The sequence below is a fragment of the Ictalurus punctatus genome, chromosome 11 (assembly GCF_001660625.3).
Source record: "Ictalurus punctatus breed USDA103 chromosome 11, Coco_2.0, whole genome shotgun sequence".
Classification (NCBI taxonomy): Eukaryota; Metazoa; Chordata; class Actinopteri; order Siluriformes; family Ictaluridae; genus Ictalurus; species Ictalurus punctatus.
In genome coordinates this window covers 21,071,192-21,143,280 of record NC_030426.2, presented here as the reverse complement: position 1 = coordinate 21,143,280, position 72,089 = coordinate 21,071,192, and the positions used below count along the sequence as shown (strand labels likewise).

Genomic DNA, 72,089 nt, shown 5'->3' with positions numbered 1-72,089 from the left:
AGAATGGGAGGCCCTTACCTTTTTCTGTCGAGGCTTTGCTGATGAGATGATAAGAAGTATTCTCTGTAGAATCTACATGCTTTTATAGAGTTAGTGGTTTATTTTTTTTTTTTTCTAGAATATCTTTTTTGATAGAGGAAACCATGCTGCAGGCGTTACTCTGAAACTGAATAATTAGGTTTTATATGTCTTTAAAAATATGCCTAATATGGGTTGTATATTGTGTGCTAGTTATGTATATTTTTTATTTTTATTTAATTTATCAATGATCATGTAATCGTACAACAGCCTCTATGTTTACACCTAACCTTTTATTTTTCCTTGATTACATAACAGCCATATATTTGTACTGGCTTATTAAGATACATCAAAGTACTATTTTATATGGGTTTTATTTCAAGTTAATGCACAGAGGAAGGTATACCATTACAGCACATGTGCATCATAGAGTGAAATACATAATCTTCATCTTTTGTGTGTGTTCTTAAAATGTTTTGTCAAAATAAATAAGTAAATAAATAAATAAATCCTTGGAATTTTACAGAAATGACATGAAGAAGAAAAAAAAGCACTGTGCTATCACTACCAGGAGAATATTTAATATGGAAAATTTAATATTAATAAAACATATGTGAATACGTGTGTGTGGGTGTGTGTATATATTGTAATGTATATAATATTACATACATGTTTTCTATTTCTTTAACAATATAAACCTGCAGATTAAACTACTGAAGCTGAAATTAATCAACACCTCGTGGCTGATCAGAATCAACTTCTAGAGAGAAACTGTAAATAGCTGCCATTTAACTATCACATGCAACCATAAACAGATAAAAAGCATTGCTCTTTAATAAATAAAACTGTATTTTTTACACTGCAAATTGCTTTGGGATGTCCTGTTTTTGAAAAAGAATCAGCTTCAGGGTCGTAACAGTAACTCCACCCTGTTGTGTATTTTCTTAAAACAACGTGCCCCAAAGCAATTTGCCAACATTTTTAAATTAATTTTAAGAATGGTCCTTTTTTCTTTTTTTTGCGGTTTATAGTTGCACGTAATGTTGTTGAATATCTATTGTGGAACATATCAGTTGTTGAAAGTAATTAAAACAAATGCAACTTGCAAAAAAAAGAAAAAAAAAAGAGAAAACTTGTGTTGTTATAGGAAATGAATCAGTGCCTTCTGACCAATCAGAATCGGGCATTAGAAACAATGAAGCATAATATATATTACTAAACTGAAAATTGATGAACTGGCTCTAACAATCCCTTCAAACACTTAATATAAAACATATTAAAAATACAGTATATATTCTTCTTACACAGGTTTTGTATACAATAATAGTAACTTTTTAGACTTTTGTATATGAGGGTAACTTCAGCTCAGTATACCTGCACATCTGATAAAGTTGCCTTAGCAACATTTTTCTTTATTCTCACACGGTCGTGATTTTATTCTGGAGCCTCAGCAGGTTTGTTTAGCCTGCAGCTGATCTGTATCCCTCCTCTTTTTTTTTCTCTTCCTTTCTTTTTTGTCCCATCATTACAATTTCTCTCATAGGGGAGTAAGATAGTTTTGACATCTCTGGACCGTGTGGCGTCAACACCAGTGATAGCGCCATGCCCTCTTCTTTGTCTGTCTCTATCTCAGCACATCTCAGAGTGTAGATAGGGGCACTACATCAGGAGGCTTTCAGAGGAACCTTAATCATTCTCCTGCGAAGAAAAGAAGAAGAAAAAAAAAGACTCTGGGCTGCAATGAGGCTTGTTCAGAATTAATATTACACTTTATATTAGAAATGGGAGCATTTTATGTTGTACTTGTACTGCATAGCTCTATAGATTTATCGTCTAAATAAATGATGACATCTGTTTTTTGGTTTTGGCTGACTGTTTATTGTTCTAGACAAATCATTGTGTAAAGGAATAAACTGGAAGCACAATGACTCACGGGTGCTATGATAGAAATGCTCAGTGTAGGGGACGTTATTTTGCAATTTTTTTCTTGTCAAGCTATAATCTACTTATGAATTAAAATAGCTAAATTGCTATACATTTATATATATATATAAAGCTACACCTAGTGGTATCACTCCTGGCCAAACTCCTAACTTAACCAGCTAGGTCATCAAGAACAAAAACAAAAGCATATAACAAGCTATCCACCTTTAACGCGTGTCCTTAAATTAGTGCTTAAAGTCAACTGTATTTTCATTTCTGATTTGCATAGGTTACAAACAAATGCGTGTCCTTTGCCAATGTGAATCTTTCACGCTCATTAATATGGCCTTGAATGTTTGATCGTTTTTTTTTTTTTTTTTTTTTTTTAAAGACTGTCAGAATCTCTCCTCTGTTGCTTTGTAGCTGTATGGCACAGCTCCTGATATTCTCCAGACAAGTCCATGCTAGATGAGGTGCATCTACACACTTTTTACACTAATTCAAAATTTGTACTTCTGATCAATACAATTGTTTGCAATTTGTTTGATTTAAAAAAAAAAAATCATGTTGAACTGGTAATGTGAAAAGGAAAAACACTAACAAAAATTGTTTTTAAGCTAGGAGTGTTGCAACTTGTAGCTTGAGACCCCACAACACTGCAAATGATCGATTTCACCCTTCAGACCGGTGACATTTCTATCCATCTTCCTTTTCACACTGTATTTATTCTGCTTGATAAGTTGCTTTTTAGTAGTTGTCTGGATCTCCTTCATATTGCCAAACAATTATCTTGATTAAAGGGAACACAGATTACTCCCAAATATGTGCACAGTTTTCTACTTTTCTGAGTTTCTATGCAACTTCATTAGCATTCTTTCTCCCAAAAGTTTCAGAGGTATGCGGTTTTGAATTGGGTCAGGATCGGCATGCTGACGGAGCAGATAACAGGCTTAACCACAGCATTAGCTTTTCCCCACTTGAAGAAGTAGCTTCTAGGCCAGTGCTCTTGTCAAAGTGAAACTTTTTTCCTTTTTTATTTGCATTTCAGTAACATTCTTTTAACACAACACCACAGTTGAGACTTGACTTTGCTAACCCAGCCACTCTCACGCCCTATATGTGGAATAATATGGCATTTGGCAGACGCCCTTATCCAGGGCGACTTAATATATTGCCACCATGGATTTATTTATGCTTACATGCTGCTCTTGGTCACCTCCAAATTGTTTATGTAAGCTAGACTTCAGTATCTCGTCTCTGTTGACAGGATATCAGCAACGTTTAGTATCGGGATTCACAAGCTCCACTTTGATCCCACTGCCAGCTCCCTACACAGGCAGAATTTGTCACATTGACCCCCTGTGCCAGGAACATGATCTCAATCCCCCCAAAAGCAGATCTAGGTTTACACACACTGCCCAATCCCTGAACGCAGGTGTCTCTTTCAGTGTGTATAGTTGGCCTTTTGCCCCTCACCTGCTGCACCCAATCAAAAGGCAGTAGAGCTGATGAGTTGGAAATATTTCATTTTGCTAAAGTGTGTCAATGTGATGGTAACTGTTGTTATTATTACCAGATGTTATTTCTGCTGGGGGGAAAAAACTGTCTAAAAAGTCTTGACCAGGGGCATTCAACTAAAATAAATGAAGGTCCAACTGCATAAAATGACTTGTTTGCAAAGATAAGTATTAACATAACTAAAAGGTGATAACAGTAACCTTTTAATGCTTAACCATTGAGCGATTCATTTACGGCTATAAATAAAACAAGTTGAAGTGGTTAGATTTTATTTCAGTATAATGTTTACCATTTCTGAAGAGCACCACGGACTCTTACCAGATTTGTTTTGAACTTGAAGAGGGGAGAATAAATGCAGATCACCCATAACATTAAAACCACTGCCAGGTGAAGTGAATAACATTGATGATCTCGTTACCATAGCACCTGTCAAGGGGTGGGACATATTAGGCAGCGAGTGAACAGTCAGTTCTTGAAGTTAATGTGTTGGGAGCAGGAAAAATGGGCAAGCGTAAGGATCTGAGCGACTTTGACAAGGGCCAAATTATGATGGTTAGACGACTGGGTCAGAGCGTCTCCAAAACGGCAGGTCTTGTGGGGTATTCCCAGTATGCAGTGGTTAGTACCAACCAAAAGTGGTCCAAGGAAGGACAACCAATGAACCAGCAGCAGGGTCATGGGCACCAAAAGCTCTTTGATGTGTGTGGTCAGCGAAGGCTAGCCCATCTGGTCCGATCCCACAGAAGACATACTGTAACACAAATTGCTTGAAAAGATAATGCTGGCTATGATAGAAAGGTGCCAGAACACACAATGCATTGCGGCTTGCTGTGCAGACTGGTCAGAGTGCCCATGCTGACCCCTATCCACCACCAAAGGCACCTACAATGGGTATCAGAACTGAACCATGGAGCAATGGAAGAAAATGGCCCGGCCTGATGAATTACTTTTTCATGTGGACGGACAGGTGCCTTTGCATCACTTATCTGGTGAAGATATGGCACCAGGATGCACTATGGGAAGAAGGCAAGCGAGCAGAGGAAGTGTGATCCTCTAGGCAATGTTCAGCTGGGAAATCTTGGGTCCTGGCATTCATGTGGATGTTACTTTAACACGTACCTCCAACCTAAACATTGTTGAAGACCAAGTACGCCCCTCATGGCAACAGTATTCATTAATGGCAGTGACCTCTTTAAGCAGGATAATACACACTGCCACACTGCAAAAAATGTTCAGGAATGGTTTGAGGAACATGACAAAGAGTTCAAAGAGTTGACTCAGCCTTCAAATTCCCCAGGTCTCAATCTGATCGAGCATCTGTGGGATGTGCTGGACAAACAAGTCCGATCCATGGAGACCCCACCTTGCAACGTACAGGACATAAAGGATCTGCTGCTAAGACTTGGTGCCAGATACCACAGCACACCTTCAGAGGTCTTGCCTCAAAGGGTCAGAGCTGTTTTGGTGGAGGACCTACACAATAATAGGCTGGTGGTTTTAATGTTCCTTCATTGTTAGAGCATATCGCTTATGGTTTTCAATTTGCATTATATAGTAATGCATTTTAAACTTTTATTGAGTGCCCCCAACAACTGGCCTTAGATTTCCATTATAAGTGAGTCTTTGAGTAAACTCACTTTTTAGTACATGGAAACATGTCAAAATGACTCTTACGCAATCACGCATACACATGGTAGACAAATTAAAGAAGAAAAAAAAACAGTGGCTTAGTTATGCCGTGGGGGCGTGTATTTATTTTGCTAGCATGGGGTGGGTTCACTTGTGTCCTGCAAATCAATACAAAGTTCTTCTGACTGATCACCTTTATCCTATGATGACGTATTTCTATCCTGATGGGCGTGGTCTCTTCCAGGATGACTCCGCCTCCATTCACAAGGCACAAGGACTTACTGAATGGTTTGATGAGGATGGAAATGATGGAAATCATAGCCTATGGCTTTTACACTCACCAGATGTCCACCCAATTGAACACCTATGGGAGTCACCTATGAGAGCTTTTCTGGCAGCTCGTTAGTATCCAACACCTTACTAAAACTCTTTATGTTAGGGTTATTTTTATGTTTAGTTTAATTTTTCACTTGTCTGTATGTTACAGATGCAGACTAATGAGGATTTTTTTCACTTCTTGCTTGTAGGATTTGGTTTTTCTACTCGGGAATGCTAAAACTGTCTTTCCGTCTGTCTGTCTCTTTCCCTCTGTGGTGATTTCTTCGAGCCAGCACGGGGTCTGTGCCCACTGCTGCAGCTGTGTGGCTATACAGTTACCTGCAACTCCCGGTATCCATCTTTCCTCGTTCCAAAAGCATAAACCACAGATTTCCTGATTCAAACTACAGAAGCCGAGAGCACACAGGCTGTTCCACAGTGCTGCATCTCAATGACATATAAACACATCTTCCCAACTTATAATATCATAGTCATGTTTTGACAATTGCTTGTTACAACAAGAACCATTAAAATGTAGTAATCCAATGCTTTAACCTTCACTGTATGCATCTTAACTAACCTGGTTTAGCAACATGATGCCTGAATGCCTCTGGAGTTTCTTAGACTGGGCAGCAATATTTAGATGAACATAGCTGTGTTCCCCACCCGATGAAACCATTAGCAAGGTATTTACTGTGCCTGGGTTTGTTTCTCCTCTATGGGTAACCTTAACCACTGGATAGCCATAACAGCCAACAGTCCTGGAAAAAGAACCCACCCATGTGTGTTATGTGGTTGCTGCTCCATAAAAGTGGCATACAAGCATATTGACACCTTATTCTGAGTGATTGATTGCACCACTTCCAGACCCATGAATGAAAAAAGAGGGGTTACATACAAACCTCCACTGATTATGTCAAGTACAAGTTCCAGCAGTAAATGAATTTGGGATGTTGAAGTAATAAATGCTGCTTGGCCAAAAGTAAATGTGTGAGAGAAACAGGGAGAATGTGTGTATGTGTATGTGTGTGTGTGTGTGTGTGTGTGTGTGTGTGTGTGTGTGAGAGAGAGAGAGTTGAGTTGGCAGATTGTCGGAGAAGTGAGATGGCGTGATATAGTAGTGAAGTATCCATCCCAGCTGTACAGCCTGCACACGAGCCAAGAACAGCACCATGTTTAAGGGCTATTTATTCTAACAGGATTATCATTACAGACATGACAATTCATGCTGTGATTTCTCAGGGAACACAGGATGAGAAGTTGGATTAGGGATCGCAGCTCATTCTGGTATCGGTGGCAGCATAGAGTTTCGATTAAAATCAGAATCAGCTTTTTTTTCCTTCGTACGTGGGCGATACAGGTGGTGAAATTTTAAATGATAAAACAGACCTCAGTCTACAGGAATTTTCATCATACGTAGGCTATACATTACGCCAGTTCTCATAGGTACACATTTGTGCAGTTTTCAATGTTATTCGGTGCCCTAAAGCAAAACAAGCATGTGACATATAAGACCTAAAATACGTGCATGTGCTTTTATAGGAACATAATAAAGTGCCAGGGTGGTTTGATGCGGCCTAATGCAAAATGGAGTTACTACTAGCACCATGAAGTTTATTATTTTCCAATAACAGCACGTCCTGAAGTGTTTTATTCTACATTGTTTATTGTTATAGTGCCTTCGACTAATATTGGCACCCTTGGTAAATATGAGCAAAGAAGGCTGTGAAAAATTGCCTTTATTGTTTAACCTTTTGATCTTTTGTTTAAAAAATTTACAAAAATACTCTGCTCTCATGGATATCAAACAATTGCAAACAAAGCACAGTTGTATCCAAAAATATATTTTGTTAAATATAGGTGTGCAACAATTAATGACACCCTTTTAGTCAATACTTTGTGCTACGTCCCTTTGCCAAGATAACAGCTCCGGGTCTTCTCCTATAATGCCTGATGAGGTTGGAGAATACATGGTAAGGGATCTGAGACCGTTCCTCCATACAGAATCTCTCCAGATCCTTCACATTTTGAGGTGGTCTCTCCTCTTCAGTTCACCCCACACGTTTTCTATGGGTTTCAAGTCAAGGGACCAGTTTTGGAGACTTTCTGACCCCAAGACGCAACTAACTTCTGCAATTCTCCATTTGATCCTTTGATTTTTTGGCCACTCGAACCGTCCTCTTTACAGTGCGTTGAGACGATATAGACACACGTCCAATTCCAGGTTGATTCATAACATTTCCTGTTCCTAGTAACCCAGGTGTAAAAAAAATATATTTTTTAAAATAACAATGGGAGTATACTTCAAATATGAATTCATATGAGAAAAACATAGAAGTTCCAATAATTGTTGCACACCTATATTTAAGAAAGAAACTTTTTTTGATAAACCTCTGTTGTGTTTGCAATTGTTTGATATCCATGAGAGCAGAGTATTTTTTGTGAATATTATGTTTAAAAGGTTAAAAAAAAAAAAGAGAGACAATTTTTCACAGCCTTCGTTGCTCATATTTACCAAGGGTGCCAGTATTAGTGGAAAACACCACATGTTTTATATTGTGTAGTTCCTGTTATCAATTACATTATAGCAGCTATAAACAGTCACTTACTCAACCACCTCTCTTTTTTTCCCTCTTTGCTAATGTTAATAAGACAAAATAGTGTCTCTGGTCATGTGTCACGATGGAGAGGCAGAGAGACGAATGCAAGCACATTTGAAACAGTCCATTCAAACAAAGTCCAACAAACACCAACAAACTAACTTCACAAAGTGTAAAGTGACTGAAGTTCCTTTTTAAAGGGTGGTGTGTGAGTGTGTGTGATTGGCAACAGCTGATTGTCATCAGAATTCCGCAGACTGAGAGCGCTTACTGAGTTGGGAGTTGTAGTCTATGTCTGCCATGTCTGTAGGAGGTGGTGTATTCTGGGAATTGGAGTTCAAAGACTGAGTAGGCCTGACATCATATTACCCTTAACCCAGAAAGCTGTGGTGGAAAAACCTGACTGTTACAAAGCACTGACACTGGAGCCTCCTTCCATTAATGTTAAATAAACATCTCCTCACAGAAAGCTTCACTATATAAATGATTATATGCATTTTAATGTTTTTATTACCCTTAGATTATGTAGATTGTCTGTTTAAGTTGTTACTTTAAAAACAATAATATATTAGAATTAATATAAACCTCATTCAGCAACTATTGTCAACTGTGAAGCCTCACCAGCAACACTGTCACTATATATATATATATATATATATATATATATATATATATATATATATATATATATATATATATATATATATTCCATACTTGTTATTGCATAGTAATATTGTAATCTTATTTTGGTCAATATACTAAATGTTTTTATTGTGCAATATATTATGGGGTGAAGTGATTGTTGCTTTTGGCAGCTCTTATTAAACAATTAAATTAAAAAATTTTAAAAAACACAACACTTCATCTGTTTCTTTCATTTTTTTCGGTAATTATTTTTCCTGAAAATGTTTAAAAGTTTGTAGGCATTTGACATTAATTTAGGGACTCAGTTCTGAGTTTATACAACTAAAGTCCATGCTAAAATGTGCATTTTCCAAAAACTGAGGCACTGTTGAAGCTACATGATGGGAAATTAAACTCATGGTTACTCCTCTGGTCACTCTTGTTCTCTGGCACAAACACATCACATATGCAGGCAACACTCAGACACAGACAAATATAAACACTGGCTGCTAATGTGAAGTCTCAGTCAATATTACCTTTTCCTTTGGCACACTACTTTCCTAAGCATTACACATAAGCTTCGGGAGTTTTGCACCTCCAGTCCATGCCCCTGTGGCTATTAGCACCGTCCTCACTGTGGCCATTCTCTGTTTCAGAGGCCCTTCACCTTCTCCTTCTTCTCCTTCTGGCCTGTCCCCCTCTGGAACATTTGCCCAGTAACACCAACCCTTCTGTCTTGTGTTTTTCTTCCAAACAAAGCTATTAATCATCTTAATCACCCTCAATTAACCTGCAACACCAGATGCTCTTTGCACGTCAAACCCTAGTCTGTTCCAGACAGCCAAACAGCACATGAATCAACATATGGAGCAATTTGCACTAGCAATTACACGTAATCCGGATAACAAAACACTAACAACATGGAACCAGGCACCTGAGGTTTGAACTGGTCCATAAGCCTAAAATGTTGCTGGAAGATGGTGTTGCTGGATATGATTAGACGCTTCATGTGCTAAAATTAGGTAGGAAATATTTCAACCTCCCTGTCTGAGAGACACACAAAAGTTTACTGCTCTCACTGAGACTCTGACCAATGCAGGTTTACCAGGTTTCACCCACTGGGATGTTGCCAAATGTTTGATATCTTAGACTAAAGTACTTGCTTTGAATGCTCATTTACACGTGGGTCTATCCGTTACACTGTTATGAGGACTGAATCACTCTGTATGTGGCCAAGTCTCTGACAGCTGCAGGGTAACAGCCAGGTTCATCTCTGTGAAGATGGAATCGATGATGCCATTGTGACGTTTATGACACCGTGTCAGATTTCTATGAAGGAAAAAAGGAAAACCTGTCAGTGTAGGATAACAGTAAAGCAAAGTCTGCATCATTTTGCAAAGTCTGGACCAGGAAACCGCGTTGTAAATAAATACCGAGTTCCTGTTTGAGATTAGTTGCACGAGTAATTTGGCATTTCTTCAATTAGTTCCCATTTACAGTTTGATGTGCAAAAATGGAATAACACGGTATATATTTATATGTATATATACATGGTTTCATCTTATCCTGTCATAGACACTATGACCTCTCATTAAATGTGTATAGAGACATTACAAAACAAGTAGAACTCAACACCAACAGCATTGACAGTAGCAGTCAGTACATTACATGCCCAAAAGAGACAAACTACAAGCGACACAAGTGATTTTTCACTTGCTATTATAAACATAAAGACTAATCAGAACTAAGCACAGAACAGGTGAACACAGTGAGGCAACAAACAAGTGACGATACAGGTGCAGTGGCATGACTAGACCCGAAAACCAACACAAACACAAGGACATGATATAAGTACATATGGTATAGAATGACATCACTAAAGTTGAACTTGATTTGTGTCAAAAGTCTACATCATGAAAATATATATATATATATATATATATATATATATATATATATATATATATATATATATATATATATATATAAGCAAAGAGTAAAGAAGACATATATATGAAAGGGTTCATTAACATTATAGAAATTTCAAACGCTAAATACTTTACCTATTATAAATTACCCGGTAATTGAAACACTGAAGTGTGACATGGTGAGAAGGGGAGGGAAGTTTACAGCAGAGTACAGTCCATTTTTACCTCCGTCAACCTGTTGACCTAGGCATGCTGCCAGAAGTGTGTGTGGAGCAGCTCTTGTGCATCCAAAAGCTGATTTTTGGTGTATCATTTGTAAGTAAATTCACACTGTTTCCCCTTTAAACAAAGACTTGAACATGCAATCAATCAAGAATCGAGACTTGACATTGTTTTCGGTGCTATAGCTTTGGTATGGCGGCAAGTATTGTACATATTTGCTAAAGAAACAATCTGGAAGTTTTTTTTTTTTTTTTTTTTTGAAGATTAAAAGAAATTGGAAATGGAAACCGTGCATGAATGCAAGACTTGCTGACTACAGCCCTGATTGTTTGGCACCAGATGGTGAATTTAGGTCCAGATTTCAACAAATCGAAGTTTTAACTCACCTAATCTGCATCTAAAGTGCAAGCATCAAGATCTCATTACAGGGTTCCTGTAGACAGCAAGCCACTAGAAACAGGAAGTGGAGCTACACAGATCAACATCATATATCAGACGGATTAACAGACAAAATCTGATAGATGTGGTGATTAGTGTATCTTAAACTCATTTGAAAATGTTGTGTGATGATTGTAAAATAGATCCCATATTCTTATTTTATATAGTCCTATGAATATGGGCCTATTGGCAGGGACAGAAGGATAATATTGCGCATAATTTTGCTACAGTACTTGAGTTCATGGCTCATTGTAACATTGATATGCAAATTTGATATATTTCAATTTCAAGATCCAATCAAAATAAAAGAGTTTTCTGAGACTGTGGAGACAGATGAGCATTGCTGCCCCCCCCCCCCAAATTTATCAGTAATGGTCAGTTTTAAATGTTTCAAAGGAAATGGTGTGATAATGATCGACAAATCAAGAGAGCCATGGAACCCATAGAAATATCAGCATGTCACAGCTCAATATCCAACCTGTGGAAACACTGTACCGCCTGTTGTGTTCAGTAAATCTAAGTGCTGCTACAGCCTATAGGTAACACTTAGGATAATGCCAAAGATAATTGGTACAGTATCTAGCTAGAAACATGTATGAATTAACATGAGGTAGATGACAAACCTAGCAAGCTGCTAAAACCCCAATGGCATTTGGCTAATTTAGCAAGCCAATTAATGTACTGTTGATAATGGAGGTGGGGTTCACTTCAGGATAGCTCACGCATAACTGTTCAAAAAAAGCATTCCTCGGATATAGAACGGGTTTTGGATTAGTTGTGTGATTTGTAGACACTAGAGTACTAGAGTAATTCTCTTGATCTCAATTATTACTACAGTACCAGTACTTTTACTCAAATCAGGGTGTTTTCATTCCACCACGGCCTTTTGGTACCGCCATAAGGTTTCGCTTATGTTTTTCAGGTTGCTTCCAATGCAGATGTATAAAAATCTGGCTATGAGTTTCTGGACAGCCCATATTGTAATCCACATGAAGCGTCTATGGTAGCATGTTTTCAGAAGTTCCATACCCACCAGCGTGTTTCCGGCAGTGGTTGGAACGCTGAAGCAGTGCCATTCAACTCTGTGGTAACTGGCCCAAGCTATCGTGTTTTATCCGCAGAATTATTTTTGATTTCCTGTGGTGGCTCCTTTTGCATGCCTCCATATCACCTTGCTGTTTGCTTTGGCCATTAGGCTGAGCTGGGACAGCAGGCCTGTGTTTATTTTTAGTTTCCTTTTACGATGAATTGGACAGTTTTGTTCCTTGGGGTTCCATTATACCATCAGGTGCAGTGCGTAATTTTGACACAGCTCAAGTTGAGAGCTTCGCATGAGCACAGAGGAAATTAACACCTTGAAGGATGGTGTTCTGGTCAATTCTTAAGCAATGTAAGCGTAACACTGTTATGCCTGATAAGACCAAGAACTGACTCACATTTGCACATGACTGCTGGTTTTGTTGAACACAATGAAAATGTTTGGCACTTAGATTCTAGATTATTCCATCTGCTCCCAGAAGATGGTTTACATTTACTGTTAGCAATAAGGCCTACTTAAGCATAATTTTGAAGGTATATTTTAAGGCCTACAGTGTAACATCAATTCAAACCTGCTAAATAATATAGAGGTGTGAGAGCAAGGGAACGTTTTCTCTTATTATGATGTCATTTGTTTATTTGATCAGACTGAAAGAGCAGTTGTATTCACTAATAATGCATTTTACATTTTGGATCTTATCACATAAGTAAAAAAAAATTTAAAAAATAGGAATGATAAGATTCTCTATTTTTATATTACAGCAATTTGGCAACAATTATCTTTAAGAATTTAAGAATGAACAACAAGAAGATGTTGTTCTTTGTATCCACTTATATTTACCTCTAATGTTGTAGGAACGCCCATATTAGTTACTTCCTGTCATCACTTATAAGAGCTACAAACAGTTGATCCATCACCAGCATCTCTTTTTTTTATTCTTTCATGAAGTTATTCAAACATAAATGCAGGTTATGTTACTGAGAAACCAGAAAGCACAAAGACCTCTTTAATGTGTCAGAAAACTCTTCAGCATGTCAACAATGACACTTTTTAAACCTGTTTATATGGCACGTCCACCATATAAGTCGAAGCGTAAGCTGTTACGATAGAATCACGTGATAACGTATTAGAACTACTAATAATATAATATACTACCGTCAGAGATGCTATAATAGAAAATTCAGCACAGACCTGCTAACCTTTAAGCAAATAAAAAAGCAGCAGATGAGCCAATTGACGTGAATCGAAAAAGATTGTTCAATTGTTCAAGACAGTTGTCTTGAAATCCAATTTTAACTGAAAGCCCTGCCCCTTTCACTCATCTCACATCAGTATTCTCTCATCTCCTCTTGATTTTCCAGTTTGAACGACGCATCGGCACAGCGCCCTCACTTTCTGCCAAGGTAAACGGAGGTTTTGAGTTCATTAATGTGAAATAAATTCTATCAATGTATGTTACACTTTACACTAACGTTAGACAAATATTCAGTTAACCTGGTTACCTGGTGGTTACCGCACTACATTTTCTACCTAATTTAAGTGTTGACCCTTTAAAATATTCAAAGCACACACAATCTTTTAACTTTATAGGTTACACTTTTAACAAGTGTTTGGTGTAAAAACAAAAAAATCATGGCACGTAAACGTAGTTATAACATATTTATTAACTTATTTCTGATAATAATAATAATAAAAAAATTATCTTTTTTTTATCTAATCTACGGATGCATGAGAGACAAAAAAAACTGAGAATAAAAATATGTTTCATATTGTTTTATTAAGTAAGAACCACATTTTTTTGGACTAGATTTAATCATGTGACCTAAAGACTTCAGGAGAGGAATACTATCACAATACAGTAGCTGGCTGCTGTTTATCTGTGGTTTCTTGGATTTAGACTGTGCCAGTGTCTATCAGGTTTAGTCTGTGTCAGCCAAAGGAGCCACATAGACCTGATGAGACCCTGATTATCAGTGTATGCGTGTGTTTGTGTACAGTTAGTCTGATGTCTACATAGACAGGCTCACACCCTAAACATGGATCTCAATTTTGCTCATGTACTCTTTTTTTTCCCCCAGTATCTTTCCACTCATTGGTTTGTCCTGATTGCTATCAGAGAGTGTTAAGAAAACTATATGTCCATGAAACAGTAGAGTGAAAAGATGCTTGACTGTATCACCTTTAAACTTTTGCATGGTTTATAGAAACAGAAAGAAAGCATTTGAAAGTGAAATCAGTAAATCCATCATGTTACGGACAGACGTGTATGACATGACGAGGACTGTTTGAAGTGTGCGATATGCAGTAAAGTGAACCTATTCTTAGGCTTTTCATGTTAAGTCTAAAGATCTGAAATGTTCTTCTGGTATACTGTATATTAGAACATACAACTGTAGTATAGTTGTAGTATTAACTCTGAACATGAAAGAAATGTAACAGGAAAACAGCTTTATTTAAAGCTACATACTGGTTAAGAATCAAACTGCAGTGCAAATGCAGGAGGTTTAGTTACGATAATAAATCTTGATTATACCCTCACTTACATTCAAGTTCTGATTTAATGTCTACACTTTCCTCTTAAGAGAACAGCATGGCATCGACTGAACCAAAGCTGCTTGATGGAATGATAATATATTTTCATACTGAAAGTATATATGTACATATTGCACATGAGACTGGATCACTAGCTGTTATGAAAGTTTGAGTACTGGTCTAGTGTGCCACTGTAAAACGGTCTGTACAGTCTTTTAAAGCACTTCTTTTTTTTTATTAGATAGTTTAATAAGTCATGTCAAATCAAGTTTAATTACAAAACCAGGCTAAAAACCCCCCGAGTTTTATCTACAGGCTATCAGGTTCTTAAATAGCCTCTAGTCCAGTTTATTCCCTTATTCCCTTCCTCCACTAAATCATTTTACATCCTACTGCAGCAAAGTGAACTACTTTGTCTTGTTTACACTACTCATATGATGTGATATTTATCAATTCTTTAATAAAGTTATGTGGAAATGTTTTCATAGGCCAAACAAAGCAAATCTCACAGAGAGCTGAAAATGACACAATGACTGCTAAACAGTGAAAGTGCTTGGTGTAAGCTAAAACGTATAGTACTGTAGCTCAGCCACTGCAGCACTTCAGCTACTATAGGCACACATTGAATCTTTCTCCTTATTTACTGTAAAGCACCATTTCTTTAGTCCTGATTGAATATTCAAACTTATTTGTCTTCATTTATTGACTTTTTTTGGATTGCTTATGAGACTGCTTATATGTAAATGTACACAAACCCAGGGGCATAGGATACATTTGTTAGAACTAACAGAATGTTCATTACTACCGCATCTCTGGTGTAAAACTTCCTGCATTTGATGTACGAATAAATTAGTTTGTAACCAGCTTAATAAATGTGGCCCAGTGTGTTTCCACTCATATTGTATATTATATTTGTATATTATTGTATTTATGTTGTTCTATTTTAATCATACTTGTTTAAATTAGGTTATAGTTGTTGTTCTCGTGTTGTGTGTGTGCCTTGTCACAAGCATTTTAATAGATAGATAGATAGATAGATAGATAGATAGATAGATAGATAGATAGATAGATAGATAGATAGATAGATAGATAGATATTGACTTTATTTTCAGATAAGGTCTGAAAGTTTTTTTGCGTGTGACGACCCTTTGCTTAAAAAAAATAGTAGTGTCAGGTAGAATTAGGAAAAAGGAAATGAGCTGTAAGTTTTACTGAACCTCTTGCAGAACCAGACACGGTTCTTCTGGAGACTTTGACTGTCTCACTGCTTCATATTTTTTCAGCAAAATCCAGCAGACTTCATTGTGTTGTTTTGTTTTTTTTTTGTCTGAAAAGTGTCTCTTACCACTTAATATGCTGCTTTCTTTACTGACATACAATCATTTTTCTGTGACATTTCATTTTGTGCTAGAAAACTAAAAGAATGTTTGGGAATCTAACATTTTTGTACTGACTCGATAATGTAGAAGTCATAAAATAAAAATCTATAACAAAGTTTGCACTAAAACCAAGACTTTTGTACAGTACTGTATGTCTTAATCTGCAAAGGATAAACACTTTTTTTAAATAAATGAAAAATTTCAAAGCATAAATAATTTCATGTGGACTTAATATAAGCAGACCTGAATGATTATAGTACACTGAAAAACCTATTATTAATCTTTCTAGTTTAAACTACATTATTAGAAGCAGATCTGTAATTAAAATAATAGGTTACTTGGCACCTAATGTACTTTTATATTAACATCATATTATGTATACTTAGTGTACTTATCTCTGAGTAAATTAGCATGCTAGAATTTAAGTAAACGTGACAAAAACTATTTATTTATTTATTTATTTATTTATTTATTTATTTATTTATTTATTTGACAGCCTGTTTGTGTGAGTCTCTTAAAATGGACATCCAGCCTTTTCCATTTTATTTATTTCTTTTTTTTTTTCCTTTGGGACCGAATCACACCACTGTGTTAACGGGTTCTGTTTGGGACTAGGCACTTCTATTTCACTTTTATTTCTAGAATATTTCCATATTTGCTACAATTATTCAGTCTGCAAAGAACCATTTCCACTCTATTATGTATTGATGGGTTCAGATAAACAACAAAAACATCAAGGGATGTGTATATTATTACAGTATATCACTGTAATAATTGGCCATCAGAATGTTCTATGGCGTTGAAAACACTAGGAAACTAATGAGCTTGTGTTTGTCTTTCTCTCGGATCTGCAGCTGTTGGAGGAAACTGGCATCGTCTCTCCTGGAATTACGCAAGTGGGCAGTGGATAAAACCTTCCAGCCATTTGTGTCCACCTCAGCAACAAGCAGTGGTTTAAGTTTGGATTTAAGTTTCCCTTAAGAGTAATCTCAGGTGCTAACTCTGCAAAGATCCTTATATTGTGGAGGTATGTGGAGCTCTCAGAAGGAAACTAAATAAGAGAACTGAAATTTTAAAATAGTACTAGGTGGTCTGTATAAGTGTGCTTTCTTATAGTGTTTAGTCCATTTGAATTGATTCCTGGCGTGTCGTCTCGTTCAGGCAGGTGTTCAGGATATTTACTCAGACGAACAAAAAGAGAAAACAAAAGGTGGTGGTGATATACAAACTATTTGAACTAGTTATTTGTAAAATGATCCAATCGTTTATTTATTTTCGACTCCGTGCTTTGTACACGGGTGATTTTTCTCATTTCTACACGCACTTGGAGATTTACTAGTACATTTTCAGAAATACACACCTTCCAACCTCATGTGCGGTGTGAAACCAAACCAAATAGCAACTGAACCAAAAGTATAAGTAAATAGCTCTGATTTGGACTAATAGGCGTGAGAATGGTCTAAGTGTATAAAAACACAATGTAAGAAATATGAAATGCTCAAGTGTCCTCTCAGAAATAGATTGCAACATAATTTATCCAGCACGTGTCAGTTGTCATGTCTTCCCAACCTTGAAACCTGTAGTGGCATGACCAATTCGCATACTCGTCCAGCATGTAGATTGTGCTAAGAGGTCTAAGTGGGGAAACAGCATGTCTGAACAAAGGAGAGACTCTTGAGCTAAGTGCGGGGCCTCAGTCAGCGTAACCTGATCACTGTTTGAGCTTAACACGAGTGACAAGCCAGTGATTGGCATCATCCTCCCCCCCACAGATACGGCCGCCGTATAACTGGATAAGGAGAAGGAGAGGAGCCTTTGTGTTCTTATCTGTATATACATAGAGTCGCCAGCTGAGTTTGCGATCTGTCTAGCTGTCTCTCTTTCACCTCCCTCAGAGAGCTATAACAATAACAATCAGCACCACTGAAAGCTTAACACATACTGTACACCATCCCTCTCATGCTTGGATGGGTACTAAGTATAGATGGAGCAGGGTGTATTATGGGAATTGCTGTGGGACGTTTCTTACAGGTTGCTGTGCTGATGTTACAGTAGATCACTGCACACCATAGATAAAAGAAAAAATGACATCAGTTAACCTTTACAGGATGTTTGTAGTTATATGTCAGCCTACAGAGAACGTTAAGTGCCATTTCAACAGGGTTAGGGTTTTTAAAATAATGTTCAGAAAAATTGATCCAATAATAATATATCAACTTCATAACTTCTCTGGGCCTACACTGGACAACCAGCGATCAAACTACCGCTCATACTGCGCAATGATCTCTCATATCACACAAGATCACAGATTAGGTGATCATAAATCCAAAGTTAAATGTCAATTTTGAGTATAAGCATTTAAGCATAAGCATTTCTTCCCTTCAGATGCGTTGGCAGGCCTTTACAGCAGCCTCCTTCAGTTGCTGCTTGTTTGTGGGTCTTTCTACCCTCAGGTTTGTCTTCAATGAGTGAAAAGCATGCTCAATTGGGTTGAAGTCATCAGACATTTAAGAACAATTCATTTCTGTGCCATAGAAGCTCTTGGGTTGCTTTCGCAGTATGTTTTTGGTCATTATCCATCTGTACGGTAAGGCACAGTCCTATCGGTTTTGCAGCATTTGACTGAAGCTGACGAGAAAGTATAGCTCTATATAGTCTTCAGGATTCATGCTTCTACTTCTATTAGCAGTGACATCATCAATAATTTCCAGTGACCCAGTTCCATGTGCAGCCGTACATGCCCATACCCTAACACTTCCTCCACATGTTTGGCAGGTGATGTGGTATGCTTTGGATCATGATCCCTTCTCCATACTCTTCTCTTCCCATCATTCTAGAACAAGTTAATCTTGCATCAAAAATCGTCAGGCTTTTTTCGAGGCTTTTTAGCAAGTCTAATTCTGTTCTTGAATGTTACAAGTGGTTTGCATCTTGAGGCAAACCTTCTGTATTTACATTCATGAAGGTGTCTCTTGATTGTAGACTTTGACAATGATATGCCTACCTCCTCCAGAGTGTTGACATGGTTAGATAGTGTGAAGGGGTTTTTCTTCAACAAGGAAACGGCTGTAATTCCTAAACAGATAATGCAAGATTTTTGTTAAATGCCTTGAATTAAAGCTGAAAGTCTACAATTCGATCACATCTTGATTGCTTCATTTCAAATCCATTATGGTGGTGTACAGAGGCGAGAGTATGAAAACGGTGTCACTGTCCAAACACTTATGAACCTGACTGTAAATTCATATGCAGAAACATCAAAGAAAACTGACATGGAAGTAGTAGAATTTAGTTTCTTTTGGGTTTAAACTCAATTCAAGCTTATTTGGGAGGTGCTTTTAATAATAGACACTGTCGCGAAGCAGGATTTAAGGAGCAGAACGCAGCCATTAACAGCAAAACCATCTTGTAAATAAAACAATTTCGAATATTTTCTTAGATGTAATATTGTAAAACATTTAAAAATGTAAGTTTATTTCGAAGAGTTACAAGTGCCAAATGGCCCCACGATTGTAAAATCACCCACTTAAAGAGCAGTCTGCTGATTGTCTTACTTAAGCAACTGCTCACTGCATAAACACAACTAGCTGACATGTTCAATCATACTTAATGCCAGCTTCACAGATGAGCTATGCATTATTTAGCCAGTTTGCTTCTGATATCCAAAATAACGACCTTAGAGAACGCTTCCAAATGACTTAATTTAGATTACACAAAAACTGCCATCATGGAGCATTCTGTAGAAGTAAAAAGGCCAATTAAATCTCACAGTATGGAGAAGTATGAGTAACACTTTTTTAGCTTTTAAATTGCACATACACTCATAATCTTAAGCCTTATTTAGAGTGGATTAGTTTTACATGCGGAGGTGGGGTAATGTAATTATTACTAGAGTACATCTGGGATTTTAGTCCTGTCCAATTGTCAGTAATTATTACAGTATGCATAGACTATAAAATGGATACTATGCATACAGTATAGTATATATCTTCTTGGTTTCATCCGAGTGCTGAAGTCATTGTCTGCAAAGAGCTTACAAAGCATGTACAGGATCTTATTGTCGAAAGGTATCAATCAGGAGAAGGGTAGAAAAGAATTTCCAAAACATTAGATGTATCACAGAGAACCGTGATGGCCATCATCAAAAAGTGGAGAAAATGGGGCACTGCTGTCACATTGCAAAGAACAGGATGTCCCTCCCACATTGACATAAAGACATGAAAATTTGCACATGATTCAAAAAAGATATGTTTGGCACAAAACCAAGACAGCTTATCATCCAAAGAATCCTACAACCATGTTGAAGCATGGTGATGGCAGGATCATACTATGGGAATGTTTCTCTTTAGCTGGGACTGAGGCTCGAATCAAGATAGAGGGAATCATGAATAGCTCCAAATACCAATCTACTTTGGCACAAAACCTCAAGGTCTCCGTTAGATCTGGAGAGTTTTTGCAAGGAAGAGTAGAATAAAATTGTCAAATGAAGATGTGCTAAGTTGGTAGACTCGTACCCAAAAAAGACTGAGTGCTGTATTACAAGTAAAAGGTGCTTTAACTAAATATTAGTTTTCTCCTTTTTCTTTTTTTCCCCTAAAATGTTTATAATTGTTTCTCACTTAAATTTTGTTATTTTCTAAATCCCATTAAAGGTGGAAAAAGATCTGACATGATTTATCTTTATCTTTATCTTTTTTTTTTTTTACATCACAGAAAGCTGCAATTTTAACAAGTGTATGTAGATTTTTTACATCCACTGTATGCCTGGAAATCTTATCCCCTCTGAATACAACTTCAGTTAAGCAAACTGAAATGCATAAAGCTCCTCATAATGAGAAAAATTGCCAGTCATAAATAAAAGGAAAAATAGTGTATGATTTGTTCGACAGAGTAGCTGCACCTCATTTGGCCTGTGAGGTGAACGGCTCATCATAAAGGTTTAATGGGCCATCTTTGATTCTGTTTGAACTTAATGAGATCATCAGTCTCAATTTTACGATCCCTTGGCAGCAATTTCACTATAACTGTGTTGGCTCCGTTCCTCCTCTGCTACGAGTCTTTAATGTATGCAGTAAACAACACTCAAATAATATTAGTTTCTCTGCAGTGCAATAATCTAACGTTTGGTGTCTGAAGTGAATGGAAATGCAACCTACTTTTATAAACTATGGTAAGTCAAGCTAGAAAGAGAAAATAACATTGCACATTTGATAGATAATTGACAATAGATTGAGTATTTCTCTTGCATGGATTTTCTGGCACTGCACAGCAACAAGCACAAGAAACCAATGATAACCTTCGGCTTTGTCTTTTTGTGCAATTGTGGTAGACTGAGGAATATTTTTTGGAGATCAGGTCCTTCTCTTCATTTTGCTTCATGTTCTTAACAGGTTCTTAAATGCCTCTTCCTCTCATTCTAGCTCTTGGAACAAGGCCCAAGCAGGCCCAAGTCCCAATTGATACTCTACAAACATTGCTGGGCTTCTCCGAAGTAACTCAATATCTCTTTTGTGTCTGAGCATAAGTGGTAGTTGAGGACAGATCTGACATTTAGCTAGTCTGTCAGCCTGTCAGGGAGGGGTAGCATGTCTTGTTTTCATCCACGTTTTGAAAGAAATGAATCACAGATACATGAGCTTTAAAAGATTACAATTCACACCTCGCTAGTCCTAACATTGTCAGAGATGACAACTGTTTTCATCTGAATTATGTATGAATTAGGCTTTATATTTAATAAGAATAACTTAAATGTTGTACATGAGCATATAGGTTAGATTGTTTTGAAAGCAAATTAAATCAGAACAAACAAAATCAGTAATATTGGTGCATATCTTTTATCTGTATCTTACACAGACCTTTGGTGTGTATCTTTTACTGAGAAAGGTACATGTAGTCTACTGTAACAGGTAATTACCCAATTATGAAACTTTTTTTAAGATACACTTTATCCATGTTTCCAAGTGAACATTATATATTAAAGGTACAAAAGATAAGGTACCACTGCGATGACAAGGAATAGTTTAGTATTCATTTCTATTCAGAGAGTGTATATACAGCTACACAAAATTGACATTTTTGTCCCCATAGATACTGACATTATTGAAGAATGTAACACAGAATTAGAACCTGAAGATCAGTGCGCTGTCTACAAGAGAAAAGCAAGCCATTTGAAGCTGAGGAAAGGGGGAAAATCAGCCAGGGTTTGCACAAACATTGGGCATAGCCAATACAACAATTTGGCATGTCCTAAAAAGAAAGAAACCAATGGTGTACTGAGCAACAGACAATGAATGGGTCAGCCAAGGAAAACAACAACAGCAGCAGCTGATGCCATGCCAGAAACATTTGTGAGAGCTGTGAAGAAAAACCCCAAAACAACAGTCAGTGACATCACCAATAACCTCCACAGGGCAGGCGTGAAGGTACAGTATCACAATCCACTATTCGAAGTAGACTCTGAGAGCAGAAATATAGAGGTCATAACACAAGGTGCAAACCACTCGTCAGCAGTAAGAATCAGAAAGCCCGATTGGAATTCACAAAGAAATACAGAGATAAGCCACAAAAGATCTGGAACCAAGAGTAAGTTCTACCGAAGTGATGGAAAGGCCTAAGTGTGAAGAAAGGATCTGCTCATGATCCAAAACATATAAGCTCATCTGTGAAACATGGTGGAGGTAGCGTCATGGCTAGGGCTTTCATGGCTGCTTCTGGAACAGGCTCACTAATCCTGACATCATGATGAAAATCACGATGGTAGCAACAGACTGAATTCAGAAATTTACAGGAACATTTTGTCTGCCAATTTACAGAGAAATGCATCCAAATTAATCAGGATGAACTTTATCATGCAGCAAGACAATGATCCAAAACATATTGCCAACTCAACAAAGGCTTTTATCAGGGGAAAAGTGGAAGGTTTTATTCATTCAATCACCAAATCTTAACCCATTTGAGCATGTGTTTCACCTCCTGAAGAGGAGACTGAAAGGAGAGACCCCCTGAAACAAACAACAACAACCTGGAAAAACATCGCAAAAGAAGAAACCAGCAATTTGGTGATGCCAGTGAGTCCCAAGCTTCATCCAGTTAAGTAGGGAATATGCAACCGAAAATTAAGTGTTATTTGTTTTTATTTACTTCAAGACTTATCTGTTCCTATAGTTTTTGCTCACCTAAAAATTGGTTTGTCTGATACAAAAGGTTCTATGTTTTATGTTGTTCAACACATTTCGATGTAAACACCAGGAAAGAAAAGCTGGAATCTTAAACTCTCGTCTCAGGTCCATCTTTTCATCTCAAACCCAAATGTCTTTGGTGTATAGTGCAAACAACTGAATTGGCCTTGAAGTTCTAATAGTTTCGGAGGGGACTGGATTTCAAAATGAGTTTTAAAGGTATGATGACTTTCCCAATTGTAGGATACATACTAAATTCACCCTTGAAGTAGCTCACTCCAGTGACAAGCGTTTGTTCCATAAAGGGTACAGTTTATCACATGTTTTTCTCTTGTATCAAGACTGTATCAAAAGTAATAAACCTGAGAGCATTGATGTATTAGACATGCCACTTACTGTGTCCATTGACATTTACCACCATATAAAAAACTCAATAGGGCAGAACTATCAGATAAGCGGACCTTCATGAGTGAAATCTGGTAAAAATCTGCCAAGCAGAAGACAGAGCAGAGTGTCAATGGCATGCTAGCAGATTCAGTGGCCTTTTCACTTTCAACGGCTCTCATTCTCATATCTTTTCTCACCTGTCAAACACATGCCTCATTCACACTTCATTCCTGGGTGACTCTCACTGTGTTAAAGTCTTTTCCCAAACAAAAGCCACTTTACGGAGGAATGTGACATGAGCAATGAACCTTTCCTCCCTCAGTGCAGACTCCACTTCAGCTGATAGACCACTGACAGCTAATATAGTGGCACTTATTTAGTTCTGGGGCCAGTGGAAACAAAATAATTTGCTCTATCCCCATTTTTACTATAGTTCACAAACTGCTCTGAAACCCATGGGGGTATTTCTGTGTGTACCTCTTCAAGGAGTGTGAGATGTTTGACAAGTTTGTAATGTCCAGACAGTATTTAAAGCCAATCAGATAAATTTCTGCAAAGAAGAATAATACCAAAATCAAATCAAGGTAACTATGCATATGTCAAAGTAATCGCTGAAAATAACTTCCAACAACAATGAATCCTACATATCATATGCAGGGCTAAAATATTCTCTTTGCTGTAAAATCCCAGTGTACCCACAATTAACAAAGCCTGACATTTTAATCCTAATGTATATTATTTTTCTGATAGCTCATGTTTTGGTTCAATGTGCAGTATTCACTTTTACTGCAGAGTCCACAATATGGATTCTCAGGAATGCTTCAATATCACTTCAGTATGTTATACATTATAAACAGCAAAGTTGAATTCTCACTTCTGATTGGTCAGAAGGTGTTGCTTAATTTTCTATAACAGTAGGCTGGGTAGTGCTTTGACCAATGAACAATGTCACAAAACAGCTTTACAGAAATCTGGATAGAAAATTTTAACCAAATTTTATAATGTATAAATTGATCCCTAATGAGTAAGCCAGAGATGATGGTGGCAAGGTAAAACTCCCTGAGATGACAAAAGGAAGAAACCTCGAGTGGAACCAGACTCAAAAGGGAACCAGTCCTCTTCTGGGTGACACCAGATAGTGGAATTATAAATAGATTCTCATTATAATAACTATAGAGTCAAAATGTGCAAAACTGTATTAAAAGGAAATTGAGTGTGAGCATCATTGGAGTTTTGATTTTAAGTATATTGTATCAAAATGAAGTTATTAATTAATTGTTCTAATATGTCATCGTTTCTAGAGTACCTTACACGGAGGATGCTCCACATAAAGTTTGTTTTTATTATTTAAATTCTGTAAGTGTAATTGTTGATGTTGTGAAGTTTCCTGTGTGGAGAGGTTTATTTAGCATTTTTGGAAGGAGTTGCGAGTACCAGAGCGTTGCAACAGTCAGAAGTAATGCTTTAACTTTAAGTTTTCTGACACAGGTAAGTCTTCAGGACAGAGAATTCTGAGTCCTTGCAATTTATTGGTAACATGACAAGCTGCGTTTTTGGTCTTATTTTCTTAAAGAAAGAGAAAGAAGAGAGGATGATGAAGGAACAACAATTTAAATTACTGTGTAATTTATTCCTTACTTAACCCAAACTAGTATGAAAATATTATAAGTTGTGAATACAGCAGTTATTTGGCAACAGTCTGTTAGTGCTATTATGTATTTATGTATTTACATTATGTATTTTATGTTCTCATGTCCTCACCTTAGTGGTTAACACGATTGCCTCACACTTCCAGGGTTGGGGGTTCAATTCCCAGGGAGTTTGCATGTTCTCCCCATGCTGTGGGGGTTTCCTCCGGGTACTCTGGTTTCTTCCATCAGTTCAAAGGCATGCATGGTAAGCTGATTGGCTTCCCCAAGGTGTCCGTAGTGTATGTGTGAATGTGTATGTGATTGTTCCCTGTGATGGATTGGCGCCCCGTTCAGAGTGTACCCCGCCTTGTGCCCCATGCTTCCTTTGATAGCCTCCAGGTTCCCCGTGACCCTGTAGGATAAGTGGTATAGAAAATGGATAGGTGTCCTCACCTTATATTGGTAGGTGTTACCTGCTTCTCATTAATAACTAGTGTTTCAGGAAATGTTCAGGCTATGTAGTAATTAACAAAACGATTGTTACACTCTCAAACCTCAATCTCACTCACATTTCAATTCATTGTCTCAACACAAGACCTACCTCATAAATGACTGCTCTTAGGTATGTGTTCAGTATACAGATCTATTTTACAGTACAAAGCAGTCCAAAGTCATCACTGCTCAACTGAATGGCGATGGTGACAGGAACCAAAAGGAAACAGACAGTAAGCCTAGCTCTGGATTGATCCGGGGCCCTAGAGCTGAGCACCACTGTTTCGAGCACTCTACACTAAATACAATGTGAATATAAAGACTATAAAAAGAATAAGATTAAGATTAGGGGTTAGCACCATTTGTACATTATCAAATGATTGAAATGCAATCACATCACCCTGGTTTGTTTGAAGTCGTACTAATTTCTCAGTCTGAAATCAACTTATCACTCCTTTAGCCCAGTATTCAGCTTTAGACATGTCTACTATACATTATTTAATAAAAGCACAGTATCTTTCTTTAATAAAAAAATACACTTCACATACAGAATGAAAGAGAATACAGAAGAGGCATTTAATAAGTTTTCTCTTAGCAGCTCAGAATGCTAAAGGTCTGGTAAAAAAAAAAAATTATAAAATAATAATAATACACATGAAAGTAAAACGAAAAAGATAAAAAAGAGATTGCCTGATGCTACATCGATTTCATGTGGTATAGTTCTCAAGTTAACAACCTTACTGAAGAAGTGTGTAAAATGAAAATGACCTGGGCTTTGCCTGAACTGACCTGTTCTGAATGTGAATTCATTTGACTAATGTTCTTCTAAACAAATCGAAGGCTTGAAAACCCTTGAGGACACACAGTTACTGAAAACGAAACCATTTATAGGACAATAACAACAGTCGCAATTATGTTTTCTCTTCTTGCCACATGCAGCATTAATGAATAGTTTTGTGAAATTACATTGTTTTATTCTCAGCTGGAGGCGAGTGCTAAAAGATGACACGCTTATATGGAAAATAAGACTCGAGAAATTGTTTCACACAGAATTCTACTCACTGCTTATGGGGATGACAAGATATTTATAACTTATGCAAAAAGAGAGCATCATTCACTCATTTTCAGCAGAAGCACATCAATGAATGTCCAAACGGACATCTTAGGCTATAAGGGCATCTCGTTTTATTGCCCACACACACACATTTGGCTAATCATCCTTACTAATGTGCCAGTACTATAATCAATTCCGCGTTCACTCAAAGCAACAATATAATGATTAATCCACAGCATTTATTTGAGAATAAATTAGGTGAATGGAGAGAGAGAGAGAGAGAGTGAGAGAGAGAGAGAGAGAGAGAGAGAGATTGAGATTATAATTGCTGGCTACTGTCCTCTAGTGGCTTAAAGTATTCTGAGTGGTATAGAAATATCAATAAGAAAATACACGATTATAAGGCTAAAGAATAGCTAGTAAGATTATTCTATCATGGCATTATCATTAGATGTTAATAAGTCAGTGATAAGATCAGGCGAGTGCCAAGCTTTAAGAAATTAACTTCAGTATTCTGATTTCAGAGGCTACTGAGAACTTCAAGCTGTAGCAGTAAAACCTAAACACAGATTTTTTAAGTATGTGATAATCAGCATCTGTATAATCTCCCACTGTTTAATGTTTGTAATATTATATCTTACTTGTTATTAATGATGACTGATTGTGATGTTAGACGTGAGGCTAATATGTAATATTTATCACTAGCTGGACAATAAAACTTTTAGAGTTGTGCAATGCATTATGTCATAAGGTTTCTTCAATGGCATAATACGAATAATATGGGCCAAAGTATTATAGAGTCATGTGAAAAAATAAGGCTTTTTTAAATTTTATTTAAAAAAAACGTATTTGGACAAGCAAACATTTGATCCTCTTTGAAACAGAGTCTATTAATAAAGCTGATACCCTCTATAAAATGACATGTATAATTGACATTTTGTAGTAATTTTCACAATTTAAATTAACAGAAAAAAAAAACAGATCAGTCACATGGAAAAAGTAAGCCCCCCCCTAAATTTATCACTTCTTCAAATCCATCAAATTAGAATCAGTGTTCAGGATTGGGTGCTAGTGATTAGAACCTGCTTATGGAGTGCAGGTGAAACTGGTCTTATTTATACCCCTCTCATATCTAGTGTCTGGTGTTCCCTTTGCTATCGAGGTGTGTGGTGTCATAACGCCAAGATCTAAAGATAAGGGCTTCAGAAAAAAAAAGTTGTGGATGCCTTTGAGTCTGGCAAGGGATTTAAAAAGATCTGCAAATGATTTGAAATACATCATTCCACTGTAAGGAAAGTCATCTACAAGTGGAAAGATTTCAAACGACTGACATTTTGTCCAAGACTGGCCGTCTCAGCAAATTCAGCCCAAGAGCAGACCGTCAAATTCACAAAGAAGTCTCCAAGATCCCCAAAATTTCATCACAGGATCTGCTAGTAAGTCTTGCAATTGTTGAGTTCAAAGTGCTTCTACAATCAGAAAAAGATTGCACAAATTTGACCTGCATGTGCCAGAAAAAAGCCATGAAAAACAGGTCTACAGTTTGCCAATGAGCATATAGGCAAAGAGCAGGCCTTTTGGAATAATGTGCTCTGGACAGATGAATCAAGGACATAGTTGTTTGGCCGCAGTAACAGCAGACATGTTTGGCGCTGACCAAAGGCAGCTTTTCAGGAGAAGCACCTCATACCAACTGTGAAGCACGGTGGTGGAAATGTTATGGTTTGGGGTTGCTGTGCTTCCTCGGCGACTGGACAGCTTGCATCCATTGATTCAACTCTGAATTCTGCATCATATCGAAGACTGCTTTAAGATAATATGAGGCCATCTGTCCAAAAATGGACAGAAATGGAAGGTTATGGAATGGCCTAGACAAAGCCTGGATTTGAATTCCATTGAAATGTTGTGTGAGGATTTGAAACAGGCAGGACATGCAAGAAAACCCTCAAACATCTTACAACTGAAAGAATATTACATGGTTGAGTGGTCAAAAATTCCAGCAAGCCTCGTGGACAATTATGCAAAATGCCTACAATAAGTTATTTCTGCTAAGGGCGGCAATGCTAGCTTCTGAGGCCAAGGGTGTACGTACATTTCTGTTGAATAAATGATTGAAAAAACTAATTTTCCTTGTGGTTTTGTACAAGTATATCAACTTCATTAATAGGCACTGAACCTCAAAGAGGACCAAATGTTGGCTTGTCCAAATAATGTCAAACATGGAAAAACAATTTCCATGGGGTGTACTTATTTTTTCACATGACTGTATATACAAATACATAAAGGCAGATGCATTCACAAAGTCCATTTATATCACCTTCCTACTCATTATGAATACGATGTAGACAGTGTTGATAAACTGTTCCTGCCTCAGGAACTCAAAGGATGCATCAGGAACACTTTCCCATGACTAGGTGGCATGTGTACTGGACCCCGGTGAGTGTACTCGGAATTATCATTGTTATCAGTATGACCGGGTTTTATCTAACAAATTTGTCTACCAGATTTTTCTATCCTTCAACAGCTGTGTCTGTGGGGGAGTGCTATGGTGGTAGAATCACCCTCAAAGTGGGCAAATGCTGTACATTTGATAACAGGGGCATTTATCTGAAGACACACATGCTCATAGACTCACAGGCTTCTTTGTGTATGAGATAGTGACGTGCATGTTGTGTGTGGAGACAACAGGTCAATAGGCACCATGTGTTTGGATTTGAGAACAGATTGTGGTTTTGGATGACTGCTTGTCACAGACACAGTGGGGGTTCCAGACTTGCTGAATATTTTCTCGCAGTCTTAGTACTGCAAGAGTGATAGCACATGTGTTCTAAATGATTATGAACATGGCAAGTGCTTTAAAATGTAAATAATTATTCATCATGATGTTATAGTCACCTATATCATGCAGCTATGTAAGGACAGTACAATGCCTAGAGCAAAATTAGAATAACAAATGCACCCTTAGCAATAAAATCTATTGATTACTTTTGAACACGATTTTAGAAATAAATCAGTCCATTATAAAAGCATGTGCACACTTAAGGTACCAGTTAATTATTATTATTATTGTTGTTGTTGTTGTTGTTGTTGTTTATTTTTATTATTATCATCATCATCCTTATCATCAACATTATTATTATTATTATTGCTGTTGTTGTTTATTTTTTATCATCATCATCCTCATCATCAACATTATTATTATTATTATTATTATTATTATTATTATTATTATTATTATTATTATTATTGTTATGAATTTTTTTCAGTTATTTGTCTATTTGTTTTACTCTTAAATTTTGTTGGTTTCAAAGCCACGTTGAAGATGCAAAAATGTCTGATATGATTTAGCTTTCCAGCTTTACATGACAACAACCTACAATTTCTCTTTATTTTATTTATAATACATTCTTAAATCTAAATAATTAATCAGAAGCTAATCCAATAATTAAAATACTCAATAATTCTTCTCATGTTTCCATTACATTTCCATTATAACTCATAAACAACATGTTTTAAAGTGGTGAAAAGAACCGGTTTCTAATTACACTCATGAAGAAAAGTGTGTGGTTTAAACTATTATTAACCTAATACATCTTAACTACATTTTTCAGTAATAGTTCATCTCTATTAACATACATCTGACTTTAGACACTGTACAACACACAGCATTTATTTATTTTTTTTTATAAATTAACCACAAATACATGAATATAACAAGATTAAATAGCTCCCATTATTTCTAAATAAAAACACCCGAATCATGTGTCTAATTAACTTTAGTGTGTGTGTGTGTGTGTGTGTGTGTGTGTGTGTGTGTGTGTGTGTGTGTGTGATAATTATTTGAATACAATGACTATATAACCAACAGCATAACTACTTAAAAGTTCCTGCTGTGATTTTAACATCTGGAAACGTCTGGACAGCCTCAGCCAACAGAAGACAAACCTCCACTCATATTGCTTGAAACTTTCTGCCCATGTGAGTCACGTTCTGTTGTTGATGGTCAAACATGGATACCCTAAAGATTAGCACTTCCCCAAAACAGCTTATGCTCAACTCTGACCTTTGTTCCAGTGGATAGTCTCACCTGTATACTGTAGATTTTTAACCTAAGAAGTGCTGCTGTCACATCCTTTTATACTGAACATCCTTTCAACACACTTCGTACTGTTTGTCTTTATAGGATAGTTGTAAAACAACAATGATTTATAATCCCACTGTTCAGTGTCACTCAGAAGATGACAGGTTCCCTTGAGTCTGGCTCCTCCCAAGGTTTCTTCCTCACATCATCTCAGGAAGTTTGTTTTTCTCTCACCACAGTCACTTCTGGCTTCTTCATTAGAGATCAAAATCTACATCCAAATTTCTACAAAGCTGCTTTGTGACAATGTCTATAGTTAAAAGCGCTACATAAGTGTACAGATAAAATGGATACAACTTCACAAACAGCCGCCAGTCAAGAGATACAGTACTTGAGGGTGTAGATACCATTTATGAGAATAATCTTTTCTTAATACATAACTCTGGGAGATTTCTTCTTATTCTGTTATTTTGTCTTCCTCTGTAATGATAAAATAATAAAATCTCAATAAAACCTCATTCTGATGTTTGTTTTCCCTTCAAAAACAGGTGACTAATGAACAAATCTGATCCAGTAAGTTCTGGGGACACAAAACTATTGCTTTAGAAAGACAAGATTGGAAATACAGAAGGTTGTGAAACTGGGTAAGACTAGTGGGGAATTAGATTGGAATTGGATGAAGGGTAAACTAAATAAATAGGAAAGAAATTATTTAACAAGACTTTGTAGTTAGCTATTTTTCTCTGAAACACAATTCAGGAAACACCTTTATTTATTTATTTATTTATTTATTTATTTATTTATTTTCACTTCTGAGACAAATGCGCGTGTTTAAAACAATAAGTAAAAGAAAAATAAAACAATTTTCCATTTACCCCAAAATGTTTCATGTCCAAAGTATTATTTGTTCATTTTGAACAGGAGCTACAAGCCTAATGTAGCTTAGCAGTTGAAGTCAAAAGTTAGTTAGTTAGTTATAATTACATTTACATAGCTCTTTTCTAGAAACTCAAAGCACTTTACATAGTAATGAGGGGGGAGATCTCCTCAACCACCACCAGTGTGTAACATCCATCTGGATGATGCAACGGCAGCCATAGTGCACCAGAACACCCTCCACACACCAGTTATTAGTGGAGAAGATAGTGATGTAGCCAATTCAGAGATGGAGATTATCAGGGGGTCATGATAGAGAAGGGCCAATGGGGGAATTTCGGCAGGATACCAGGGTTATACTCCACTCTTTTATGAGAAGTGTCATCTGAAATAAGGTTCTGTTTTTACAGTACAGTGTTCCCATCACTATGCTGGGGTATTAGGACCCACACAGACCACAGGGTGAGTGCCCCCTGCTGGCCTCTCCAATACCACTTCCAGCAGCAACCTTAGTTTTCCCCAGGAGGTCTCGCATCCAGGTACTGAGCAGGCTCAACCCTGCTTAGCTTCAATGGCAAACCAGGCGAGAACAGCAGGGTGATACCCCCAAGCACCTTCACAAAATTTTGAGAAATTTATAGGTACACAAGTTACACATAGCACTTCATAAGAGTGTAACTCTAACTTTAAATTGGAATTCGAGCAATTCAGTTTGAGGGAATTTTGAATGGCATATGTTCTTCATAATTAAGAAGCCGTATTAGAAAGGGGCTTCTTCATTGTTTTAAAACAAATGAACTGAGCATTCAATTGGTCCTATAAGAAGTAGACACCTTACCTTTTCTAAGGTGTACTAAAGGTATCTACTTTTTTTTTTTTTTTTTTTTTAAATATATTTGAATAAGAAACGATCATCCAAATTACTTACAATGCAGTAATGTGCTTTCAAGGTGGCATTTACTCAGGGTTTTTAGTGCTGCGATGTCCTTTTGTCCATTTATATAGAGAGTAAATGTTTCATACAGTATCAGGAAGCAGTTAAACAATCCCAAACAGACTAAAACATACAATTTGCACTGATTTATTAACTACATGTATAGTTTACTATACCTTTAGATAGCATCAATAAATAACTGGCAACATTCATTGTTTTTAACTTCTACTTAAAGTGGATTTTGAGTAAGCACATCTGTAAATTGGTGTGTTAGTGGTATTATTGTTGTTGTTGTTATTATTATTAGTAGTAGTAGTAGTAGCATTGAAGTTTAAGTCATTATTTAGGTTAATTAAGTCATTTGTAAGTGTAGGTTAAGGGTCTTACAAACATTATTTTATGTCTGATTATTCTGAGTCCGCTACAAAACGTCCTTCCATTCATTCATGCTCAGTATCCTGGTCACGTGAGTAAGTGTAGAGGCTCGACTAATGTTACGTGTGTCTCGCGCGAACTCTAGTGGAGCAGAAACGTCATAACCACGTTTGTGGTTGCCAGGCAACTGCAAACTCGAAATCAGAATCGGCATAAGTACAAGAAATAAAAGACTGTTGATAAGAGTAGAAAGCTCGGAATCAGAATCAGTACAAGAACTAAAGGAGCATTAATAAGAAAGTTACGAGAATGAAAAGAAGACAACAAGCGGAAACAACAATGGCAGCGAAAACTAAAGCGAAAGAGAAAGAGCCCGTGGATATCGTTCACCAAAACGCTATTCATGTGGAGACAATCCAGAAGGAAAAGCGGTGTGAGAAGCTTTATACCGAGTTCACCATCAATCCTTTCAAAAAGTGTAAGTGGATTTATTTTTTTTGGTCGTTAACTGAGTGCTAATGTTGTTGTTGTTGTTGTTGTTGTTGTTGTTGTGGTTTTAGGTTAATTAAAATAATGGTTCTCTGTGAATAGTTGCTACGGAAGCCCTAAGCGGTCATGCGTTATTAATTTAATTTCTGTTGTTTTCTCGACTTAATTTTCTCACAACGTGATTTTATTGCGTAATTTTATCCTGCTTTGACTACGTTTACATGGACAACAATAATCCGATATTTACCCGATTAAGACAATATTGTGATTAAGGCGTTTACATGGTAGTTTCTTAATCGGAGTATTGTCTTAATTGGGTAAATATCGGATTATTGTTGTCCATGTAAACGTATAGTTTGTGAACGGAACTGGTGTTACATGCACATTGGCATCTTCGCCATCATAAATGTAGTAATCGCCCTCTGTAGAGATGGACTTCATGTCCTCATTAAGAGAGAGCAATGTCCCCTTAATGTAGAAGTGGTCAATCCTGCAGGGATGACATATTTTTGTAGGACAACCCCGAAGTTAGCATCACCCTTGTTCCCTTGACAAAAATCCAATTGGGTTTTGCCATTAGCTTTTGGATTATTGGAGAAAATAAACTCTGCGACCAACCAAAGTTTATGATTCTTACATGTTTCGTTCATTAAGGTAAGATTCATAAGATTTTGAAGCCTAGGTACAATCGCCAGAAGTAAAAATCCAATGCTAGGCTATTAAATAAAAAAAATTAACAATGCATGGCCGCTTTGGGTTTCCGTAAATTGCCAAGGGATCCATGATTTTTCAAAATGTTCTTACAGAAAATGACGATCCACCATTATCAAAGTTATTATAAAACAACTTTCACTAAAAACATGGCCTAATGATTTCACAACTGATTACAAACACTTATTTACAGTACGTTTGCAAAATACATTATGATCCATTATTTACAGTTATACAGTACTTTATAAATCATTGTTTACACTGGCAAAATGTAAATATATATATCTCAGAAGTTCAATGCAATTAATTCACACATAAACATTCATATCAATTTACAGCAAATTTACACTTCACACCTCGTCAAATACTCAGTAAAGCCCACGGGTGTTTATTTTACAATCTGTTTGAAAACCGTCTCAGCAGGGATATAGCACTGATTAATAACCATTTTACGCCTCGTTTTCCAGATTTTGTAATTAACCATGCATATAACGAACCAGTCAAATTCTTTTACTTTTTTTTTTTTTTGCAGAGATTTGATCAAAAATTCCATACCTTGTGGTTTTCTCACACGTGTTTATATCCAATCCTATGTTTTTAATTTTATTTGCCATAGCACTGAGCATGCGCAGTGCGTTAACAGGTGATCAATGGTTTCATCCTCATTACAGTTATTGACAGGACATACTTTCATGGTAACAAAACAGCTCCATTTATCCACACACCGAACAGCTAGCCTACCTAGACTAATTAGCCATACCACATCACGAATGTTTTCTGAGATGTCTTAGCACATTTGCGTAGCACCTCTGGGGTTGGGGGTTTGCAAGTTTCCCCAGCGTTTTGGGGGTTTCCTTCCCAAATGTCTTCCACCAAGGACATGTGTTGCGATTGTGCCAGGGCTGTGATGTTAAATTTATGTCCAGGGTGTCCCCCACCTTTTGCCCAGAGTTCCCTGGTATAGGCTCCAGGCTCCCCGTGACCCTGTGTAGGATAAGCGATACATTATCTTCAGACAAAATTTATTTTACAGTTATGCAAGGGGTACTTGACTAAAAAAGGTTTGAAAACTGCTGAATTTAAAAGATAGAATCAATATTATACTTTTATATGTATTATACATTTTGACTAGGTCTGTGAAGAGGTGTAAGTTTAATTTTTCAGTCCATTGCTCAAAAGAGGCCTGAATTGCACGATTCATTTCCCCAATATTTAGGTCAGTGTTTCTAAAACATTTTGCAGTCAGTGTCCCATTTTTGAAAATAATTTTTAAAGATATTATTTAGCTATTTATTAGATTAATATAGCTTCTTATTCCCGACCTTTCTACTCACAGAATATGTTTTATTAAATTTGTCATTAGATTCGTATAGTAATCTGTTGGCTCTTCGAGTAACCTGTTAAGTCTTCGAGTAACCTGTTGGCTCTTATAGTAATCTGTTGGCTCTTGTAGTAACATGTTGACTCTTATAGTAACCTGTTTACTGTTCGAGTAACCTGTTGACTGTTATAGTAACATGTTGACTCTTATAGTAACCTGTTAGCTCTTATAGTAACCTGTTGCCTGTTATAGTAACATGTTGACTGTTATAGTAACATGTTGACTGTTATAGTAACATGTTGACTCTTATAGTAACCTGTTGGCTCTTTTAGTAGCCTGTTGACTCTTTTAGTAACCTGTTTACTCTTATAGTAACCTGTTGGCTCTTTTAGTAGCCTGTTGACTCGTTTAGTAACCTGTTTACTCTTATAGTAACCTGTTGACTCTTATAGTAACCTGTTGACTCTTATAGTAACCTCTTGACTCTTATAGTAACCTCTTGACTCTTATAGTAACCTCTTGACTCTTATAGTAACCTGTTGACAGGTCACTTGAACCCAAAAACAAGTTGGCCTATAAATAATGTCAACAAGTTACTATAAGAGCTCAATAATAAATATGATAACTTTTATAATGGTGGCTTGTGATTTCCTATACTGTAGCTAAACTTGCAAAAAAAATAATAATCACAGACCGTGGCTGTGACCACAGGTTTGGACGTATAATGGAGGATATTCTACAGATGTCAACGTGAAAAGAGGTCTGGAGAAGTACACATTAAAATATGCAATGTTGAGTCAAAAGCTTCAGTGCTGAATAAATAATTCAATAAATGTTGAATTAACAGCTTTACTGTTTATTTTTGTAAGCATTAACTCTACACTTTTTGCTGTGAAAACTGCCTAATAGTTGTGAAGTGTTTATGATACTGCAAAATGATTACAAGTATTAATAACGATGTTCTACACTTTCTTTCAGTGCATATTTTACCTGATGGACCCATGTCAAGAAAAATGCATGAAGAGGTTGAGGAGGATCGTATGTACATCTTCATAGAATTTACATTCACACATCTGTATCTGGTAGCGTTTTGTTTACAGATTAGCAGTCATAAAGCTACAAATGTTTAATGAAGAGATGGAAAGTTTAGCAAGATTGTTTTAAATGGGTATTAAAATTGAAAACTAAACCTGAATTTGCTTTAAGTAATATACAGAGTGTCCCAGAAGTCTCCATACATAGGGGATATACATACTATGTTTGCCAGCATCATGTCAGCCGTGCCTTCCTCAGTGGATGTTCTTGGACGTCCATTTCTCGGTTGGTCCGCAACACTTTGTCTTTATGAATGTGTTAATAAGTTTGGCTTGTTAGTTACATTTCTAGACACTCAAAGTGGTTTACATTGTATGGGGGGGAAATCTCCTCAACCACCACTAGTGTATAACATCTACCTGGATGATGCAACAGCAGCCATAGTGCACCAGAACCCCCACAACACACCAGCTATTGGTGGAGAGGAGAGTGATGTAACCAATTCAGGGCTGGAGATTATTAGTGGGCCATGATAGAGAAGGGCCAATGGGGGAATTTCACCAGGACAGAAGGGTTATACCCTTACTCTTTTTAAAGATACGTGTCCTGAGATTTTTAATGACCACAGAGAGTCAGGACCTGTTTTTACAGTATAGTGTCCCTGTCACTATACTGGGGCATAAGCACCCCCTTCAAGCCTCCCTAATACCACTTCCAGCAGCAACCTTAGTTTTCCCCAGGAGGTCTCCCATCCAGGTACTAGCCAGGCTCAACCTGCTTAGCTTCAATTGTAAACCAGGCAAGAACTGAAGGGAGATATGGCTCTATCAATAAGTGTTGTGTTTGACGTTCTTGCCAGTGTTCATTTCTCCTATGTATGGAGACTTTTGGGACACCCTGTAGATATGTAATTTGTGTCAACTACAAGTTACACAAGAAAGCTCGGATGAGTTGAAGCAGTTTATTTTCTTCAATAAACACAACAATTAATGGGGGAAATTCAGCAGTAACAGTAACTGGGTAATGAAGCATTGTCTGAATGTAGCACAAATGGTGAAACCTTCATGTTACCTCCTTTGAAATTATAAGTGATGTAGTAAGATACATAATATTTGACCTGAAGAGTTGATTATTTCTGTATCATGATGTGACTGGAAACTGTGATTTGTAACTGTAGTGTTCTTTTTCTTAGCTTCTGTCACAGTGTTTGATTTATTTTTAAATGTTATGTTATTGCCTGACATGGTTCTTTCGAGAACCCAGAAGTTCATAGTCTAGCCATAAGTACACAAGTTCTACGTTTCTAGACTTCTCTTACTAAACTTACACTTAATTTAACTTTAATTAGCCTTTCTGTTTTACCCTACTAGAAAGGAAAAAATCTGGATTATGTACATAATTACCTTGGAATGTTATCATTTTAATGTTGAATGTAATGGTGTAATGTTATTTTTATGGCAGCTACTTTCCTGAAGCGCTTTCATGAAGCACAATCAGAACCAAGAAAGAAGTACACTCGTCCAATGACCACGTCTCAAGAAATTGGATGGATTTCCAATCCTCTGGTAGGGCTGTAAGGCATTGAAACATAATAGATACCTTGTTGTTCATTTAGAAAATAAAGTGAGCTAGTGTATGTCATCTAACACTGTAGAATGTGGCAGAGAATGGGAGAATATGTTGTATATAGACATTAAGACACCAACTTCACAGCACTTTACATTTCAGATTACTGCAGATCACAAAGACAGAAGACTGAACTTCCGACGGCACAAATCTGAAATCACCAAACACATGGAAGCTGCCTGGCGTCTGAAGGAAAAAAATCAGAACCGTTGATGAACCTTGACACATTTTTGTCTTTTTTCTGTAACTGCCTGAATAAAGATTACTTCTCTTAGACGAGTCCTAGCCATGCTATTGTCACTATAGATCACCACATCTCAATAACTAAAGTTAAGTATCTATGGAATAAATGACTGAAATTTATTCCATCATTCATCTTCAGTAAGAACATCATCCTGGTCTGGTTTGTGGTAGATCTGGAGCCTATCCAGGAACACTGGGCTCAAGGCAGGGATATACCCTGGATGGGATGCACACACTCATTCACACATGGGGCAATTTAGCATAGCCAATCCATCTACAGGTATGTTTTTGGAAGGTGGGAGGAAACTGGAGAACCTAGAGGAAACCCATGTAGACACTGGAAACAATTAATGGGCTTTAATGTCGTGGATTCTTTATATTTCTGGATTTCTTGAGTTATTACTCATGTCTGGTGAAAATTTCATGTGAGTAGCCTCATTGGAAAAATATTTACTGAAAAAATGTTGACGTGTCCAATACTTATTTCCGGCACTGTATATGCTGTTTATTAATAGTTTATTTCTACAAGGCAGCTCCTAATTAATATGCCGAAGGAGGTAAAGAGTAGATAAATGAGGAATAAAATATAATCAACAACAGGCTGCTGTGATAAAGCAGAAGTTACTGTTACCACCTTAAAGTTGATTCTTTTCCAATAACAGCATGTCCTGAAGTCATGAACAGCATGTCCTAACAGCATGTCCTGAAAATTGCCGTCTTATAAGACGGCAATTTTCCAGCAATTATTTTGTTTATTAATTAAAGCATCTCACATAAAAAAAATGGTTTAATGTTGTGGAACATCCACAAAGCAAGGTTATTACTTATGGTATAACAGCAATAAACATACAATAAACAAATACAATTCCCTCAACAGACTCTATCTTCTAGGGTTTGGTGCATGAGTTAATTGAAACCCATCCACTTTCCTAATGATTTCCTAATTCCAAATATTCTCCCTCATAATACTGACAATAATTTCAAATGCATAAACATTGGCAAACATGCTATAGAACATAAAAACTTCAAAACATTGTCCAAAATGTTATACAGTGAAGTAAAATGAAAAGAAAAAAAAAATGATTATAGTTGAATTAAAAGTTAACAGGTCTGTAGTTTTTAAATCTTTTTTTATTTTATTTTATTTTATATATCAGAGAAGGTAGTAGCATTTCGTTTTGCAGTGCAATTGTACTCTTCTGCACAATTTGGAGTGGGTTATTATGTGTTAATTATTTTAGGTGTGTTAATTAACTTTATTTTGGGGGGAAAAAAAACACCCTCTTATATTACATAAAAACAAACATCTACTTATAAAACACTCTGATGACATGAAGTCCTCTGAAACTCCTCATCCTGCAGGCCAACACAGTTACACTAACAGGCAATTGGTTAAATATTACCTAAATAAATTATATAGGGAAAGAAGTAATATTGATTGGAAAGTTAAATTCTAATCTCAATTCCCTGTTGGATACGTAGTGCACTACTAAGAGTACTATACTACTCTCTATACTGAACTTAAGGAAAGTAAGGAATCATCTGGGTTTAAGCTATGAACATAGTAATTTGACTGAACATGATTCAGCTTCACAGGGGCACTGAATCGTTACAACAATATTAGTGTTAGTAACTGTTAGCATTTATGTATGTTTTTCACAGATCTTGTGTGAGGTATCCACAAAGTGTCATGTCACCAAACTAGTGACTCCATTTCCCAGAATGCACTGCAAACTACAAACATGGCCGGCGACTACAACTCCCAATGTAACACACAGACACGAGGACTAATCAGACACAGCTAATCACATCACAATCACACCACACTATATAAGAGATTGTTCAGGCACTCCGTCTTTGAGAAGTAATATGCATAGTTGCTGTTGTTTTTGTCATTTACCAGCCTTGCGATTGTGGGTCACTGGTTATGATTCTGCCTTAACCTCAACCTTGATTTATGCCTTACCTACTATAGACTGTTTACCTGATTGCCTGACCTCCTGTCTTTGTTGTTTTTGCCTTATACTCTGGATCATATGCTCTTCAGTTATAAGCTCTTAACTGTGATTGCATCTGTCGAAACTGTCATTACGTGACAGATTACTTCGTCCACACCATGGATGCAGCAGTAGAGCGAGGAAAGCATCATGCCGTTTGATTCTGTGCGTTTTCCCCAGTGGTACCACCTGGATGTTTCGGCTTCCTTCGTTGGCTTTCCAACGAAGGTATATCCTCAATGTTATCTCCTGCAATGCCAGTTTTATTTTGCAAGCCTGGAGGTCCCCAAGCCCACAGAAGAGCAGTGGCTGGGATTCATGTCGTCCCAGCTCACTGGTCCTGTTCCTGCTAGAGGTCAACGAGGTGACCGCCCATGCCAAGTTCCCATCTGAGGTTGATGAGATGGTTTTCCAAGTCAAATTCCTGCTAGAAGTCAAGGAGCTGACAACCCCCCCCCCCCCCCCCCCCCGCAAGACATGTTCCAGTTGGATCCAATGAGATGACCTCCCAACACATGTTGCTGCTAAAAATCAACGAGACGGCCTCCCTAACCCTGTTCCTGTCTGTAGGCAACAAGACGACCTCCCAAGACATGTTCCAGTCAGGAATGACGGGGCACTTTCTCCCAAGCCAGGTATCTGTGTGAGGTCGATGGCATGGCTTTCCATACCATGTTCCTGTCAGAGGTCAATGAGGTGGCCAACTAAGCTCTGCATACACCTGAGGCTACTGACACGGCCACTCAGCATCCCTATGCCGTTCAGCATCCCTATCCAACTTAGGATGCCGCCCAGGCTCCCTGTTCAGCAGAGGATGTTTTTACACCTCCCATTGCAGCCAGGTGCTCTGCTTTGCTTCCATACTCTGCCTCGGACGTCCCTACGCCAGGCTTCTCTATGGACGTCGCTCCGCCTTCCTACTCAGCTGATGAGGATGTCGCTCTGCCATCCTGACAATGCCACTGTGATGAAGCCATTATTCCTCCTGGTTTTAGTTTGTCATCAGCGCACTCATGTAAAAGCAACACTTGCCTCACCTCTTCAGATAGGTCCCTAAAGGGAAATTGTAGTTTGATCCCTGAGCTGCACAGGTGGATGATACTAAAGCTCTTTAAAACTACAAGCAAACTCTCTCTTGTATTTGTCCTGCTATTTCTATATTTTTTGCCAGGCCGCACAGCGTAATTTATAAGTTGGGCATCTGACTTACAATATATGAAGCGGTATCCCTTATTCTGTCCTTCCATCACCAGGGTCTATAGACAGAGAAAGACAGATCAGAGCTCCATCAGTAAATCATGAGAAAGCTGGAGATACAAGATTTGAGGGAGCATGGGGAACACTCTTTAAAAACACTAACAGTGTGCAGTTTCTTCCACCAGGGATTTAGATGTGCTTGTCTCAATGTGTGTATTCATTTATCACTTTGACCCTCCTCTCATCTTTCTTCACAAAACAAGAGCAGGCAAAACTGGTAATTAATGATGAACTCTATGGGAAGCTTCATACACATCTCATCTTCATACACAGCTTCCTGCAACATACTTTGTTTATATTTGAGTATAAGAAAGACTGCAACATGGTCAGATTGATTAAAAACAGGCACAGAAGCGGCCTTGTAACCCTTGAATTATGTCCATTGTCTTTACATCCATAGTGGAGCACATGATCTATTGGTAGAAGTTTGGCATGACCTGTTTTTAAGTCCCTGGTTATGATAACGGCATCATATGGATGTTTGTTCTAAAGGCTGTTGAGTGTATCATGAATTGCAGATCAGGCAATGTGCACGTCTTCATGAGGTGGGATGAAAACGGCTGTGATGATGACCGAAGTGAACTCTCAAGGCAGGTAGAAGGGGTGGCATTTGTTCGTTGGGTGTTCCAGGTTTGGTGTAAAAGAATGGGAGAGAACAGCAATGCTCCTAGCATCACACCAGTTGTTACTGGTCATAAAACAGACTCTCCCTCCTTTGGATATTCTGGACTCCTCCATTCTGTCTACATAGAAAATAGAGCAGGTTGAATGGACTGGACTGGTCTTGTACTTGGGGAGTAAGCCATGTTTTGGTGGAACAAAGGATATCGCGGTTTCTCATGTCACATTGGAAAGATACTTGCCTGATGCGATCAAGCAGGTTTTCTATGAACTGTACACTGACAAGCAGTATGCTGGGCAGAGGTGGATGGAGTGCTTTAAGTTTTGCACACCTGAGTGCTTCTCTTTGTGTTTTCTCTGTCTCCTCCAGAGTATTAAAAAAAACAACAAAAAAGTCTTAAAGGAGTAGCCAGAACAGCATCTGCAGCCATCCAAGCCATCATGATTCTTCTTGGTGTGTGGAACATAAGAGGGTTTTTAAAGACATGGTGGTGAAAAGAGTCACGCTACATCACAAGATGCAGGAGTAAGAAGAAGATTTGCCTTATACATTATGTATGTAAAAAAAAAAAAAAAAAAGTAAGAATATGGTTCATCTGGGCCAACAGTTTGATAACATTCCTGAATGAGTGTGTCAGATTGTAAATGTATGTTTATATTTGAGTGTCTGTGGGAGATCAGTCTAATAAAGCAACTCCAAATCAGTGTGTGAAGGCATGGCGTTTAAAACACATGGCGGCTCTCTCCTGCCAGGACAGTGATTAGAAGAGAGGAGACAGATTCATCAAAAGGGGTGCTGGCATGTAGCCGAGGACAGCACTGCCATGGTGAAGGAACAGTGACGTTGGCCTCCATCAATTCAGAACAGTGGGAGAGAATGAGTATTTTCCTGTTGACCTTAATAATTGGGTTTATCTCTTTTTATTATAATCTTCCTTTCTGCTTATTGTCTGCTGGATTTGATCTTCTCTCTCGGCCTCCAAAAGTTATACTTCTTTTACCTTTTTGTTCACTTGGACCAGTTAATATTCGTCTTATCCATGTGCTTTGTTTTACTCTTTTATCGTTCCCTATTTCAACACACACAAAGTATTGAGGGGCTGATGAAGCAGATAGTGGAGGATTCAGATACAGAAATGCAGGAGATATGCATGTGAACTTATCTATTAAAGTTACATTTAGTCATTTGCTAGACATTTTTGACCAGAGAAACTCACAAAATGTGCAAACAGACGAGTGTGCAGTGATGCAGAGAATCTGCAAGACTAAAGAATAGTGCTAGAATGGTGTCATTAACAAAAAAAAAGGGCAATTTTAAATCTACAGATGGACGACAAATGAAAGGGAAGTGCAAACACTGCAAACTCAAAAAAAAACAAAAAAAAAAAAACAAGGAGGTGATGAAAAAAATGTCAGCATGTTCTGTAGATTCTGCCTGTGAGAGTTCATCATTAACTAGAAATGGCCCTTATAATAGAGATATGCTTTGTAATATGTCTGAAGACCTTTTTGCTTTAAGGACACAGAGACTCAGCAGTTTCTTCTGCCCCAGATATACTCTAGATCATGATTATGGTTAATCAAAGCACCATATGGCCTGCTTAATAAACAGAGATATGAACGGTTCTCCACAGCGGGACTCTCTGGCATAAATAGATTTGTGGGATTGTGTCAAACAGAGATGAAGGATTACTCTGACCCTGTTTCCAATTGATAGTTTCATTCATCCTGAGTGTCAGGATTTTATCCAGATAGAGACTGCCCATATAAAAATGAAAGTGTAATTGCATTTACGTCAGATTTAAATCTAATCACTCAAACGACTTCAAGTGTAAATGCATCTGTCTCTTTAAGGTACCTTACATCGCCAATATGTAGGAGGCATGAATGTTGAACTTGTCGCCTTTAAAAATGTTAATGAAAATAGCACAAAAATGAACAATCATTGATTTAGCAACTATCTCATTCATAAAACAACTTTAAAAAAATAAAAAAAATAAAAAATAAAAAAACCACACACATTTGGCTACAAGGATAATCATTTATTTTTATTTTGCTGCTATATATATATATATATATATATATATATATATATATATATATATATATATATATATATATATATATATATATAATCCAGATGAAATAACCAAGTGTAAACCTGGCTATTTCATCTGGATTATATTCATCCCTAATTTGGATTAGTTCATCCCTAATTTCTCCATCTGGGTATTAATAAAATATTATCTTATCTTAAACAGCAACTTTGTTTTGGCACATTTATCACATTCGTAGCCACATTTTTGTTTATTGTTCTCTGTCTGTCTCTCTCTCTCTCTCTCTCTCTCTCTCCATTTATATTTATGGCATTTGGCAGATGCCCTTATCCAGAGCGACTTACATTTGATCTCATTTATCTCATTTTCTACAACTTAAGGGACTTGCTCAAGGGCCCAACAATGGCAGGTTGATAGTGCTGGGATTTGAACTCACGACCTTCCAATCAGCCTTAATCACTGAGCCAAGTATTCAACAAAGATTTACTGGCACAAGAGAGAAATTATTGCCCAAGCTAATATCACAGGTAACTTGAACAACAAGGTTAATAATAATGCCGTTGATCATAAAATCAAGCAAATAACAAAGGATACCAAATGGGTGATTCAAGAACTGGGATGCTATTTGTATCTATGGATATTGCATTTGCACATACAGTGGTCGAAATGATTGAGACCACACTGAAAAGCTTGGGTTAGTTTTTTTTTTTAATTTAAACTGGAAGCAAAACGTTTTAGAAACCGAACGTTTTAGAATTTTGAACATTTCAATATTGTGAATATTAAATATTTTATTAATTTTGATCGAACATGGATAGTCAAGTTTTTACATAAACATGTGTAGTCCATGCAAGCTCATGTGCGTTCTGTCACTAAAGAAAAAGAATTAGATGAAATATTTCTCAAATTTTACTTTTCATGAGTTGTTATGCTGATAAATTTTTTTTTATCAAATTCACTAATGGTTTCAGACATTTGGACGCTACTGTATGTATTTAAGATACAGGTAAATTACACTTTAAACACCTATCTACATCACTATGACTACACTTTACCTTAAGAAAGTGTTGCATTAATGTATGAATCCATTTAACAGCTCATGATCGAAGCATCTGTTTCCATGAATCATCCATTGCAGGTTATGGAAAATGCACATTTTAATTCCACAACATTAACTCAGCCCTGTTACGTGAACACATTCTCGTGTTCACATTTCCTGAATGTTACAGGAAGTAGAAAAGTACAGTAGGTTCTCTGATTCTTTTTTCTTTATTTAAAATGGCATAATGATTCTGACTGGTTTATCCATGTAAGCTAAATTATAATTTAAAAAGGTCATTATGAATATGAAAAGAAAATAATAATAATAATAATAATAATAATAATAATAATAATACATTTTTATGTAAATGATTTGGAAATCCTTAATGGCATCAGGGCATTAGCATGGATAGTAGAGTGCCCTCTGCTAATATTGGCATCCTTGGTGAATATGAGCAAAAAAGGCTGTGAAACATTGTCTTTTTGTATTGTATTGTTTAATCTTTTGATAAAAAAATTCATGAAAATACTCTGCTCTTGTGGATATCAAACAATTGCAAACAAAGACACAAACATTCTCTCCAGATCCTTCAAATCTCGAGGTCCATGCTGGTGGACTCTCCTCTTCAGTTCACAGGTTCTCTATGGGTTTCAAGTCAGGGGACTGGGATGGCCATGGCAGGACCTTGATTTTGTGGTCAGTAAACCATTTTTGTGTTGATTTTGATGTATGTTTTGGATCATTGTCCTGCTGGAAGATCCAACCATGGCCCATTGAAGCTTTCTGGCAGAGGCAGTCAAATATCAGCAGATATTAAATGAAAACCTGACTGAGTCCATGATGCCATGTATCCTAACAAAATGTCCAGGTCCTCTGGCAGAAAAAGAGCCCCAAAACATTAAAGAGCCACCTCTTTCATATGGCTACCTCTCTGTGAGGGCCAAAAGCACCTCTGGTGTTTATTACCAAAAAGCTCTATTTTGGTTTCATCTGACCATAGAACCCGATCCCATTTGAAGTTCCCGTAGTGTCTGGCAAACTGAAGACGCTCGAGTTTGTATTTGGATGAGAGTAGAAGATTTTTTCTTGAAACCCTTCCAAACAACTTGTGGTGATGTAGGTGACTTCAGATTGTAGTTGTGGAGACTTTCTGACCCCAAGATGCAACTAACTTCTGCAATTCTCCAGCTGTGATCCTTGGAGATTTTTTGTCCACTCGAACCGTCCTCTTCAGTGCGTTGAGACGATATAGACACGTCCAATTCCAGGTTGATTCATAACATTTCCAGTTGACTGGAACTTCTTAATTATTGCCCTGATGGTGGAAATGGGCATTTTCAATGCTTGTGCTATTTTCTTATAGCCACTTCCCATTTTATGAAGCTCAACAACCTTTTACCGCACATCACCGCTATATTCCTCGGTCTTACCCATTGTTATGAATGACTAAGGGAATCTGGCCTATGTGTTACCTCATATTTATACCCCTATGAAACAGGACAACAATTTGAACAATTTCCTAGTCACCCAGATGTACTAAAAAAAATAAATATGAAATATCAATAGGAATATTTTTCAAATATATTTTCCTCATATGAATTCATAGGGGTTGCAATAATTGTTGCAAACCTATATTTAAAAAGAAGTATTTGCAATTGTTTGATATCCATGAGAGTAGAGTATTTTTGTGAATTTTTTAAAATAAAAGATCAAAAGGTTAAACAATAAAGACAAGTTTTCACAGTCAGCACAGCAGTAGCAGCAAAGGGGAAAAAACAAATTTTTTTTGGTGGTTTTGTCATGTTTTCTCAGATTAAGAGTTATAATGGCTAAATGGCATCCCAATCAAGGAATCACCCAAAATAATTTCTTAATAATAATAATAATAATAATAATAATAATAATAATAATAATTTGTAAAACTTTATCTTCCCTAGTATGTATTAGTTTATCAGTGTCAATGCAGTGCTGAAATGATTTGGGGATACTACATATTTTCCCATGGAATGTATTTCTAATTTCATTTGTGTTTGCAAAGAGGTATGGGACTCAGTGTCTCTCTTTTTTTTCGGGCGGGGGGGGGGGGGGGGGGGGGGGGGGGGTGTGTCCATGCTCCTAATAATGAGATCCAGGATGATCCAGGATGAACAGGGTGGTATTGGAGGGAAGATGTAAGCTAAAAAAAAATAAACTTGAAGTTCAGCCCCAAGTGGTCCTCTGTAATGAGTCCATGATTACTGGTGGAATAAGGTCTGACATTTAACTACACTTCTCTTGAGCTGCCATAGGATAAAGCAAAGGTGTCTTTGTTGCCCAGTGGTGCGCTAGCAGCAAGACTGGATCTCATAATCACACACGACTTCCATGCAAGACTCATTTTACATGCCTGTTTTCAGTCTCTCTCTCTCTCTCTCTCTCTCTCTCTCTCTGTCATAGTAATGGGTCAGTACAGGCCTGTCTCTTTTCATATCTCTCTTTTTCTCTGGTTTTTGACAGTGCACATCTATTACCGCTCCTTCATCCTTCATCCCTCCATCCAACTTGCCCAATATCAACCACAAAGCTTGCAGTAAGTAGCATCTGCCACAAGATTCTGGTTGTAATACAATGAATGGAAGTAAATGTAGGACACACTTTGTGTGCATTGAAAGGCATATTTTATCAAGAAGATGTGACAGAACTGTGTGTGTGGCTTTCTTTCCATGTTCCCTGCTTTATCCTACATTTAGCTACTATATAAATAAGAGCTTTATTGGACTTGTTACAAATGCTCGAACAGAAAGATTATATTAATATAATAGGTACAGGGACAGCTGAAATGCCCAGTAGATTTCATCTTCATTTTTGAAGATAAATGTTTATTTTGAAATTGATGCATGCAACATGTTCCAAAAAAAAGGACGTGGGTACTGGGGCAATTTAGGACTAATAGTGATGTGAAAAGTTTAAATAATCTGGGCTCGGTCTCATCTGAGATGGACAGTAGCACAGTGGAATCGTGTTTTGTGGTCCGACGAGTCGATATTTCGGTTAGTTTTTGGATAAAACAGACATCATGTTCTCTGGAACATAGAGGAAAAGGACCATCCAAGCTGTTATCAGCGTCAGGTCCAAAAGCCAGCGTCTGTCATGGTATGGGGGTGTGTCAGTGCACATGGCATGGGTAACTTGCACATCTGTGAGGGCAGCATTAATGCAGAAAGATATGTACACATTTTGGAGCAGCATATGCTGCCATCCAGAGCAGGACAACGCCAAACCCCATTCTGCCCGGATTACAAGCGCATGGTTGCGTAAGCAGAGAGTGCGGGTGCTAGCATGGCCTGCCTGCAGTCCTCACCTGTCTCTGATTGAGAATGTGTGGTGCATTATGAAGCGCAAAATAAGACAACAAAGCCCTCGTACAGTTGCACAGCCGAAGAAATGCATAATGGATAAATGGTGGAAAATTCCATTTGCTAAACTTAACCAACTGGTGTCTTCACTCAGCGCCCAAACACTTAATAAGTGTTATTAAAAGAATAGGTGATGTTACACAGTGGTAAACAATCGACTGTCCCAACTTTGTTGGAGTGTGTTGCAGTCATCAGATTTGAAATGAGTGTATATTTTCAGAAATAAATTTAACTCACAAAGTAAAACATCAAATAATGTGTTGTTAATGTGTTCTCAATATAGTACAGGGTGAAGAGGATTTTCAAATGAATCTTTTTTGTCCCCCCCCCCCCCCCCCCCCCCCCCAACATTTTCCGAATTGGGTTTGTAGATAGATGGATGGAGTCGTGACAGCACTTATTTTTCCAGCCACTTGGTGTCATAATTTTTTGGTGTTACAGGGTAAATGGCCTTAGAATTCTCTTTGCATTAAAATAAATAAATAAATAAATAAAACTAAACGGTTATTACAATTGTTTTTTAAAATAAAAATATTTAGAAATTAAATTGCTGGTCATTACTGACCTAAAAACATGAATTTGTAGCCCTTAGTAGTGCTAAACTTGTTTATTCCTAAAGCAATAAATTGACATTCATTACTAAAACAATAGAAAATTCACTAATAATGGGCTACTAACTTTGCAATCGAAATGAGCTTGACTGTTAGGTCCTTAAGCTTTTCTTTTCTTTTTTGCCTAAATGTTTATATTCCACTTTGTTTTCCAAAGTAAAATAGGTTACTACTAGACGGTTGGTGTTCCTAGTATAGCAGCAGGAATCTCACACTTCCTCAGTCTACAATGGTAGTGAATTTGAGCCAGAAAAATACCTGTACTATTCGAGCTAGCTTTGGAGTCGACTCCCGAATCCCAACTACCTGAAACAGGAGAGTCGACTCTTTGTGTGGATCGACTCATAGGCACTTCTAAGGTGCGATATAAGGCAGCTTTTTTTTTTTTTTTTAAACCTTTATCTAGCCTACCTTTGGACCCGGACTTCGGATACACAGAGAGAAAGAGAGAGAGAGAGAAAGAGAGCGAGTGCGAGAGAGAGAGAGAGAGAGCGAGAGCGAGAGCGAGCGAGAGAATGGATCACCTGCCCTGCTGTTCACCCAGAGAGAGCAGCAGAACCTATTTCAGTGTCGACGCAGAGAGAAGTTGCTGATTTTTCTCCTCAGGTCTGTCCGGTTTTAAGCCATGGAGGTGTGGAGAAGCTGGGTTGAAGAGGGGTTGTGTGATTGAGGAGCGGAAATGGAGGCTACTGCGTTATTACAGGTAAGAACCGAGGGCTGTGTTCACTCGGGATAGAGGCAGCGTTTACCTCCGAGCGGCGGTGTGGGATAAAACAAACCAAGTTGTATCCAACCTCAAAGAAACCGCTTTTAACTGAAATACGGAAGCATTTTCACTTTAGCCTTCAGCTATACTTTGCTGTCGTATAATTATCCTTATACCGACAGCTTAATAAAGTTCTGAGCTACATTCAGTGAGACTTGTGTGAACACTGGGCTGCTTTGACATGTTTGTTTAATTATGTAACTGGACTACATTGAAGATATTTGCTGTGCTGGTTTACTCCCTGCCGAAAAAAACAATAGAAACCCTCATAGAAATTGGTGAGAATGGGAATTGTTTTGTTTTGAATGGAATGGTCCGTACTGGTCATTTGTTGCCTTATATGTTATGTCTAGTGGATACCATTAAGGACCAGTAAGGGTAATGCATTTAATGGGTAGCGGCTGATGGTTTGTAATGGGGAATACAGTGGAAAAGATTAGAATTTCCGTGGCATTGGACTTCTGACCAGAAGGTCATGAGTTCAAATCCCAGCACCCCCAAGCTGCCGCTGTTGGGCCCTTGAGCCAGGCCCTTAACCCTCAACTGCTTGCCTTGGATAAGGGTGTCTGCCAAATGCCATAAATGTACATGTTTGTTTTCAGCAGGACTGTCTCACAATAATAGTGGTATATGTTTATGTCGGAGAAGCAGGAAACAGTTCTGATACATAAACACGAGTCATGAAAAAGACATTCACCCTTAGACGAACATTATTGACCATAAAATGCATGAGATACATGGTCTATTGATTTCATGGGAACAGGTTGTACCTACCTACCTACCTACCTACTTCAGAAATATTCTACAATATACACCATACTACAGGATTATGGGGGGAACTGTGTTTCCTGGGGACTCACGGTGGCTTAGTGGTTAGCACATTCGCCTCGCACCTCCAGTCGGGGTTTCGATTCCCACCGTGGCCCTGTGTGTGTGGAGTTTGCATGTTCTCCCCGTGCTGCAGGGGTTTCCTCTGGGTAGTCCGGGTTCCTCCCCCAGCCCAAAGATATGCAGGGTAGGCTGATTGGCATGTCCAAAGTGTCGGTAGTGTGTGAATGTGTGAACTATATTGTGATAATGTCCCCTTCTACCGAAAATGTACACAGGATGGTACAGTTCAGCACCCTGTTTTTTCTGAACATGTATACAGTTTTAGTCTTCTGATTCATTTGAGCACTTAAGAAAAGTTTAGCACTTAATAAAGTATGTGCGCTCCGAGCGAGTGCGTGAGTGAATAAAAAAGTAAGTCAACTACTCCGAGTTTCCAGATCCGTAGACAACATTCGTCTTATAACATGGCAGACACAGAGTCGCTGAGATTCCAGAAAGTTCTGTGGCAGAGAGAGAGAGAGCGAGAGAGAGAGAGAGAAGGAGAAGAGAGGGAGGCAGTGACTGAGAAGCTTTGAGAGAGGGACTGGATGCAGTTGTCTAACCCTGCCTAATAATGATCACCCTGATGGAGGTCAGAATGGAGAACGGAGCACGGTGCCAGGTGGAAAGCTGGAACTCTGCCGTCATCAGATTCAGGTTATGATTCTTGGGTGTTGCACATATTGCCTGGAGGATAGTCGAGGTAGAGGTTTGGTCTGTGTTTGAGGGGGTGGAGATGAGGGGAGAAAAGTGAAGCAGTTTTCTTTTGGTCAGCAGTGTAGAGCTGGGCAGATATGCATGCTAATTGGTGAGTTAATTAATTCTTAAATATTGCAGCTGTGCTCAATAACAGCAGGTCAGACAATGAAAACTCCTGAGCTTACACTAAAGAGCTAATCCAGATGTATAGTATTGTAGTTTCAATGCAAAATAATAATAATAATAACAATAATAATAAAACACCTCTTACTCCAACATATGTTCACTGTGTATTTTATTCATCAAAAATATCAAGATCCATCTTAGTTCTGTTTGTTTTCTGCTGAAACGATATGGACCATAATAGTGTGGACATTTGAGGAACAGAGACAGGTGGTGACAAAATTGGCTCCTGAGGTGAGACCGTGCTAAACAACAGTAACCGTCGGTTAGACCGCAGGGTAATAAAAGTAGTGTTTGTTGAAAGGAGAGCGGCAAGAGAGAGAACGAGAAAAAGGAGGAGAACCACCTTTGATTTTCCATCACATTAATCTGGCCAGCCAGCAAAACGCCAATAGTTCGACTGAGAGGGAGTTAGTGAGGCAGACGTAAGAGAGCATGGAAAAGAGGAATAAAGACAGATTAAGGCTGGAACTCAGGAGATATGTATTAAGTTTAGTTGTGCATAGTAAATAGTTTACTCACTCCTCCGCATGCCTTACAGTAACCAGAGCTGTGGGTGAAGGCTGATAAACGTGTTGGATTATAGAGCACACGATGTGCTCTATGTTAGGAGGCATGGATTTATCACAGCTGGACCCTTCCTGTGCCTCAAGAGCCATTATGATTACCATATATTTAGATTACAGGTACATCATAACTTTTTATTAAGTTATTTATTTATAAACAGGAAATGCGGTGTAAAGGTAGGAGAAGCCAAAGGTTTTTGTTTCTTCACATTATAGTTACTCAGATAACAGCTCAGGTAAAAAACCATGACAAGCTGATTTTGCAAAAACAATTGTATATATGTATATATATATATATATATATATATATATATATATATATATAAGATGCTAGCCAGAATTATTGGCCAATGACTTGCTGATTTTTGTAGCGTGATGTGCTATATAAACGTATACTTGTTTGTTTTTCTTTAGTCTGTATTATTCACTTAACTAGCTTACTTGCTCACCATACTTTATTACTCTATATTAGCTACCAGTTAATGTTAACTTGTAGACAATTAAGTGTCTGGGCAACCAAAACATGGGACTGTGCAGCAGCAACTTGCCTGATTGGCTAGCTATTGTGTTTGATTCGTTTACCCCTGCTCAGGATTTATTACATCGCTCTTGATGATTTCCAAAGGAAAGAATGCATTATTATTGTTATTATTATTATTATTATTATTATTATTAGTAGTAGTAGTAGTAGTAGTAGTAGTAGTAGTAGTAGTAGTATTAATGAACTCAACAGGATGCAAAATTGAGTATCCTCTTAAACCAACAGCTTCTACCTCAAAATATCAATGTCTGGGTTTTTCTTTCTTTTTTTCTTCTTTCCCCTCTTCAGGACAGTGAGAAGTTAACCTCATCCAGGCCTAGACAAAGACACAGAATCTCACTTCACAGTCTGTGTCCTGCAACCAGCCTGGGGAGAAACAAGGCATCAGCTGTTGCTCGCTGACTACAGTGAAGAAAAAAAGTGTTCTTTGTGAATGCTTCCTATTCAGAGACGTCTCCCGTAGCATTACAGAGCCTGACACCAAAGAATACTGCTTTACTCTGGATCAGACTGTGAACCCAGGCTGCCTTGATGTTTGGCATGAATCAAGCCGGAAGGGTGCAGCTCTGTTTGCTTTTTTTCCAATATTTTTATTAACTGTTCAGAAAATCAAGAGGATATTTAATCAAGGTTGAATACACAGGTAAAGCCTTACAGAACAGTCACACAGATTACATGTAAGAACGTGATTCACGCGTGCATGTTACACATCTGGGTTTTAGGCACTTTTCATATTACTCACACAAACATGTATTTGAAATGTATGCCATTTTTCCATAAGGGAACATCAACAAAGTCAAACAAAACTTCATGCTCAGATCTTGTGCCAACACGGGCATTTTTGTTTAAACACAGGTTTTCAGTGTCTCAACAGAGCGTTAGCTAGCTTTACAGCTGGATGTAGATCTTCCCCTTATCAGTGTCCACCCATTTGTTGTTATCACTTAAATGAATTTCTGTAAATTAGTGACCTGGAAAGAGATGCACAGTATTATCAACGATCTTGTCTTGATTTAGAGGAATTACTGCAGCTGACATCAGTCATTACAAAGACTTAGTCCAAGGTTTGCACTGCCATTTAGTCTAAAGTAATTAATCATTATGAATCTGACAGCCATGTGCAGTGCATTGCATAAATATTCACCCCCTTGAACTTTTCTGCATTTTGTGGTGCTACTTTTTCCTCCAATTAATTATTTTAATTGAAATGGACTTTAACTGGATTTTTACCATTTGATTTGCGCAAAATCTCTCTCTCTCTCTCTCTCTCTCTCATATATATATATATATATATATATATATATATATATATATATATATATATATATATATATAATAAGCAGACAGTTGTTGGTTGCATAAGTATACTGGGTTAAGGTAGAACCCATCTTTCGCTACAGTTACGGCACCAAGTCCTGTGGGATATGTCTCACATCAGGATCCTGATATTTTTGCCCATTCCTCTTTGAAATTGCTTAAACTCTGTCAGATTGGATGGAAACTACTGGGGAACAATTGTTACGTTTTGACAGATTGGCTGGATTTGGCTGCATCCATCTTGCCCTGAACCCTGACCATTGTCCCAGTCTCTGCTAATGTAAATAACCCCCACAACATGAAGCTACCACCACCATGCTTTACTATGGGGATACTGTTCTCAAGGTGATGAGCAGTGTTGGGTTTTCGCCAATCTCAGCAATTAGTGTCTCCAACGCTGAATTTAATAGTGCAATAAAATCATTATTAAATAATGATTTTCTTTTTTGACACTTTTCTATAAAGCCCATCTTTGTAGAATATCTAGGCTAAGGTTGTACTGTGAACAGCTTCTCCCAGCTCAGTTGGGGATCTCCCCAGCTCCTCCTTCTTTGTTGTTTCTCTGACGAATGTCCTCACTGACTTTTGGATGGCCTCCTCTAGGCAGAGTCACGATTGTGCCATATTCTTTTTTTTTTTTTTTTTTTTTTTTTTTAATATTGATTGATTTAATGGGGATCCATGGAATTGGATCAAGGCTCAGGTTATTTTTCAGAACCAGATCATGATTAGTACTTTTTCTTTTGTTTTGTTAGCTCCTTGGTCTTCTTGATGCTTTTTGTTCAGGGATGTTCTCTAACAAACTCTGGGGCTGACTGAAAACAGGTGCAATTACTAGAACTAATTTCGGGGTTTCACAGCAAACACATTTATTTATAAACAGATTTGTAATGGATCTTTTTTTTGCATACTATATTGATCTCCCCCACTTCAACATGGGCTAATTTGTGTAGATTCATGATCTATAACCCCAATGAAATCCATTTCGGTTCCAGTTCAATGGCTGTAAATACTCTAAGGCTCTCGAAGTGTATTTTTCCATCGTAGTCACTGGAAAACATCAGCTTGCATGAAACTCAGCGTAACAGCACTACTGCTCTACTTTTATGATAAATCTTCTCCTCAATGGCATCGCATATATTTTTCTAGGTGAACACATTTCCCCGTTAGCATTATTTATCATCATTGCCCACTTAGTCCATGTGCTTTCTTTAAATACAGCAAGCTATTTCAAAGCATTGCACGCTGGTGACAAGAGTCTATGGAGACTTAATTAACAGTATCGCACATGCTCTCATTGAACCACACAGCGATGTCAAGCACTCCCAATGAAAAACAATTATAGCGAACAGGAAAAATAATCCACAAGGTATTGGTTGAGCAAGTCTTGCAGCACTGGAGTAATTTTCCTCCCTTTCTCTGGTTTATAGATCCGCTGTGTGCTGTAGCGTCTTTATTTCTGAGAGTAGAGGTGATATTCTGGCAGGAAGCTGACTGCTGACTGCTCCACTAAAGCTGCTGACAGGATTTTAATGAAAAGCTGTCAGTGCCACAACCTCGCCTTGAGGATCACAGAGACCAAAGGGACATACTGTTGATGGACAAATTAACATAGCATGTGGGAATTTCTTCTCATAATATACACTCTTCCACTCATTTTCACTCATAATAATAACAGTAATAGTAATAATAATAATAATAATAGGAGAGCCAGTATGTTCCGCTACATTAAAAACTATAATAGAAACGATAATGGTTATGAACTCGTTGATTTACCTTAGTCTGTGTTCATGCTCTTAATTAGCACACTAGCTAGCCAAACGTTGGTACATTAGGCTAGCTGACACTTCTTTTTAGCCAAAACATAGAAATGAGCAGCATATTGGTGGCCTAGCTAATGAGTTTATGATTAGTTCACCCACTGATATTGTGCATCAGATTTTGTAAGGTACAGCGGGGGAAATAAGTATTGGCCGCGTTAATATATATATATATATATTTTTTTTTTTTCTTCAGTAAATATATTTCCAATGAGGCTATTCACATGAAATTTTCACCAGACAACTCATGAAATCCGGAAATATAAAGAATTCACAACATTAAAGTCTATAAATGAAGTCGTGTGTAATAAAGAGGGATGTGTAAAATGATATGTTTCTTAAATATGTGTAGAAATATGACACCTATAACGGCACTTGTATGCGATGCAGTGGTTGAGCTCGGTGGTTAAGGCTCCATTCCAACCTGCGTCCCAGTTCACAGCCTTTAACCCTGCTCAGATCTATGCTTGGATTGGATTTATATCTAGCTTTGCATGACAGTGTCTACCAAATAAATAAATCTAGATAAGCTAACACAATCTCTTCTTGCTGTATGACAGATTTTGCTCTCTGTCCCTACCCTGACATTGGCGGCATTCCAGTCCCCTCATTACAAACAACATGTCGGAGCTAGACGCTACTCCTCCTCCGCAAGGCTTCCACCAAGCCGATCCGTCCCGTATTCAGCAGGATATCCTGGAGGAGCAGGTGGAGCTGTGGTGGTTCAGCGAGCCGCGGAAGTCTCTGATGTGTTACTGCGCCTCTGTGGCCTTGGTGGTGGGCTGCGGCGTGGGTGGCGTCGGCCTGTTGTCCAGCACCACCAGCCTGTCGAGCGAGTGGCGTCTGGGCACGGGCACGGCACTGTGCATGCTGGCATTAGCCGTGGTGCTCAAGCAGCTGCTCAGCTCAGCCGTACAGGACATGAACTGCGTGCGCAGCCGTCACCGCGTAGACGTCCTGAAAAGCGGAGGATTGTCTGACGTACTGGTCGTGCTCCTCACTGGACTTTCCTTGCTCATCTGCGGAGCTGTGCTGCTCAACGTAGCTCTGGGATACCACATGCCCAAACCGGGCCAGGCTCTCAATGATATGTTTATATCAGGAGTGGTGTTATTGGCAGGTGGAGGGTTCACGGTGGTGGCTGTCACCATTTACTCAATCGTGGTTTTCCACTTGGTGAGGGTCAGACCCGAGAGGAGCTTGAGAGACAGGATGCTGGGAATTTTCACTGTATCGGGACAGATGCGTATCCGACGAGATACAACGTCAAGCCTGGCACAACTCATATGACTGGAATTCTATATATTTTATATATATGGCTTGGGCAAAAGTACAGAATCTATGAAGAACTTGGGTTGTGAAATGTTTAAATCTTTATTTTCCTCAGAAACTACACTCCAGAAGAGGCGATCGATAAAGACGCACAGCCCCTAGTGAACATTTTGCACAGTTGATTGATGAATGTATAAAACTCCAGCAGTGATGGTACAAAATACATACTGTATTATCTGTTTTATTGCGCATGCTTGTACTGGTCTCACTGTGCTCTGAAAACACGGCTGGGTCGGCCTTACTCCCAAACCCAAAGCCTTTTCTTGTTCTGGACCATCAAGTTTTACACAGACCGATGAAACTATGAATCATTTTTTTTTTTTTTTTTAGATAAAACATGTTGGCTCCTCACAGCACAACCGTCGCCTTCCAAACATGTAAATGAGCTTCACCAAACATCAATTCACCATCTGTGGGGAATTGACTGTGTGTCCTTCACACATTTATTTATGTGGGCGAACAGGCGTGTCCCAAATGGAGATCCATCTGGACCTTGCTTGTCAGAGCTGTTTAATGTGTGTTAGAACGCGTCATCCGTGTCGGTTTGCATGTTTGTGATTTCATACCGTGACCTCTCTGCGGCTCGGCGAGAGCAGTCCACACTATCGATCAGATAAAACCAGCTCTCCACCCAGAAAGAGAGCGAAGACGCTGACTGTATCTCATTGTATCTTAAATTACAGCTGTTTATTATTATCGACGTTGTTTCATATACCATAAGCACATTTATAACCCTAAAAGTAAAACTTTATTGCATACAGTAACTCTTACAGTAAAATATGGAGGTCTGATTAAAAAGTGTTCTCAAAGATTTTTTATTTTAAAGCCAAAAATGTAATATGCTATTGCATTATGGGACATTTTATTACATAATCAGAATGTCATTATATCATATGGCTTGATTTAGAGGGATTGAGTGCGAATTAAAATTTACCAAAACATTTTGTTTGAAAAAACAAACAAACATAAATTGTTGTTAAATATGAAGAATTCTAAAGAATTACGTGTGCTAAATGTTAATATTATGATGAATATGATATACAGTGTTGAATCTTTAGGCATTATTAAAATAAATTCATTTTATTCTTCTCAACAGTTCTGAAGAATTATTTTTAATAAATGGGTAATTATCATAGTTGTACATGTAAGGTTGGCTGTATCTGATTATAACTCCATGTTGAAAAAAAAAATAAACATAAGTAAATAAATAAATACATTTCAGTGGAAGTAAAAAAAAATTTAAAAAAAAAAGTGAAACCACATATATAGCACGTTAAAATAGCATTTATTTCAAATAGAATACTTGTACATGAATCAAAAATACTTACACTCACTGTCCACTTTGATAAGAACACCTGGACACCTGTTCATTCATGCATTTGGCAGCAGCACAATGCATACAATCATGCAGATACAGGTCAAGAGCTTCAGCTAACGTTCATATCAAACATCAGAATGGGGAAAAAATGTGATCTCGGTTTAAACTAGAGCCTGTTGTGTGTGAAATTTCCAGGAGATCAGCATCTGCAATGCTCAAACCAGACCATCTGACACCAACAACCATGCCACGGTTAAAGTCACAGAGATGACACTTTTCCCTCATTTTGATGTTTGATGTGAACATTAACTGAAGCTCTTGACCTGTATCTGTGTGATTTTATGCGCTGCCCCGCTGCTACGTGACTGAATGACTGGATAAATGCACGGGTGTACAGGTGTTCCTAATAAAGTGGACGGTGAGTGTATTTTGCCTATTTTATTTCAGCGTTATTATATTATGGGTGTGTAAATGCATGAATCTTTTAAAAAATAGCCACCAAAATCTGCAAATAATGCAATAAATGATCACTACTGCATGATATTTGATTTTGTTTCATTTTACCCATTTATTTGTTTACATTATTGTGAGTTTACCTTTAAAAATGGGGGAAAAAAAATACATAATCAAGAGACGGTTGAAACGGCTAAAAGTGAGAGCTTTGCACCTTCTTTGGAAATGTCTAAGCATGAAAACTTTAGGGAAAGATGAATTATGTGTAAATAGTCTTTTAGTGTTTGTAGTCCTGTTAGAAATGAATAGCCACAGCTATATGTATATGCTGCCTCTGTCTCTATTTACTGTGTGTGTGTGTGTGCGCGTGCTCGCTCCTCCAGCTGAGTCAGTGCAGGTCAGGGATTGAGGGCTGGGACAGGACGAAGGGGGCGGGGTTGCACGACTGCGGTGATGTTGGTTCTTATCCTCGACAGGCAGGCCATTGTGTTTAAACTGTGTTCAGTCACTAAAAGAACAAAGACCGTTTCTGGGACCCATTGTGTTTAAACCCCTGACCTCTCGAGCAAGGAACCAATGAGAGCTTGTAGGAACGAGCCTACACATGTTTACACACTTGTATACAGCCAGCAGATTAAAAGACATCTCTACACAATCATACTTTCACAACCACAGCCGTGTGATCCGGTTTTGTATTTCTCGAATGCACCTGGTCTGTAATAGTACAGGAGTGCGGTGAACTGTAAAATTAGATTTCATATAGTTCAAGGCCTGAATAAGGATTTCTTTGCTTTTCTGATGGTGGATTTTTTATTCCTAGGCAAATCTATTTTGAAGATTGAGTATCACCTCACATAAACACATGTAAAACCTTTTTTTTTTTTTCGTAGTGGTTAGCACATTTGCCTAACACCTCTGGGGTTGGGGGTTCGAATCGCGCCTCCACCCTGTGTGTCTGGAATTTGCATGTTCCCTCTGTGCTTCAGGCATTTCCTCTGGGTTCCTCCCCCAGTCCAAAGACATGCGTAGTAGGCTGATTAGTATCTCTAAATTGTCTGTGGGGTGTGTGTGTGTGTGTGTGTGTGTGTGTGCGATTGTACCCTGTGATGGGTTGGCACCCTTGTCACCCCATCCCCTGTCTCGTGCCTTGCCAAGTCCCCTGGGATAGACTCCAGGCTCCCCCACGACTCTGTAGGGTAAGCGGTAATGGATGGATGGATGGATGGATGGAAGGATGGATGGAATACACATCATATACCGAACAATATTTGCCGTATCATCAGTGCAACTCAATTTAATTTGTCTAGCATTGGTCTTTTAACAAATGTCACTGTCACAGAGCAGCATTAAAGGAGCTCTGGATCTAGATTTAGATCTCTAATTAGCAAACCAGAGGTGACCCAGACAAGAACGTTTCTCCGAGACGACCCGAGGAAGAAACCTTTGAGAGGAACCAGACTCCAAAGTGAACCTGTCCTCTTCTGGCGTGACACTGAATAGTGGGATTATAAATCTTTAAAATCAGACAGTACTGACGGTGTTGAAAGGACGTGCTGTATGAGCAGACTGTGAATAAGAGTCGTGGGATGAGTACAGGACAGGCTTTATGATTCCAGCAGCAGTTCTTAGGTAAAATACTACAGTACCTACTGAAGCAATTGCGCATCGATTGTTTTTGGGAAGTGAAAATCTTTAGTGTATCCATGTACGCTCCTTGACATACTATTTTTAGGCTTTTTAAACGATTCCCACGTGTCTATAAAACGCTTCTAAAGTCACTTTCATGCCTGTATGTGTTTAATAAATTGCCATAGTGCCCTTTTTTAGTCTCCTGTTCGCAGCTGGGTTTTCCTGGCACTTACTAGTCATTAACATTTTATAAATCTATTGTTCATTAATATTTATTAGCTTCACACAGAAGAGAGGTGTGTGTTTTTTTTTTTTTTTGTTTAAACCTTTTAAGATTTAAAATCAGACTTTTGTAACATGTTACTGCTTCATACCTAAACACAAATTTGCTGGTTGTCTATTTAACGTAATGAAACCAGAAACGGTTTGTGGTTGTACCGACTTGTTTTCAGTGATCCTGTCCTGGAAGTTGTGCCGTGAGGATTAGAAGTCTAATCTAACTGAAAATTGTACTAACTTACTACATAGCCTTTTACTTAGAATGCTAGTAAGCTGTATGTTGATTGGGGCAAATACAGAGTTTTTTTCAAATCCAGCTCGTCACAGATAAAAGAAAACCTAGATGAGACTTTGAGTTTAATTTCACATGGAACTCTTTGTGGGCGGAGACTTTTTCAGAGCCTGTTGATTTGAAATGAATTCAGATCATCCGCAAAGATTTTTATTTATTTATTTATTTATTTATTTATTTATTTTTCAAAAATCCCAGCACACTGCAGCATTCGGATGTAAAAATCAGTAACATCTCCAAAGCAAGAGAACAAGGAATCTCTGCGACATGTGAACGCTCTGAGAATGTGTGTGGATTCTTTTTATGGCTTATTTGATATTTTTATAAACTTGAGTTTGCTGTTTATGTAAGAAATAAAACACTTCAGGGCTGTTGTGGGAAAATAATTCAAGCTGGGGCAACGTGGTGCATTCTAATGCAGAGTGCATTATTTTTCTACAGTTGTCGTCGTAAGTTTACATACGCCTTGCAGAATCAGCAAAATGTATTTAAAAAAAAAATGTAAGAAAATAAGAGGGATGATAAAAATGGAATTTATTTTTTTTTATTTAGTCCTGCGACTAAATAAAATAAGCGATTTCACATAACAGATGTTTACACAGTAATAAGTGAATTTACACAAATGAACCTGTTCAAAAGTTTACATACGCTTGATTATTAATACCGTATATTGTTACCTGGATGATCACCGACATGACGTGTTTATGTTTTCTGAGAGTCCTTCATGAGTCCCTTGTTTGTCCTGAACACTTAAACTGCCCCACTGTTCTTCAGAGAAATCCTCCAGATCCTGCACATTCTTTACTTTTCCAGCATCTTCTGCGTATCTGATCCCTTTCCATCATCGGCTGTATGATGCTGAGATCCGTCTTTTCACACTGAGGACGACTGAGGGACTCGTACACGACTATTACAAAAGGTGCAAACGTTCACTGATGCTCAAGAAGGCAACACGATACATTAAGAGCAAGGGGGGTGTAAACTTTTGAACAGGATGATCGGTGTAAATTGTTATTTTAATTCTGGGAAACATGTAAATATCTTATGTAGCTTGTGAAGGGTGATATTCGCATGTTCAGCAGTTGGTGCGTCTGGGTTTTCCTCCCCCAGTCCAAAGACATGCGTTGTAGGCTGATTTCCAAATTGTCCGTAGTGTGTGAATGTATGTGCGATAGTGCCCTGCGATGGGTTGGTACCCCGTCCAGTGTGTCCCCTGCCTTGTGCCCCGAGTTCCCCACGATAGGCTCCGGGCTCCCTGCGACCCTGCGTAGGATAAAGCAGTACGGAAAATGGATGGATAAATAAAGAGAGTTACAGCCGGGTAGAGCTGCATCTCTCCATAGACTTCCACTGATTTACGAGTGATTCTTTCCTCTGCTAATGAGGCACAAGTGTTGATGTATGAAAGCCGTCAGCAACGGTTACTAGCACAGCATCTAGTCTCAAATCTATAGCATCTTCTATGATCTTCACTTGCACTGTATGTTCACTTCAGCCATGAGCAAATCATGTTTTGCATGAAGTAGATCAAACTAAAGGTTTATTGTTCAAAAGTACACTAACAGGCCTCTTTTACTTCCTGTTCTAACCTCTTATCAATAAATAAACACTGGGCGAGTCCGTAAACGGCCATAAAATTATCCGTTGCATGTCGCTGGACTCTAGTGCTGAAGGATAATAATATATTATTTATATTGTATGTATGATATATGTTATATGGTATATACGGTATATGTAATATGTATTCTGCAGCCTGTGCGGAATAATAGTGCCGTATAATATTCCACACTCCCACCAGCTTTGCTGATACTGTAAGTAATGTACTGAGTGCTGAATATGAAGAATTACTGATTTCTCTGCAATAACAGTTCAGTGACAGTGGAAGAAAGGACATGAATAATCATAAGATGTTTAGACAGAGGAAGAAGTATAATATCGAGTCTCGTTCTTTCTCACTGTTGTATAATTCAATTGCAACTGAACTAACAGTTTGTCATTATGTAATAAAAAAACTTCTTTAAAAGTATTGCAGCTCCACAACCAAAGTTTTCTGGATGATAAATATTCATTCTTACAATACCTGACAAATCTGTACTTCTCGGTGTGTGTGTGTGTGTGTGTGTGTGTGTGTGTGTGTTTTGTTCGAACCAAATCTCTTTGACAATATACTTGAGATGTTGGATAGTACAAGGACGTTTGGTCCTCACAAACAAAACAATTTATTAAATTAATAAATTAAGTACAATTTTTATTTAAAAAACATCCTTTCAGTTACTAAGGTTGTAAAAGAAAGCACAAAGCTTGTGTGTGTGTGTGTGTGTGGCACAAAGCAGAAAGATTATGTATGTGTATTTGTGTATGATGTGTATGCATATGTGTACGTATTTTCATGTATGTATTTGAGTTTGTGTATTTGCGTGTCGGTGTATGTATGTCTTTTAATGCACGGTATGCATGTGTGTCTTCGAGTATGTGTGTGCTTTCTGAAATGTGTACTGCATTTTTGTATGTGTGTTTGTGTGTGTGTGTGTCATTGTGTATTTGTGTATATCTATGCTGAGTGTGTTTGTATGTTTTTTTTTTCCTTTATGTGTATGCATATGTGTGTGTGTGTGAGAGTGTTTGTGTATATCTGTTAAGTGCATGTGTTTGTATGTTATTTTTCTTTTATGTCTTGTCTTTGTGCACTTTTTTCCCTTTATGTGTATGTGTGTCATGTATGTTTGTCTTTGTGTATATGTATGTATTGTTTGTTTGTTGTCCATGTGTATGGATGTTTATGTATGTGTGTGTATTTTCATATATGTGTGTGTGTGTGTGTGTGTGTTTGAGGATGTATGTGTTTGGCTTCGTGTATGATGTGTTTATATGTCGTGTGTGTGTGTGTGTGTGTGTCTGCGTGTTTTAATATACCTATGTGGAGTGTGTTTGCATGTTTTTTTTCCTTTGTGTTGTCTTTGTGCATATGTATGTTTTGTGTGTTTGTGCATGTGTGTGAATGTTTATGCATGTGTGTGTATATTCGTATAGACAGTACATATGTTACTTCTTTCTGTATGTATGTGTCAGGTGTGCTTGTGTATGCATGTGTGTATTTATCTATGTGCATGTAGTGTTTGTACGTGTGTGTGTGTGTGTGTGTGTGTGTGTGTGTCATTGCCTGTTTGCATATATTTATGTTGAGTGTATGTGTTTGTTTTTTCCTTTATGTGTTGTGTTTTTGTGTATATGTATGGTTTGTGTGCGTTTGTTCGTGTGTGTGTGTGTGAATGCTTATGTATGTGTGTATTTTCGTATATATGTGTTGCTTGCTTGTGTCTGCGTGTGTGTTGTGTTGCGAGTGTGAACTAAAACCTCCAGGCTGCAGTGCTAGTGCAGTGAATATAGAGTTACACCACCAAAAGCCTTATTAATGATTGATTTCATGCACAAGGTATTTATTTCATTGCTCAATGGGGTTCTGTAGAAAAGAAGCAATAAAAACTGTGACATCATTCTGTATCTGTGATTATAATAGATAATAGGTCATATAATATAATATAAATAAATATATATATATATATATATATATATATATATATATATATATATATATATATATATATATATATATATATATATATAAAAGATTATATATAATACAAATTCAACTTTACACAGGAACCGTAACAGACATTTATTAACAAAGAATTATAAAACACCAAGCAAACTGTTCAAATCCACATGAGACTAACATCAGTTGGACTACTTTGTTAGTTTTGTTCAAATAGTTTTTTTCACTCTCGTGTGAGAACCTCACCACCCTGTCTCTGTCTCGCTTTGTCTCTCCTCATCAGAGAAGAACAAGACAGAAGGTCAGTACTTCCTGTGCAAACCGGCACCACCGTGAAAAGTCCCTTCAGTTTGTCCTTAGCTGATAATCTGCCAAATATGATCGCACAAAATGTCAACAACACTGTAATAAATAATATCACGCTCAGTGAATAGATGTGTGTAAATGGGATGTGTCTAAATTCAAATTTGTAATAAATAACTGAAAAGAGATGAAAGATTCAAGTGTCTGAGTGTCTCGCTGTCCTCTGGTGTGTCTGCTGATGCAAATGGGAAACTGATCAGTGTGTGAGAGAGAACGTGATGGTGTCTCATATTATACAAAGATCCCAAGGCAAAGAGGGACATTTCTAAATGCCGTGTGTGTGTGTGTGTGTGTGTGTGTGTGTGTCTCACCTTCACTCTCTCTGCCTTCGGGCAGAGACAGTTCTAAAATCTGTGTGTGTGTGTATGTGTGTGTGTGTGTGTGTGTGTGTGTGTGTGTGTGTGTGTGTGTGTGTTTGGCTCACCTCCACTCTGTGTAATATATCGCACCCATGGTAACGCCTGATAGCCACTCTTCTCAATGATCTTTAGGTATCGGACCTGAACATACGAGAACACGCACATCGTTACACACACAACCAGCCACTCGGAGGTTTATAAACGCACACAATGTTCCGACTCTCAATACCCAGAGTCGCACTACTATGACACTTGGTTTTTATCCAGCCTGTAAACTGAGCATCCTGTACAAGACTCTATCTGGAGTTTGGTTGAAAAACAGCAAACAGTTCGATTTTAGTTGACTGGATCATTCTTGGACAAAAAATAAAAACAGTTTGTATAATCCATTTAGAAGAGAGCAAACTGCTCGAGAAAAACGAGTTTGTGTAATTATAGAAGTGTTGAATGATTTTATAAAGTCCGCTAGCTAGCCGACGGTCCAGCTTGAAGTACCACGACAGAAACGCATGTGATTAAGCGAACAAATTTCTATAACCTATGATGTCAGAAAGATATCGGTGCTGCCTGTTGTTGACAAATGCCAGTGGTGACGTTTTTTTACAGCATGTCGTCAGTGACACAACGTGTAGTGAGCCAGGGTCCTTAACAGTGTCCGAACTCGTGTACACGGTTTACTGATTCACGACCTAGGGAGCTCAGGAGCTGATTGAGACGCACCCAGATAAAAAATAGGACATACACCAATAACAGGACAGGGTTGGAGACGAGACGAGAATCACGACAAATATTCGTGAGCACTGGGTAGCACTCCGCATGCAGAGAGGGTGAATTTATGACAATGTTGATTAGAGTGTGAGACTCACCTGAATACCAGACACTGTGAAATAAGGGATCTCAAACTTCACTGTGATTGGCCTCTTTGCCTCTTGTTCATCACTGTCCACGCTCGGCAGTCCAAAATGTGCTCTCATTATGTACTCCTTCCCTCCCTGCACACACACACACACACACACACACACACACACACACACACACACACACACACGCACACAAATACACACAATAATGGTTCATTATTTCAGGACAGGAAGATTACAAAGATGCCACCCTTGTTAAAATTGAGCTAAAATCTAGTTATGTAAATCCATGTTTTAATCAACGATAAAGCATAAGTTATAGCTTCTGTTACATCTTGTTGTCCCTATCCACTGAAGACGAGGGTGAAATTGCCTACAGACAGTAACAGTACAGAAATTCTCCGATTGCTGAGTACCACCGCAAGACATTGTTAACTGGTTTACATTTATTTACACCGATTCATTTAGCAGACTCTTTTATCCGAAGCGACTTACAAACGAGGAAATACAAGCAAGGTCGCTGACGACTCCGACGACATGATCACTACCTCCCGCTGTAAAACGTCACCACTGGCATTTCTCATATACTGCGACATTAAAAGTGAAAGACTAACTATACAGCCTAGTTGAAACCTCCGAGTTCACATGTCACATTGAACATAGGCTTTGTTTATGGATTGCTTGGGATTTACTGGAACAAGGAGGGAACGAGAAATTGTAATGCTTCATTATGAAGCGCTATCGACAGTATATAGGCAGGAAGGCAGAGTAAGTTGAAACCTTGAGTTCACCCTGTGACCATGGCAACCTTAGAGAAGTATGTAAATGTCAGCTTTGATGTGGTTGTTTTCCACTGATTTCTCATATTTGGTGTTTTAAAAGCATTATTGGCATTTTTATGCATTTCAGGAAACAGTGTCAAAAACTCACTACTTCCTTTTTGTCCCGTTTGTTGATTAAGCGTTGCTTATCTACCCACGGTCACACAGTGGCCCTACTTTACCATACGTTTTATAACGTATACGTATTATACGTATTACCATACGTTTTATATGAGAGGCTGACATTCTTAGTGTAATATATCTTATGCAACTTTAATGATATGATGAGTCAGGTCGCATGAATAGTGCGTCTTCCGCGCACAACTGGAAAGTAATGATGTCAATACTTTACGCCTGTGACATCCTCCTTAAAAAAAAAACAATATAATAAAAGAACACCTCTGGCTGCCTCGGATTCTCTAACAAAGTCTGTTTCTTAACAAGCTGCCATTCTTGGTGCGTCATCGCTCTCCCATTTTCTCTCAGTTTGTCCCCACAGTGTCATAAAGATGTGACAGTTTAATATGAGTAACTCATTGCTCCAATATATATACTAAGGCCCTAACTAGCAGGTGTCTGCTTGTTCCCTTGCGCATCATTATTCACGGCATTTAGAGGCGATCCGTCAGCGTGTGACTAAAACCATATGTCTGGAATGTTTAATGCTAATCAGACTTTCATTTGCATACCGTTCACGGACTTGCATGGATCAAGAATGGCAAAAGCATGTCCACATTTTTGAGACATTCCAACTGAAATAAGCTTAGGGGAGAAACACGTGCATCCCAATAGTGTTCATTTGACAAATAATGCTCATTATTCCTTTAATATTATCATTCCAAATCTTATGTCATATTAAGGTGGAACTAAAAAAAAAGTGTTTCAAAATTACAGTCTACATTACGATACTAATATCAACGTGGGAGTCTTTTTCCCTGTCCTGCTGTTACTGGGACATTTCTTCCCTGTCCTGCTGTTACTGAAACACTTTTTTCCAGTGCAATCCATGTATTGTGCACATTAATGGACAATTGCTGTGTTTTATTCCAATTCACAGCCACGTTCGGCTGTTTCTCAGCAGAGCTAGTATTACAGGTGGAGGCGTGGCTAAGCACGGGTCTGCGTCAGGAGCATGGTGAGTGGTGAACGAGCAGCAGGTTTAATAAGCTTATAAAGCAGAACAGTATGTTGGCTTTGTCATGCCAGCATAATGATTAACGTGGCACACCTGAGCCCTGTTTTCCGTACAGATCCTTGGTTTCGTCACTAGTGTAACATCACTGACAATACGCCGCTTGGAAACACTACAAACCCAGGGTAAAATTGCACTTATTTACGCTTGTGCTTGTGCCAAAGTAGTCAGTAATGTAAAACTTTTTACAATAAAGAACCTGGTAGCTTTCCAGCTCACTCTGTCACTTTCAATGGTTTGCTCACAGTCACACATAATTCAGCATACTGCTAATGGGAAGCGCGAAAGAAAGCGAGATCATACATCATGTTTATACATGGGGAAAACAGGGTTCAGGTAGGTGGCGTTAGTCATTACACCTGTAGCTCTTTCCCGTTAAGCCACGCCTCCACCTGCTACAGCCATATATTCCATCTAAATATTGTTCTGCCCTGTACAGTTCATGTGCAGTGTCCTGCGTATTTATTGTGTAATTTTGCACTTGTTTTACACTGTGGTGTATTTACAGTTGTAGTCTTGTGTATGTAGTTCTGCTGTGGAAACAACATTATGTTCGACTATATACAAGTCATGCTGAATGACAATAAAATATATAAATATAAACAAATAAATACATAAATATAAAGAAAAATAACACAAAAGAGTACAACCTGTTCTGTATGTAGCGTGTATGTACTTCTTTACTTACACCGACCAGCCATAACATTAAAAACCACTGCCAGGTGAAGTGAATAACATTGATTATCTCGTTAAATTGACACCTGTCTCGGATGGGATATATTATGCCATGGCCCCCCAGGGGTAGTTCCAGTCCGGACCACTAGAGGACAACCTTGTTCCCCATGTAGATCTTCTTCTTCTGTTGTCTCCCACATTTCCTGTGTAAGCATAATTTTCCCTGCTTGAGTAGTGCTCTATTTAAGTTCCCTGGTTTTTCTCCTCAGTTGCTGGAGCAGGTTAGGGTTCTTGTTTTGTTATGCTTGTTATTGTTTGGCTTATGCACAGTTTGTTTATTTAGTATTTTCAAGTTCTGTTTTTTTTTTTCTAGTTTTTCTGAGTTCTGGTTGTCCCGGTTCCCTAATGTTCCTTGGTGTTTCCTGTTCCTCGAATCTGTTTAACTGAGTCTATTTCCCTGTGTTCTGTTGGCAATAAAGAAGTTCCGCATGTGCGTCCATCTCCATGGACTCTCCCTTATGGCAGAATGCTCCAACCACTCATGGATGCAGCAGAACTTCAGCTCTGTGATGGGAGTGGGTTTTGGCTTTTCAGGTGAGGTGGGAAGGGGATACCTCAAGTGCCTGTTCCCCAACAGGAGGGACATTTGGGGCAGTAGAATAGTGTACTAGGAGAGGATTTGAGCTCAGAGCTGGACGCTGTCCCACCCTGCCCCACTGAGAGCTAGTAACAGAGGCTTGAACCACTGATATGCCGTTATTAGAGATAGTGTGTGTTCATGGGGTTTTTTTTTTGCTGTGCTTTTTTTTGTTGTTTCATGCTGATAATATAAAAACAGAACAAATTAATAACTAAATATCATCAAGCTTACTTAGAGGGTTTTTCATTTTTTTTTAATACTGCAGAAAATACAACAAATAAATAAATATTGATACTTGTTCACCAGCTTATCACACGTTTTCTCGCTGCATTGCCACCTCGGGTGCTCGTTATTTTTCTAATAATTCAACGGCCTGTTGTCAATTATTCCTGACATATTTCTGCAAAATTGTAGTTTTGTCATTTTTGTCATTTTGTTGTTCGATCTGTGAGCTGTAGTGGACAGTAACTTTTCCTTAATTCGACAGAGAGTGTAATGTGGTCCAGACCTGGACAAACCGGTCCAATCCATGGAGACCACTGCTACTAACAGGATCTGCTGCTAATGTCTTGGTACCACATACCACAGCACACCTTCAGAGGTGTTGTGGATTCTATGCCTTGAATGGGTCAGAGTTGTTTTGGCAGCACAACGGGGACCTACACAATATTATGCAGGTGCTTTTAAGGTTATATCTTGTTTTCTGTTTGAGTCTGAATGAATTACAGTAAAACTTGCTGCACTAAAAATCACATAATGCTGCAAAAGATTTTCCCCAATATATTGTTAATATTGATTGCGTGCCCTTTTCTTATTTATTTATTTATTTATTTATTTATTACTACCTATTCCTCAGAGGTTAGCTGTTGTTAATTTTTCGACGTTAGCTGAATCTCTGTTATCACACAAAAGCTGCCAGTCTCTTATGGCTAAGGCTGAGGTATTTCCACCAAGAAACAGGAAGCCAGCCATTTTCAAAGAGTTACTGATGCAACATCATGCAGTAGCTGAACACTTTTCGAGCAATACTTGCCCTCTTCTGTATACATGAGGTTGGTGTCATTTCGATTCAACAGTGAGCAGGGTTCATAAACATTTTTACCTATACATTTCCATGACTTTTCCATGACTTTGAGGCAAATTTTCATGACCATACATTCCCTGAAACATTATACATGTAAAAATAACATAACTAAAATTAAACCGAAACCAAACTACATAACTACAGTAAGGTCAGTGTGTATTGAAAAATGTTCACACAGCTATACTATAAAAGCAGTCCATATGACACAAAGCTCTAGTATGACCACTTCGAGTATAGTTTTTATGATGCACCTTTAAAGCTCAGGATCACTATCTTCTGCTATCTTATGTAACAGAGCTGTATTAGAGGGGAAAAGAGTGGTAAAATATACTCTTCTATGTTATGAAAGTGAACAGTATTTGGGTTTGGAATAACATAAGAGTAAGTAAGGAAATACAGACTAGTATCAAAATACAATGGTTGCACAGGTTACATCTGGGGGTTTATTGTCTGTCTAAAAAAGAGAGTTAAAGGAATAAAAGAAAAATAGTTAAAGAACTAGATTGCATATAATCTTTTATTTTAATAAATGACTCTGTCCTAACCACAACCTAAAATCACACTTGAGTCAAAGCTACATATTTTACCATGTTCTGCTTGAAATCTGAGGATGATAACCCTCCCACTTTGGGTTTTATTAATCATTTTCTTACAATAGATAAGAGAATTTACTAAAAGGCTATCAGGAAAGCCAGGTAACCACTTCATTAAATTATAATGTGTGCATATGCACACATTCATTCTTCATCTTCATCTGCCTAATATACTGAAAACGGCTCGGTTCATGTTTCTTGTTGTTACACTGACAATAACGCATTACATTAAAGGAATCGCGTACATCTTACCTCGCACTCCTTTTCTGTTCAAATTGAAGCATTGCGCAGCTTCTGTGAACA

General features: G+C 37.9%; 4 protein-coding genes and 1 long non-coding RNA gene across 7 annotated transcripts in view; 4 read left to right on the top strand and 1 right to left on the bottom strand.

Moving 5' to 3' along the window:
* Positions 1 to 638, top strand: part of dmrt2b (doublesex and mab-3 related transcription factor 2b) — a 3,097-nt gene extending 2,459 nt beyond the window's left edge. Inside the window, exon 3 of the mRNA XM_017479124.3 lies at positions 1 to 638. This exon is cut by the window's left edge and continues 687 nt beyond it. Within this exon, the coding sequence (XP_017334613.1) occupies positions 1 to 50 (50 nt within the window). The 3' untranslated portion in view covers positions 51 to 638.
* A 32,717-nt stretch (positions 639 to 33,355) lies between these two features.
* cfap144 (cilia and flagella associated protein 144) lies at positions 33,356 to 38,630 on the top strand. The gene is given in 4 exon segments (NM_001200658.1): positions 33,356 to 33,654; positions 36,676 to 36,735; positions 38,194 to 38,297; positions 38,461 to 38,630. Coding segments are annotated over 4 exon segments (444 nt in total). The 5' UTR covers positions 33,356 to 33,485; the 3' UTR covers positions 38,572 to 38,630.
* Positions 38,631 to 49,834: 11,204 nt separating this feature from the next.
* On the top strand, positions 49,835 to 58,768 carry LOC108271950 (transmembrane protein 125). The gene is made up of 3 exons (XM_017479942.3): positions 49,835 to 50,284; positions 53,495 to 53,849; positions 56,904 to 58,768. The coding sequence occupies exon 3, from the start codon at positions 56,965 to 56,967 to the stop codon at positions 57,631 to 57,633; it is 669 nt and encodes a 222-aa protein (XP_017335431.1). The 5' UTR covers positions 49,835 to 50,284; positions 53,495 to 53,849; positions 56,904 to 56,964; the 3' UTR covers positions 57,634 to 58,768.
* A 6,539-nt stretch (positions 58,769 to 65,307) lies between these two features.
* ap1m3 (adaptor related protein complex 1 subunit mu 3) overlaps positions 65,308 to 72,089 on the bottom strand; it is a 25,819-nt gene continuing 19,037 nt past the window's right edge. The window contains exons 10-12 of the mRNA XM_017479941.3: positions 66,788 to 66,913; positions 65,987 to 66,062; positions 65,308 to 65,567 (exon numbers count right to left, since the gene is read on the bottom strand). Coding sequence (XP_017335430.1) covers positions 65,545 to 65,567; positions 65,987 to 66,062; positions 66,788 to 66,913 — 225 coding nt within the window. The 3' untranslated portion in view covers positions 65,308 to 65,544. The remainder of the gene's footprint in view (positions 65,568 to 65,986; positions 66,063 to 66,787; positions 66,914 to 72,089) is intronic.
* The window catches only part of LOC108271952 (uncharacterized), an 8,210-nt gene continuing 5,726 nt past the window's right edge, over positions 69,606 to 72,089 (top strand). The window contains exons 1-3 of one of the 3 annotated variants that reach the window (XR_008397188.1): positions 69,606 to 69,676; positions 69,949 to 70,063; positions 70,597 to 70,786. This is a non-coding gene — a long non-coding RNA (uncharacterized LOC108271952). Of the gene's footprint in view, positions 69,751 to 69,842; positions 70,064 to 70,596; positions 70,787 to 72,089 lie in introns of all 3 variants that reach the window. The other 2 variants (XR_008397187.1, XR_008397186.1) reach the window with 2 other exon arrangements.

Excerpts from the sequence above, each read along its gene's own strand:
- LOC108271950 (XM_017479942.3), top strand. The coding sequence starts at position 56,965 with ATGTCGGAGCTAGACGCTACTCCTCCTCCGCAAGGCTTCCACCAAGCC.